This window comes from Melitaea cinxia, chromosome 28 (genome assembly GCF_905220565.1).
Source record: "Melitaea cinxia chromosome 28, ilMelCinx1.1, whole genome shotgun sequence".
Taxonomy (NCBI): domain Eukaryota; kingdom Metazoa; phylum Arthropoda; class Insecta; order Lepidoptera; family Nymphalidae; genus Melitaea; species Melitaea cinxia.
Genome location: NC_059421.1, coordinates 5,566,859 through 5,638,947, shown reverse-complemented (window position 1 = coordinate 5,638,947; position 72,089 = coordinate 5,566,859). Strand labels below are relative to the sequence as shown.

The 72,089-nt window shown below is 32.4% G+C and overlaps 1 protein-coding gene and 1 long non-coding RNA gene across 2 annotated transcripts in view; both read left to right on the top strand.

Annotated features, from left to right (window-relative positions):
• Nucleotides 1-5,588, top strand: part of LOC123667626 — a 19,284-nt gene extending 13,696 nt beyond the window's left edge. The window contains exon 3 of the long non-coding RNA XR_006745466.1: nt 5,511-5,588. This is a non-coding gene — a long non-coding RNA (uncharacterized LOC123667626). The remainder of the gene's footprint in view (nt 1-5,510) is intronic.
• Nucleotides 5,589-21,148: 15,560 nt separating this feature from the next.
• Nucleotides 21,149-60,368, top strand: LOC123667619 (irregular chiasm C-roughest protein-like). The gene is made up of 19 exons (XM_045601485.1): nt 21,149-21,424; nt 28,487-28,637; nt 36,825-36,905; nt 37,080-37,231; nt 39,857-39,948; nt 40,302-40,410; nt 42,260-42,433; nt 45,352-45,454; nt 46,437-46,570; nt 47,408-47,534; nt 47,812-47,957; nt 48,246-48,399; nt 53,645-53,877; nt 56,495-56,653; nt 56,978-57,072; nt 57,451-57,602; nt 57,886-57,993; nt 58,374-58,479; nt 59,821-60,368. The coding sequence occupies exons 1-18, from the start codon at nt 21,230-21,232 to the stop codon at nt 58,463-58,465; spliced, it is 2,457 nt and encodes an 818-aa protein (XP_045457441.1). The 5' UTR covers nt 21,149-21,229; the 3' UTR covers nt 58,466-58,479; nt 59,821-60,368.
• The last annotated feature ends 11,721 nt before the right edge of the window (nt 60,369-72,089 follow it).

Below are 72,089 nucleotides of genomic sequence, written 5' to 3'. Positions count from 1 at the left end.
CCGTTCCCTATATAAAAAGCTAAATATAGATTTCTAAGAACTTGAATAAAATACCTCCATTTTGTATTTGCGCAACAGTTATTTTTAGTCGAAAAAATAAATCTTGAAAGATTATTTATATATAATTTTAAACTGACATCAAAAAAGGTCAAATAGAGGTTAAATGTTTGAAGAATAATGGAATAAAAAACCAAAGATTTAAATTTAGAAAATGAGCTTACAGTTTTAAAGGAATAAATCAAAGGCAGAAATGATGTCGTGTCGATAAGTCCTTTGTTACCCAATAACAATTGACTGTCTAGGTGACTTTCAAGTGATCTTTGTATTTCATCAATTATTAATCTCGAGTGGTCGCTGAAGCTTCCAGTGTGTCTAAGAATTCATTATATTAATTCGATAAAAGTCAGTTGAACATTTTCTTAATCAAATTCGAAAGTGGTCCTTTGATATGAAACCTATTAAATAAATTGGGAAAGTTTGTTCGTTAAAATCTCTTTTCTGTGTGAATTTTGATGCTTCGTGTTGTATTACGGTTTTAATTATTTATAATAAGTGAGAGTTGTATTTAAATATTTACGCTTAATTGAAAAGGTGAGAGGTTACGCATACTAAAAGAAATTATAACAATTGAAAGTTTTGCAATAAGTATGAACATAACTATAAGTATACCTTGTGAACCTAAATATATTTAAATAATAATTGTGTTTGCAGGCAAACGAAGAAAAACTGACTTTTCGAGAGTTTCTCTCGATTGCTCTGGGATCCCATCATCAGATTCTGGTTTCATATGGTTCATCATGGTACCAAACTAGGGATATCTCCTTTCCAACAAAAAAAGAATTATCGAAATCGGTTCATAAACGAAGGAGTTATCCCCGAACATACATTAAAAAAAAGAGATATATATATATATATATACGGTCGAATTGAGTAACCTCATCCTTTTTTTGAAGTCGGTTAAAAATACATATCAAATTGCCAGCCCGCATGGGAGCATCGTGGTGGAGTAAACTCTGATCCTTCTCCCACATGGGGAAGGAGGCCTATGCCCAGCAGTGGGATGTTCAATCTGAATGCGTATGCGTACGCATTACTTAAAACCACCTGTAAGATATTTGTCAATTCATAAACATATTTCTTTAGAACTTTACGGTGTATTGTAAGAAACAACTTTAAAATAAAATAAAACAACACACGTATGAAATAATTAAGTAAAATTACAAGATTATGATCGTAAATACCGTTAATTATGACTAATTTCCTGACATATGACTTACGTTTCCCTTATTGCGTGTTAAAAGTCGACCGACTACTTGTGACCGACTTGAAATATTAATGATTAACTACACGAAATAATAATATTCATATATGAAATGTTTCTGCTACTTCTTATATTTTTGACGAAGTATAATTATGCTTTTCGACGAACTCCTTAAGGTACGGAAGCAAAATGAGGTAATGAGATTCAATTTTGGTGCAGTTATAACTTATTATTAAATATAATATTTATCTTAAGCTCAGTTGTTAAGAAAAAGATCATATATCAGTGAATAAACACAAAATATCCTACGCACGTTCTTAATAGGACAAAATATTCCAGTATTATTGGCCTTAGTCTTTTATCTGTAGATAAATATCGCAAGATGCGGATTAATTCCTTATGTCAAACATGTCATGGTTCAAATTATATATATATTTTATAGGTTTCAAGTATTTATTTAATAAGGAAAATACTAATTTATATGTTGATTGCACTAATTAATATATTCATTTATAATTCGATCGAACGAGTCTCAAAACCTACACCGATTTTTTTTAAATAATTTTATTCTTATTAAGTTTCTTCATAGTTTTGAACTATATAATGCGATAAAGTGTAAAAACTAAACAAGAAGAATATTATTGTCGAATAAAAATATATACATAATATAAAAACAAACTGTTATTCATTTAATTACGAAAGCAAGGGCCTGTTTCCATGGCTGCTAGTATAGTATCTTACATATAAAAGTATCTAATAGATGAAAGTTTGTTCAGATATTTTATTCGCGATCTGTGAATCCGAAAGTTGTAGTTTATTATTTGTGGTTATTATTATCTCTAAATATATATATATATATATTATATTGTCTCTAAGGGTCACTCTTAAATCCAGCTGATAGTCTATCAGTAACTTATACGCCAGATAAACTTTATCATCTATCTGTGAACTAGGCCACAAGAATGAAAGTAAAACCTACCCTCGGATATATTCATATAAAATCCAATCACTGCTTTGTATCATTTGATAAAAATCTATTCAGTTTCCTGTTTATGTTGTAAATTTTGATTGTGTGTGAGAAAGATTTTGTTGATGAATAGATATTTTTTTCTTATTTCTTGTTTGGTACAAGTTTTTTGGTTATCGATAAGTTTTATGGTCGTTTTACCCTGATTTAAGTGTATTTAACAAACTGTGAGGAACGTTGAACAAGCATTTTAATAGATGTAGCTGTTTTAACGGACTTTGTAAGAAAAAAAATATTTTACGATATTTATGTGTTTATATTATAAACAGGCTTAATTTACCTAATCGTTTTTATTTGTATTTTATTTTCAAGTTGATTTTATTTTATTAACTTTCTGCATCATGTATATTAATACGCTAAGGTTAATGTTAGCCTCCCTTTTTTAGAAAAAAAAAACCTCACAATTATTACACATAAATTATATATGATATTATAGATAATTGGTTGCTCTACCGGCATCGACAGCTAAAAAAATATTATTGCAATTGTTTTTGTAAATTAATTATTTATTAAAATTATATATATGGCGGCTTTAGTTTCGAAACAATTTCATCATGGTTGACAATTATTATACTTATTTAGTGCGAATTATCAGCAAGGGTATTGTTAGTATTTTATAATATAACATTGGTATATTTTAAGACCAAAACACTTCTATGCACGAATATTACCATTTTAAAAGTGAAATTTATCATACTTATTTTGTATTTACATTAATCCTTACTTTATTCAAAGATTATTTAATAGCTGTTATTTGGATAAAATAGGAATTGAAGAAATTTTCTATTTACTTTTGAAATTTTTCATTAATTGTTTATGAAAAAAAAAAAAACTTATCAATTCCTGCATCTCGATCATTACCCCGAGTAGAAAAAAGGTCAGGCTCAACCAGATCATGTAGCTGGACCGGATCAGGATAGAATAAGGCATGCCTGATCCGGCAACCTCTATCAGGACCAGGTCCGGTCCAGACAAGGATAGCCTGATATAAAATATAATCAAGTATGGTAAGGCATAGTGGATCAGGACCAGGTCCGGTCCAGACAAGGATAGCCTGATGTAAAATATAATCAAGTATGGTAAGGCATACTGGATCAGGACCAGGTCCGGTCCAGACAAGGCTAGCCTGATGTAAAATCTTACCAAGTATGGTAAGGCATACTGGATCAGGACCTGGTCCGGTCCAGATCAGGATGGCCTGAAAGAAATGACGCGAACTGAGCCTGAATCGCGCTATTAATGTTTTTAAGCGCACTTAGTATATATACAGTTATCAGGACAATCTAGCAGGGAGTCCATTTCTACACAGTGGAGCAGTCGTAAGTAATAGGAAATAGTATTTAGTAGTTAATCATTAGAAGTTGATAAATAAAATTTAATTAGTAATAATAATTAATTAATAACATAAAAATAAATAAAAATAATTAATATTTAAAGTAAAAACATAAATAAATAATACATTGGAAAAAATAAACGGAAATAAATATTATAATAATTATGTTAATACATAAACATTTTTGAATATCATATCAAAAATTATGATGTAATATGAAACTTTGAATAGTTACGGGTCTCTGTAAAGAACTCACTATAGACGGCGCCACGGTTCGCTTTAACCGAAAATAAAAATCATCATATCAAAAATTTCGCTCTAGCGGGTACATCGTTCCATAGCTTAATTGGCTAGAGCGCCGACACGGTCAGTCGGAGACGCGGGTTCGAATCCCGCTGGAGCGGTCAATTTTTGATATGATATTCAAAAATGTTTAGAATTCCTAATGTGTGGGTAACACAAAAATAAAATCGTACATATGTTAATACATATTTATATCAATTCCCTTTTTTTTTTGTTAAATAATTTTTTCAAAAATATACATTCGTGTTTTTTAAAAGGACCGAACCGAACCCGCTGATCAGGATGAGATGAGATTTCCTGATCAGGTCCAGATCAGGAAATCTCATCTCATCCTGATCAGGTCCAGACCAATCATCTGCGTTACATGCCTTATCTAGTCCTGATCAGGCATGCCTGGTCCGGTCCTTCTAAGGAAGACGAAAAAATTTCTACTCGGGACGTTCAACATCTATTTAGGCAAAGCCGTGTTTTGAGTTCGTCATAATTACAAAACGCATTTCCTAACCCAAATCAAGTTAATTCAATTCATAAATATAATACCAAAGCTATAAAACCTCTATCGTAAAATCTATGATAAAATTAAACATTAAAATAATTAATTAATTTTAATGAAAAAACCAAATTTACAACAATGTTCTATAGTAAATTATACAATAATATCATTATAAATCTAAATTAAATTGAGATAACATATACGTATAATATAAATTATACAAAAATGTCATCGAAAATTATTTCGTTAGATTTTTATATTTGATAGTATTCCCTTTCTGTATGATATTAAAAGCTGTATTTGTTTGGATAAGAACGTTTTAGTACGCCAGTGATAAATGTTTTTATAACTGTAATATATTGTCACTGCGTTAGTTACCGGTAATGGATATTTACTTTGATTTAATCATGTTATTTATATTATAGTGAGTGTTCACTTAGTTTGTTTGTGTGGTATTTCTTTTAAGAATCGTTTTTATCGTTACACATTTGTAAAGCGTAAACTATATCTATAAAAATAAATAAAAATCGATTTGGTTTATTTCGGCTAATCTTTGAAACGGCTGTACCGATTTTGACGGAGTTTTCACTGGCAGATAGCTGATGTAACAAGAAGTAACTTAGGCTACTTTTATTTTAAAAATTTATTTATTTTATAACTCTACGAACTGAACAATAACTTTTATGTTAAATTCTACGCGAAGTCACGGGCACATTGAGTTAATTTATAAGATCTATATGAATTACGAAAAGGTCTATCTAACTCGGTTCATTGAAATTATTTTCGAAGTTATTTATTGCGTACTGTAATTGACATTAAAAGCAAAACTTTTTTGTCTCTATCTTAGCCCCACATTAAACTGAAACTTACTGAAGATTAACGTATTTAACTGGATTTAATTCCATATTACTGAATAGAATTGTGGTTACTTACTATTTCCTAATTCATTGCAATTCCCATAGGAGAGGTATGAAAGAATTTGTAATTTTAAATACGCCGTAGGTACCGCTTGTGTGCATTACAGTAGATATGATACTGACTAATTTTTTTATGTTCGTAATTAGTCGTTAGTTTAGTAGTAGTTAGTTCGTAGTTATTGTTGGAGAATGTAATAGTATTTTAACAAAACCAGAATCTATTTCGGCAAAGAAATTGTATAAATTGGTCGATGAAGTTCAATCGATAGTGTCTCATACACAGTCGTAGTACAAGTAATTGCATAAGTGGCAAAGCTCTTCAATAAAGAAAAAAAAAAATAGTCATCGTTACGATTGTCAATCTTAGTACTGTGAGATAGTTGGTATCTATAATATGGCCTAAATTAAATGATAAAACAGAAACGAACAAAAAACGAGTGTGCTTTAGACCACACCAATGAAGTGGAACTTCTTTAGCTTCATCTAACTTATATCTTCCTCTCAACTTCCGTTCGCCTCACCCGATCACATTGTTTGTAACGTTTTCGTCACGCATTCAATTGGGTAAGCTACTCCACAAGTCAAGCGTGCGTAAGGAGGTTTTACTTCAAAAATATTTTTTGTGGCACACTCAAAGAAACATGTTCTCAAATCATTCATTCTTTAAAAGGTCCCCCTTGGTCTATTTCTAAGAAGGGTCAGCCCCGCTTCTTCCTGGCAACACTAATAAATATAACTTTCAGCGTTTCACACTTTAAATGTTTTACTTGTAACAGTAATCCGTCGCGTCTATTTCTGCTCCCCTCGAACGCCAAAGGCAGCTGTTCAAATACATATCTTAGAAATAATTAGTCCTTGTCGTAAATATGTGCAATTGCTCGATGAATTATGTTAAAAGCGCACTAAATGGAATTTGATTATAGAGAAATATATGCATTAATAAAAGATTTTGCAAATACTAACTCAAATCAAGATTTTAGATCCATTTTCTTATATTATCTTACTAACAGTAAATATTAATTAAAATATTGCAACAAAAAATAATAATGAAATAAACATTTCCGTGTTCCCGTGTATCCAACACAAATAGACATCAAACTTAGGACTACCTAACTTGGTACTGAAATGTATAGCAAATATCTGCAAATATAAAAGAGCTTAAGCTTAGTTACTTATTTGCATTTTTTTGCATTTTTGTTTTATTAATTCTTCTAACTGTTATTGTAGGATTTTTTTGTTAAAAAACACATTTTATTAATTAATAATGTTTGTTATCACTTTTGTATCACTGTCATTTAATTATAGTTTATCTTAAAACAGTATTCTTGACACCTGAAAACATCAAAAGTTCAAAAAGCAACTCCTCAGACATCATCATCATCATCATCACATCACATCAGTCTCTCCCAGTCCACTGCTGGACATAGGCCTCGCCAAGTTCTTGCCAGACATCCCGTTTTTCCGCAATCCTTTTTCAACCCCACCGGCAACCTTACTAGCCCTAAAACATATTACCGAAGACAGTATATGAATAAAGTTTACATAATCGTTTGTCGGGTAAAAAGGAAGGATGTTGGCTTCCAAATCTCTGTCTCAACATTCGAGACACAGCTACAATAGCCACTATACCAGTTCCCATATAAATTAATATCACGGTCATTTCTCATAGCATTTTGACTAGCCTGTTGGCGCAGTTTGTACTGATTCTGCTTTCTGCTGGGGTTGTGGTTCGATTTCCACTCCGAGCGGGTGTAATATATATTTATTTACATATTTAGTATTTATATGTATATATATATATAGCGAAAAAAATCTAGCTACACCAGTAGACTGTTACCTATAAGACAAGAATTAAGTTGATTATTTTAGAAACAGACGACCGTGTGTGTATGTTGTAGATATTTATTTATTTAGCAATGACTTTGGTACTAAAACTATTGAGTTAGTTATACTTTAGCTTTGAATCAATTGCATTTAATTACAAGTACACTTGTCTTGCTGTAAAAAATAAGATCAAGAGCCGATAGTATCAAATAGCACAGTGAAATCCCTTCTACAAATAACTCTATATCAAAGTTCTTTTACTATCAATATTAAACAAGCTGTGCCCTCTGGTTTCACACGCATTAGTTTGGTGTAAAAAAGCCTATAGCCTATCTAACAAAAATATTTTGTTTTAGTTCGTACCAGTAGTTCCTGAGATTTAACAAACAAACAAACTTAATAATATTTTATTATTAAGTTTTCTATTTATTTTCTTACTTATAAATCCTATTTAACTAACATAAATCAATGTAACATATTTAGACTCTAAACCAGACGAAGAATTAAACGTATGACCGATTTAAATCTAAAATGGAATAACAAAAAAGTATTTATATATAACTAACATGAACAAAAAGGGAATATGAATCGTATAATAAAGGTTATAGAGTCGATACTCGATTGGATGTATTGTAGGAAATTAATATTGCACCATATTGTCAGTTTATAAAGTCAGCTTTTCCGTAAAACCTCAGCGAGGAAAAAAGCTCTGCAGTGCGAGCAAATTTAGCGACAGACTAAAGCATGCAAAAAGTAAGGGCAGACGAGTTGTTGCTGTTTTACTTTAACCGCACACTGTTGACTCGTGTTTGTGATTACATAATAATATATTATGCCTATGTAACGGAAGAATTTTTTGTTAGAATGTGGACTGCAAATTTAGACTCTTATTAATTTGACATGGAAAAAACAATTGATATATTTTACGTCGTAATAAAACTATAGCACTATATTCCAGTTAGTTCGATTGGTTTTGGATAATTAAGAGAAAATTTGTAGACTTCGAACATCAAAATATTAAGAATTCCAAAGACTTCTGAAATTTTACTAGCTATTATTTAAGGACTTCTACTTGGTTTTTTAAATAATTTAAGTACAAAGTTGTTTAATTTTTATGACATAATTTCCTAGTAAGTAAAAGTGAAAGCTATATAAGATATAAAATATAATTATATATATAATTTATTTTATATATATAATTTATTTTCATGTTCAATACATTATTTATTTTCCCTCATTTGCAACAGATTATTTAAAAGTACACTACTAGGTATTTATCTGCAACTTCCTACACATTTCGACAAACATAATCTCTCCTAAGGGACCCGTATTGTTTATCCAGACAAAAAGCATCCATTATTTTAGCTCTTGTGAGACATACTCGTAAATTGTGCCATTTCATTCAAATCCATTACATACAGTACATTAAGTTTCAGCAGGATACGCGACCTAAGCACATACAGACAGACAGACATAGATAAAAATAAAAAAATACAGGCTTCAATACAGGGTATAGAAAGCTTTCGAAAAAATGTAAAGAATCTTTGATAGCAATTTCGTACCTTGAAGTTACATATTTGGATTTGTTTCTAGTCACAATTTTCTATCCCCGACGCAAAATGAGGAATAACATAAGTGCGACGCCAATCTTTACCTGTATATCTGTGGCGTCGATTTTGATGCAGTTTTGTGACATGAAAGCGAATTTTATAAGATGGTTCTTAGTTCTGTTTTTAAAAAACCAAGACAGCAGTTTGATTAACATCAGCTCTTTTCCAAAATGAAGGCTTTTTCGACATAAAATTAAGGTTGTCTGGAAGAGATTGCTTAAAGCAATAAGACCGCCTTTGCGTGCTGTCATTGTAACTACTTTTTGTTTAATTTTATACCTTTCTGTTGTTTTTTTTTCCCTTTTTTTTACTACGTAAAAGTGTTTGATTATATGTATGCAAGAAGTAGTAAATAAAAAAATAAAAAAAAAAAAAAAATAAAAAAAATGGTAATTTAACGTAGTGGTAGTTTTGTAAATTTTGATTTAATATTAAAAGTAGACAATATCTAGCGAGCGCTTAACATAACAATTTCTTAGTGTATGAGAAATTAAAATAGAACGTATTTAGTTCTATGATAACTATTTCTATAAGACTTTGAAGTCGAAAGAGTAATGCTTTTTACTCTTTACATTTTTCAAAGCTTTAATTTTCCATAATAACATGTTCGTGTATTTGACGTAAAGGAAAAATATTGTTTTGATAAAACATTGCACATAATGTTGCGAGCTTACTTTGCAGTTTATAATTATCTTCAAATAGCAACTGAAATATTTCATATCTCTTCTTTAAATTGTTTTGAATTATTTATTCTTAACAGACTTATTTTACTTCAACTTTCAATGGTATTATTTTTGTGCACAATGATTGTGTTTATTTTTAAACAAAAAAATAATTGTGTTTGCTCACAGATGAAAAAAAAACGACTTCAAGTTACATCTGAAAGTAAACTAGAAACATGAATTATTATATATGATAATTCGTTTAATACGGACTCATCAGATCTCGATTAAATTTAAGTGGGACTACATGACAAGCGCCAGCTTTTCTTATAATCGGTGCACTCAGGAAAAAAATTTTGAGGTAGCAACACAAATAAAAATTACAGCTCTATTGAGAATACCCTCCTTATTTGAAGTCTGTAAAAATTAAAAAAAATATGGATGACTTTTAAAAGAAAAACGTAACCGACTTTTTTAGCTAATTCATATAGACATATGGTTTGAATTTGAATGTGTTTTAAATTCGTGTGCACTAGATGTAGATCATTGCCATTGTAAAAAGATTATTTGCCAATCTGTAGTAAAGTAGTGTGTCGACATAAGCTCGCGAAAAATGGTCTTGTGACTAGTAGTCAGACACTTAGAGACATTTATTATTAATTTTTACGCAATGCGATTGCCTTTTGACTTCCGCTGCCATGCAAGCCGTGGAAACTTTTACACTAAAATAATTTCAAGCATAGATCATTACCATCTTTTTATGATAATTTAAAGACTGCTCTCCAAGTTACGGGGGATTCAAAATCCGATATCTTCACAAAATATAAAACTCGGTTATCTACTCCTTACATGGAGAAAGAGACATATGATTAGCAGTATGATGTTATTGGCTGAATCGTTTCTACTGCTTAATGATAAACTACTAATACTACGACTCCATCTATTTCTACTTTATCTTCTCCTAAATGAAGTCCAATGTATCTTACGGACGTCAGAAGTCTTTGTAGCGACATCTATCTCGCGATATACAAAACTAGAGAAAACTGACGTATCCAACATCGCGCTATCAAAGTTATTAGAGTGATTGAGTATATATACAAGAACCCAACAACAATCATTGGGGCAGTAGCCCGCCAGACACAATAATCGTCTGGTCGGAGTATCCTCCCTTTGCAATGGCGGACGAGGAACTGAACACCTCGTTCCTCGCAACCCCTAAATCTTATTAAGTGCCCTCATATAACAACATTTAACTGAAGAAGAGCACAGCAACAAATTTCCTGCTCAAAATATGGAGCAGTCCGAATGGGGTAGTACATCGACCTTACAGAAGATCACAGCAAAATAATACTGTTTTCAAACAGTATTGTGTTCCTGTTGGCGAGTAAGGTGACCAGAGCTCCTGTGGGGAATTTAGGGTAGGGTCTGCAACGCGCTACAATGCTTCTGAGGCTGGAGACGTCTATAAGCTACGGTCATAACTTACCATCGGGTGAGCCGTGCGCTTGTTTGCCGGCCTAGTTATATATAAAAATACATATATACCTTTCTTATTAATAAAAATTAATTTTATCAATTCCAATATCACCTAATATTCTGTTCATTTCCAAACATGATTCAAATTTATAATTACCGACAAGAATATTTCAAGTGTGACTCACAGTGTATGGGAACGACTATGTAAATTAATGAACATATCCCGTACATGTTTCGTCATGTCGCAATTTTTACGATCATTGAGTAATATCGAGAGTGTATAACAGATATAGAGTCGAGTAAAAATGTTTTTTTAAAGGCTGCAGAAGGGTATTCCTGGAGACGAGAAACCATTTTCTGGAGTATTTCTTGATTATATGCAAATAACAATGCAATGTGTACGTAAATATGATATATATTTTTTTGTTATATTTAAGTATGCCCAGTTGAAACTTTGTTAAAATAGACGTAATCACAAAGTATAAAAGGCATAACTGCACTAAATTGTCATCTATACATACAAATAAATAAAATTGGAGTGTCTATACCAAAATAACATTTTTTATAATTTTTGTCTGTCTGTCTATTTGTTTGTTCCGGCTAATCTCTGAAGCGGCTGTTCCGATTTTAGCGGGACTCTCACTGGCAGATAGCTGATGTAATAAGGAGTAACGTAGGCTACTTTTGTTTTAGCTTTTTTTTAATAACTGCGAACTGAACAATAACTATTTTCTTAAAATCCACGCGGATAAAGTCGCAGGCACAGCTAGTTAAAATATATACTCTGATTTCAGTCCCTTATTTTATTATCAAAAAATCATTAATGCTTTCAATGTAGCTATGTTATGTGGTGTATTGTGGTGGCATTTCACCCTTGATATCAGTATCCACTTTTACTCCAAAGGTCAAAGTAACCTATTTTATTGACAACTTACCTGAGGTTTTCTGTTCTTATATATTTATTATTAATGTTTTAAAAGCCTTTGCTTGTCAAAGGTCGTGGTCTTTTTCATCGTCATTCACATCTGAAATAATATAGACCTCATGCGCCCTACTCATTATTCTAAACTGCTCACCCACATTCATAAGTTCATTATATCATCTACATTCATCATGTTTTAAAAGTATTCAGTTCGATATTCAATCTGTACGCATATGTATGTATATGTATATTTCATATCACTTCACTTCAGCTTATCGCAGTCTACCGTTGGACATAGGCCTCCACAAGTTCGCGCCAAAAAATAGCGTGAACTCATGTGTGTTGCCCATAGTCACCACGCTGGGCAGGTGAGTTTGGTGGCCGCAGGGCTGGCTTTTTCGCACCGAAGACGCTGCTGCCCGTCTTCGGCCTGTGTATTTCAATGCCGTCAGTTGGATGGTTATCCCGCCATCGGTCGGCTTTGTAAGTTCCAAGGCGGTAGTGGAACTGTGTTATCCCTTAGTCGCCTTTTACGACATCCACGGGAAGACAGGGGTTGGCAATATTCTTTATTGCCGTAGCCACACAGTTCATTTAGCTTTCATATGTACAATTTGAAATAGTTGTCATTGAAATTTAAGTAAAATATATTTAGTAGCTACGCAGATGACAACACGAGTATCAATACCAAGCGTATCGTGATTAGATTTGAGGCTTTATAGAAAACGTTTCATCGAATATTTAAGTAAAATCCTTCGGCGCCAATACTATTTATAATTGATAGTTTACCCTTAACGGAAACCACGTGGTTAACCCTCAATTCTTGTGAACTTTACGTGCAGGGGGCGTATTCTAAAAATACATGATACAGAATTCATCCGAATGTGCGTCCAGTCGAGTTAGTTGCGCCGCGACGCCGGCTCGCGCCCGATACCCATTGTTATGATCTAAATACCTAATAACTTTTTCTTCGTGCGATTTCTTTAACGTGTGGTGACAGAATACGGTGAGTCGTAGACGCTAAAATATTTAAATTTGGAACGTATATATTTCTGTTTCAATTTTATTTCTTTATACATATATTTTTTCTCTGAATCATTTCTTGCGCCATAAAAACTTGTGAGGTAGATCTCTCAATCCATAAAGCTCGGAATTTAAAGCATCGCTGACTCAAAAAACTAAAATAACGCCTAACTATATACGTTTTTGTTTGTGTTCCTGTCCCGTTCTTTAAATATTCGAACTGTTTATATATGTAAATTCATAACGAAGAAAATTTTTCAGTCATATCTCGAAAAGCTCTAAATAGAACAGCTTATAAATATATGCAAACTAGATTATAGCAAAGATTTCATCGTGAAAGTTTTTGAGAGCAAATTTTTAAAATGGGCGATGTTGCTAGTTCTATTAAACAATTAAATCTTATCAATATAAAATGCCAATATCTTTTTGAATTATAAAATCACATACATTATCACGTTAAATGAAATCAAAATAAACTTATAAAGGTACTTGACCTTCCGATCATTTGAACCGGAATGACCCGAACTGAATTAAAACACAATATTAACGTCTCTTTGCTGGGCAATGGCTTTTCTTTTCGAGAAAATGGAAGCAAGGATTTCTAGTTCATAAGTAGTAGTAATTTTACCACCATCTAAAGTGGAACCGCTGTTTCATATTACTCTTAATAGATTTCTTTTTTCATTCTAATAAGAGGATGAAATAGAGAAAATACACGAAAGATTAAATATATATATTAAATACTAGCTGACCTGGCAAACTTCGTATTGACATATTTTTTTCTTAAATATAATAATTACATATATCAAAATAAAATATAGCCTATTTTTCAAGTTGGATCAAACTGCACACGGTGTGCAAATTTGATTAAAATCGGTTAAGTAGTTTAAGAGTTCATCGCGGACAAACATTGTGACACGAGATTTATATAGGTATATTAAGATATACGTATGTCAATAAAACTTAGTTCCATACAGGACGATTTATATGTAAATGTCTTCGAGTATAAGAATAAATTTATTGATATTTATTCTGTAATAGGTATTCGTATTAGTTCTTTTTCTCTATATTAATGTTAAAGTCAATAGGCACTTGGATAAAGTGAAATATGTTTAAATCTAGAAAAAATGTCATAATGACAATTTAGTCATTTTTCCGCTGCTAATTAAAAAATATTCAGAATCTAAAAGCAGTTGTGATTAAGCGAAGTACTAAAAGCTAAATTACTTTGCTGTATAAACAACTTAATCTTTAGTATAAGTTAATTTTCCTTCCAAACTAGCTTAGTACTTTAGCAGGAAGGGGGAACTGATTCCATTTCTTCCACCCCAAATTAAATTAAGAACATTAATCATGATTCACCCAAAATATGATAACATTTCTCGTGCTATCTAACACACGGTGCTGTTTAAGGAAATTTAGTCGAACACACAAACATACACTTTCCAAAACAAATAAGCTCGTCCTCAGCTTAGTTTATTTCACTTGGTCTTATGAAAACATCAAGTGTAAATGTTTATGCTTAAGTGAACCTCTAACCAGGATAGATTCGAGAGAGTTATTTGAGAATTACAATTGGACTATTAGTAGCTATACTATTTGGTTCTTAACAATTTTTTCGTTGGTATAATTGTCAAAGGTTGGTAAAATTGTCAAATTTGGTTGGTAAAATTGTACAATTTGGTTGGTGAAATTGCCAAATTTGGTTGGTACTATTGTCAAATTTGGTTGGTACAATTTGTCAAATTTCACGTTTAAGAGTTTTCAGCGTTGTCAAATTTCTCGACTGAGTGATTTTTTGTTTATTTATTCCACAATTCTGCTGGTGGAAGAGAGACGGTTGCTGTGTAGATCTTACAATTGTTTGACAGTTTGGAAGTTTGTCTTTGTGCTGTAGATATTTTCAGATCCCGACACAGGAGAAAATTTTATTAAATTAAGGACCGTTTGACGTGAATTTAAAAAATATGCGAGAGAAATCGCGTTTACCTTGCCAATAATAAGAATCATAAAGGTAATGATAATTATAATAAAAAATAGTAACAGATAGCGCATGTGGTCGATTTCTAATTTGAGATAGCTCTAAGTTCGTTGATCTTACAAATATAGAAGAGAATGGGAAACAAAAGTAAAATGAAACATGAAATGCCGTTCAGTCTCCTAACTCGCACCCTAATATGCTCGAAGTAATTTCAAGACTTTAAAGAGAAGTACACACATATAAATAGACTAATTCCACACTATGACTATCCGAAAATTAAAAATTTTAATAATTTAAAAAAAAAATTATAACAAATTTTTGAAGTAAAATTTTTTTACGCAAGCTTAACTTGAGAAGTAAGTTGGTTAATGAGTGACGAGAGCGTTACGAAAAGTGTGATCGGTGAGGCAAACGGAGCAAAGGGGAGAAGTTCTCTTCCTCTCATCGCCAGTTACGTTTCGTATATCTAAGACACAGTACAGGCCTATTATGCTGAAGTTTTACTTCAGTCGTGTGGTCTAAAGCACACTCGTTTTATAACTATGAAGAAGTCGTTATGTATCCAATATTTAAATCGTTCCATTTCAATAGAATTGTAAATTAGTTTCACAGATAATAAAATCTATATTAAAGATTTTTCTTATTTAAACGTTTTTTGTTTCCTACATTACATTAAAAAAACTGAAATGCGAAGTAATTTAACAAAGTACTTACAATAGGCGGCCTTATCATTTTTTACCGATCTCTTCGAGACGACTATCAGATAGGGTGATTGGATCTTTGCTTTAATTGGGTTGTCTGGAAGAAATGGCTAAATAGCTATAAGTCCGCCCATTGTACTTCACAGTCTGTAAATGTTTTCAAATGTGTTTAATGTTTAAAATGTAGTTGTACAATAACATTAAAACCAATAGAAAACTGTCGACAGAATTTAAATCATACACAACACGTGTACATGAATCCATACTTAGCAATTTATCCATATACATAATTAAATTCTTCTCAAATAAAGACCTATATCTGGTACATAGGATACTGATAGTCTTTATCAGTGGACTGTAAACAGACTTAATGTATCAACTCAACTTAATAACTACACTTTTTTTGCACAGAATGCAAGTATAAATTATTTTATAGATTAAGTGGAGTTTCGTTGTAAAAAACAAAACAGAAAAAATATATCACAAACTTTTATCTATTAGATACCGTTATAGGTCAGATAACTTTATCAGAAATCGAGAAAATAGCCCCTTATCAAACAAATATATTAATCTAAAGTGCAAACACATTTCAAAAAGCTTAACAATTTTTTCTTAAATATTTCACAGAAACCATTTTTTACCCGGTCACATGTTATTAGTTCCACAAATGGGTCGCAACCCGATAGTTTTTGTGATAGGACCACACAAAACAACACAATTTTACACTTTAACTAGTTTGTGGGCGTCAATTCGAAGATAAATTTTTGCGAGTGTTGAAATAATAGCATTTCAACACGATGTTTGTAGATATCGAATCGAAATAGTACGCTAAGAATTTAGCTTTTAATGGACCAAAAAATGTATTTATGTCTAAAAAATATGATATATGTGCCACTTAAAACTAACCAAGACGTGGTGTATTTATATAATATAATAATAATAATAATAATTTATTTCAGACGTAGTCCATATTTTTGTTAGTTACATTTTTTTTTTTTTTTTTTCCTTAACTATGTTAGTTTCAATAATTGTGACAAAACAAATTATACTAAAACAAAAATCCAATTAAACAACACTAAAATTAAAATTAAAATTAATTATAATTATTTATGAGTGGCAGTCGTAAATTAAAATATTTTAGATTCGATTATCTCTTCAAATCTATTGTAAAGGCCATACCTACTTATTGAGGAGATTGTAGACAATTTTTTCTTCACTTTTGCTATAAAAATAATGTATAAATGTACACTTGAAAAAAAAAAAACAGTGACAAACCAGTAAGATTTGTGTCTGAACTTTATATTATTAAAAGTTTTTAAACATTACGATACGATCCAACCTGTAATATCCCACTCCTGGGAATAGGCCTCTATCCCCATGTAGGAGAAGGATCAGAACTTAATCCATTACGCCGTGCTACTGCGGGTTGGCGGATACAACTGCAGACACACTAACTATAAATGTTCTAATAACAGTAATAAAAATATACATAAATAGAGTAGGAATTACTTTAACTGACTCCATTATGATTATTTTTACTTAAGACTTAGCTAAATAACTAATCCTGCTTTCAAGCAGTTTTTCATTCCTGTGGTGATTAAGGTGACCAGAGCAGGGGATTAGGGATAGGGTCTTGGGGGCTTGTGATGCTTCTATGTTGCAGATGTCTATATGCTACGGTAATAGCTTACTATCAGGTGAGTCGTACGCTTGTTTGCCGATCTAACTGTAGAAAAAACTCGGGTTAAAATTAGATGGTCATCTAACTGAATTTAACAAACATTTTAATTAGTATAACATTCAGATATAAGTTTTAAATGAAAATTAGTGACGTCGATTCATACAACACGTTGGCATCTATTAAATGTGTATATCTGGCATTGAAATATGTGCGGAAATTATTAATGTTTACAGACAGACATAGTAGACTGTCATAGTATCAGTAATTTGAAATATGTATTTGTTTACATATTACTTTTAAATAATAAAGTTAAAATTTTCGTTTTCAACGTCACATTGGCTTAGTGGTTACTAAAGTTACTGATACCTTAGCGGTCGTAGGTTTGATTCCGGCACAGTAAAATAATTTATTGGCCATATGAATGTGTATTGTGGTCTGCATGTTTGTGCTTTTGGGTTGGGTTTGTTTCCGAAACCGACGTGAATGTGAGGCTTTTTATTTGTTTTCATTTTCTTATAACCGAGCCCCCGATACAGGAGAAAATCCTACTGGGGCCGTTGAGTATGAAGCGTTTATTTATTTATATGTATTGTACTAAAAAATCATCTTTTCTTTAAAGTATTTGCGTACGGTACGTTATAAGCTCTAAAACGACGCACAGCAAAAATACATTGAACTTGATACTCGCTTAGTATAAGAATTCATTGAAACCAAAATTTCAAGATCAAACTTATTCTATTATGGCATGCAAAAACATCAATAAACATCCCATCCCGGCTTCAAAGAACATAAACCATAAGGTCATGGGAAACAGGCGCCATCTTGAACGCAGACCGCGATAATTAACTAAAGTACACAATTAATAAAAAGTAGGCGTTAAAATAATATTTGTCGTGCTACGGATCTCTAGGATAGACTCTCTAGATGTGGCCTGTGCGTAGTTACTATTACGAGTTATATTATAAGCTAGCTGATAAACTTTTTCCTGTCTTGTCAACTGACAAACATGAAAAGTTTAGACGTTACGTTTTCTGTAATTTACAGTGTCTGCATGTATTTATATTTTTTTATTTTCAGTCCATAAGAACTTTTTACAGAGTATTAAAAAACTTTATAAAAATATACAGATAAAAAAAAACATAGAAATAAATTTGATTATCAGGTAGAAATAAAACAGTCTTTCTTTGTGAGCTTTGTGAAATAATTTAGTTTTGTGTATCGTTTGACAAAACAGATCCATTACTGTACCAAGCCAAGCTCATTAAAGTATTCTTAAAACTCGTATTAACACACAGACAACAATAATTAGGAATAGTTTAGACATAACTATAATATTACCAAAAGATACTTCAAAGGGCTCAATAAAACATTTATAATTTTAACGGAAATGAAAATTTTTAGTGTTATTCTTTTTGTCACGTCTAGTGTCTATATTTCCGGTACATTTCGACCATATGGCCGAGGCATGTGCGCGACACATTACTGTGCTGTGGTGAAATAGTCATAATATACTTCAGATAATCTGAATAAAATTATTAACTAGTAATTACCTCTGACTTCGTTTGTCGTATAACTTCAAGTATATTCGTTTTTTAATGTGTATTTTGTTTCGTTTAATATGTAAACTTTCTATGAAATTTTTTAATAAAATTTTAAAATTTTATCAGAAAAAAAAACTATGGAAAATAGGTTGGTCTAGTCAAATAGTATTATTTATATTCGCACTAACAATATTGTATTAGTGAGGATATTTTAATTTGTTTTACATATCAGATATAACTAGGTATACTTACGTTTATTTCTAATAACACTGTTTTCTTTTGTTCTTGTAAATTAACGCGTTCAGTCATGATCAGTTTAAAGGAATCATTTGGTTGTCATTTATAATCTAGGAACCTACTGTGATATGTAGTCTTTACACATATCTACATTAATGTACTCATTTTAAACATACTAATGCAGTTGTTAGGAATATCAAACTCCATTCAAACGTATAAATAAAGGAACTAAAGTATTTTTATATAACTTATAGAATAGTCCAGAGGTACCTAGCGTTAGTAAGAAAACATTTAAAACATTATTAATAATTTTCAATAAAGAAGCGTGAGAAAATTAATTCGAAGGAATTCGGAATTAGTGACATATTTTAATTACAAACTTTAATGATACTTCGTGATCGATTTTTATGAATAATTATAAATAAAAATTAACATAAATATATCAAAAATTTGTTAAATATAACAAAACTAGTAAACACATTTTGCAATGGCTTCCCACCTGTTGGATACGTTTCGTTTAAAAGCAATTAGTAGCAATTAAAACTTGTAAATTTTTATTAATATTATAATGTGGTATTTTAGTATTATGGTGACACCATATTTACGCTTAATTTCGCACTAAAAACTTGTTTGTTAAACGTGGGAAATATGAAACTATAGGTCACACTTAGCTTGGCTTTTAAGAATTGATTTACAATCTAAATACATTAACATAGTAAAATTATCCTTATTGATTAATTTTCTATTAAACCTAACTGCTTTATAAAGCAGTTATTTCAATGTTCTCTCTCGCTTTCTCTTTCATTCAGTCTCTCGTTTCTGAGTTATTATAAAATCCTCATTATTCAAGTAATTTTAGCACACGTCTATCAAATGTACTGTGAAACAAAAGTAATCATATAAAGCGTAAAATTAATATCTTAACCTCGGTTATAAAACACTCGCAACAATAAAACACAAAATATATAAAATAACAAATGAATGAAACAGATTTTCGTTGAGTACGTACAATCATTAAGTATTAAACTAGTCGTGATGTAAATTCTAGTGTTTACACAGAGTGGACTCGGTAACTCGAGTGCAAACGTTCTTGAGTCAAATTTGTTTTCACTCGACGAATAGTTGTAACTCTCTTGAGACTTTCTAAGACATGGCTTGAGTCACATCAGTAATGTGTGTAGTGGAAACATGCTTCTGTATTTTTTGTAAAGGTTTTTGATTTTGAGCTTATTAAAAGTAGTTGATTTAGCGAACTTCAAGCCGTCGCGAGCAGTATTTTTTGTGTAAAGATTTTTTAAGACTTCCAAAAAGGAGGAGGTTCTCAATTTGATTGTTTTTTTTTTTATGTATGTTACTTCAGAACTTTTGACTGGGTGGGCCGATTTCGATTTAAAAAAAATTTAATCGAAAGGTGGTGCGTGTTATTTGGTCCCATTTAAATTTATTTGAGATCTAACAACTACTTTTTGAGTTATATCTAATAATGCGTTTTTACTTGACTATTTTTTTGTTGACCTACGTTGTATACCACCGCATAAATTTTACTAGGTGTACTGATTTTGATGATTTTTAATTTAATCGAAAGCTGATATTTATCACGTGGTCATATTTAAATTTCATTGCGATCTGATTACAACTTTTTGAGTAATCTTTGATAACACGTATTAAAAGTAAAAAGAAAAAAATAGTCAAGTAAATACTTGACTATTTTTTCTCCTACCTACGTTGTATTATTTGTCGATGTAATTGAAATCGGTTTTTTTTCATTTTCCAGTAAACACAGTTATTTAAATTTTAATTTTAAACCAACCTTTTCATGACAATTAAATAGCAGACAAATAATTAATAATAAAAAAAATGATTTTAATTTGAATGGACACGTATAGTATAAATACTCATTATTAAAGATAACTCAATATCTACTCGCCAGACATCGCTCAAATTTAAAAGGTACCAAACACAACAATATCTTCAAAATCGAAACACCCAGTAAAAAGTTAGGAGGACACTTAAAAATATAGTAGAACCTCCTACTTTTTTTTTAATGAAGTAGATTTAAAAAGGAATAAGCTTTTGAAGGCCTAAAAATAACATTTTACGCTTTTAAGGTTATTTTATCAAGAATTATATTTTAAAATGTTTTTTTTTTCTTTGTTTACAGATATTATACACAACTAGATGATAAATCGAGGCAAATGTATAAAGCTGTTGACCATGCAACGAACATATGAGCCGAAATGGCGGCCACATTTAAACGAACGGTAAACTTGCGCGCGCGCAGGGATGATTCGGAATTCGAAAATAGAATAACGCGCAGGAAGTCAGGATGGGCCGGGCCGGATGTGTGCGTTTGGATCCTGTTGTCTGCGACATTTTTTGTCGGTTGTCATGGTTACAAGGAGCAAAGATTTGCAATGGAGCCACAGGATCAGGTTAGTTTTTTATGATTATTTTTTATTTTATTTTACTTAATTATTTTTATTATATCAGTGTGAAATACGGCAACATACATTCACAAATATCCACATTTAAAATATAAAGGATATCAGTTAATTTATTTATTTAATATCCAATCATAATCATCAATAATAAATAGCAGTGAATAATTTATTTAAAGATACGAAAGCACTCAGTAAATACAGGTTAAATTTTAAGAATTAATTTTGTCGCTGTGATATCTTAAAAAAATGTCAACTAATCATAATAAATGTTATTGAGAATAATTTTAACGACTACAAGAATTCGCATACTATGGATATGAATTTACCGATACTGGTTTATTTATTGGTATTAAAACACGGAGAGAAAAAAAATATAAATAACTTTCTGAGAACACATTTCCTTACCGTTGAGGACGTAATTATCTTAATGGAGATAATTTTTCGTGTTGATTATTACTTAGTAACTATTGTTATTAACTTATTATATTTAAAAAAAGAGTTGACGAAAATATTATATAATTATTTTACTGTCAAGCTAGTTGTTTTAATTTTTTTATTCCGTTTTTTTCCTTTCTAACTTATTTAACTTATTGAAACTGGTGGTATGAAGCATTTAGTTTTATGCTTCATAAATTAATAGCAATAACTGTATTTTGTAAACATTTCTTAGTAAACCTGTTTCTTTTTTCAGTTTTTTTTACGTTTATATTTTTGCATATTTTAATTCGTAATTTGATATGACACATGTATAGCTAACATGTCTAATATGCTCGATTACAATATTAAGCCTAAGCTTAATACTGATTATTTTTAGCTGAATCTACATTTAGAATCTGTAGTAGCCTTATTATTACTATAATTAAGAAATATCGCATGATTTGTTAAATGACTATAAAAAAACTCACTAAAAAAGATTTTTTTCATTTCGATTTTTTTAATGTTCTTAATTTTTATTAGTAATACTCGGAAGAGAAAAAAATATTGAAATTCTATATAAAAGAGTGTTGAACTCATTTTTAATTTATTTGTCTTATTATGTATTATATAGCATTTAAATAATTTGATCGTTGGTCAACACGTTAAACAAGTATATGAAATTTAATACAATACATTTTAATGCCTTATCCGTTAATTTCGATTATAAATACTTTTAATTATAACAGTAAATTAGATTCATCGTTTTAATGTTAAGTTTTACGATATTTTAACGATCTTTATCAATATCGGTATATATTCGGTCGTTAACCTTTTTTTAGTATTTTTGTTTCCCTTTACGAGGGCGATGTGCAAAGGAAAAGCTGTATAATAGTTACGAATTGTTTCTTCCTGTTACTATTTTGGGTATTATAAAAAATGTGTTCTAGTTTAAAATACCTCTATCTATCTATCTCTTTAAATATCTGGCGCGAACTTGGGGAGGCCTATGTCCAGCAGTGGACTGCCATAGGCTGAAGTGAGTGAGTGAGTGAGTTTAAAATATCGCGGTAGTGTAACAATAGTTACCATATACAAAAATTATAAAACACAATATTAGTATCCGTTTCCTTATTTGTATAGATCTAACTTTTTTTGAGTTTAGAAAACTTATAAGTAGTAAAGTATAAAGTGTTACTCACTTAAACAGTTACATTTGAGACTTTATTCATTTATTTGTCTTTATGGCTTTTGACTGATAAAAAAAGGAAAAAAAATCTTGATATTTACATCCTAATCATTTATCAGTATGAAATAACTTAGATAGGGCTAAGCAGGACACCTTTCCAAAATATGTTGAAGCCCGACTGGGGAAGTACCTCGACCGTAAAGAAGATCATAAGAGGTAAATAATCTTGTTTTCAAGCAGTGTTGTGTTCCTGTTGGTTAGTAAGGTGACCAGACCTCCTGAGGGGAATCAGGGTAGGGTCGGCAACGCGCTTGCGTTGCTTCTGGTGTTGAGGCGTACGCTTGTTTGCCAACCTAGTTACATAAAAAAAAAAAATACAATACAATATATATTTATATACTTTATGATCTAATCTAATACCTATACCAACCAAATATACATAAAAACTTCTTAAAAATTATTAGAACTATTTCGAAGGATTGCGACTACAAATAGCGTGACACGACATGTATTAGATAAATTGCACAGAGCTTAATTAGCACCTCAGGCGACACCCAAGGGTACCGGGTTTGTGTCCTGCTGAGATACATTTATTTATTTTTAATTTTCATATTAATACATATTTTAGCTAAGGTCAATAATGTCAATAATATCATAAATATATTACCTGGTTTTATAAATCTTATAATTTTACCACAAATAAGTTCATTCAACATCTTTTATGCTTTAAGTTTGATGTTAATTTTCTATTTTGTTGAATGAACGGATTGACCACTTTATTATTATAGTTGAAATAACTGAAAACATGTAATAAATATGCGTGTTGTATGAATTAATAATACATTAAAATATCTAATGCTTTTTTTTGTTGTTCGATAAATTCATACAAACGAAAAGTCTTATCATAAATTATCATACATAATATTGTTATGTATGAATATGTATGTATTAGTTGGATCTAGATAGAATATTTTAAGAGGTACTTTCAAATTGTTAATAATACGTCCCCGTGTTTTACTTTGTAAATACAGGAATTTATGTCGTGGTCTAAGTCATGAGAATTTTTGACCTTTGACGTTTTTAAGCATTTTTTTTATCATTTTGGTTTTATTGATAAACAACGAACTTTTACCCGCGGCTTCGCTCACATTGAAGTTATTAAATAATTAAAGAAAGATTTTATCTTTCGTGAAAAAAATTAAATTAAATTTTAATAATTAAGTAACAAAGGAAAGTAAAACTTGCTATCTTTCCTTACTTATATCTCCCTCTCAACTTCCATTCGCCTCGCCCGATCACACTTTTCGTAAAGCTCTTGTCACGCATTCATCAGCTTACTTCCCAACTTAAGCGTGCATGAAGAAATTTTACTTCAAAAATCATTTGCACTATTTTGATTGTACTAACTCAGTCTAAAAGCGTTTAAATTACCACCGAATACGTCACAGCAGAAACTCAAATCGTTGTTTGCATTGAATGGTCACATTGTTGTGTAATAAATAAAATTAAGTGATTCAGTCATTGGATGATTTATTATTATTTATATTAGAAAACTTATTAAGATATGGTGATATATGTATGTAAATTATAACATTAATCTTGAATTGTGATCGAGATTTCACTTTTAAAATGTATTCACAAGGATTTTCTATTATTAATAATATAATGACTTAATTGGGTTTAAACATTCAATAATAAATAATTCATTAATTTATAATGAGAACTTTCAGTGTATATTAAACGTGAATTGGCACAAGATTGTATTGGATACAAATTCAGCATCTGAAAATGAAAAATGAAAATGAAAAAAATATTTATTTCAGTACCATCGAGTTATTTTACACATTGTGATTGACTCCCTCAATTAGGCGCAGAAAGCACCTGAGCCAGATGGAGTCGCTCTTCCATTATAAACTAAATACAAGGAAAAACAGTACTTAGCGCTAATTCATACAATACATATATATACAATAAAGAAATAAAGAAGTAGTTAAATATTCATACATAAATATACATGTGTGTGTGTGTACGCGTGTGTGTGCGTGTGTGTGTTTGTGTATGGGTGTTTGTGTGCGTGTGCGCGTGCGTGCGCGCTTGTATGTGCGTGTGTGTATGTGCGTAATTGAACGTATGCGTGTGCGTGTACATGGTTCAGCTTGATTTTATTTTATTCAGAAGATTAGCATCTTTAGAATATCTCCAAAAACATTTAATTTGTCTGCTCCGCTTTCTGTTTTTCGCTCCAGGTTAAAAAAAACTTTACTTAAAAAAGTTTTAAAACGTACGTTTTACAATCTTTTTAGCTTTCTCACTCATTCACTTCAGCCTATCACAGTCCACTACTGGACATAGGCTACTACAAGTTCGCGCCAAAAATGGCGTGAGCTCATGTGTTTTGCCCATAGTCACCACGCTGGGCAAGGAGGTTTGGTGACCGCAAGGCTGGTTTTCTCGCACCGAAGACGCCGCTGCCCGTCTTCGGCCTGTGTATTTCAAAGCCAGCAGTTGGATAGCTATCCCGCCATCGGTCGGCTTTATAAGTTCCAAGGTGGTAGTGGAACTGTGTTATCCCTTAGTTGCCTCATACGACACCCATGTGAAGACAGGAGCCGGAGTTCTTAATGCCGTAACTACACAGTAGCCTTTTTAGTTACATAATGTTAACATAGAAGTACTATATATCTAAAGAAATGAAATAAAATTAAGTTTTTTTATTTATTTCTATAAAGCCAATGATAATATTACTAGCGAAACTTATTCAAGTTTACTTTTTTTACTTTTTTTTTTTCTTTTTATAAATCGCTTAAAGTCTATGAATTACGTAAATTGTTGGAAAGGTTCTAATTTGAATTGATAATTATTTTGATTAACATAGGCATTTGTTCAAAAGTAATTTTTATTATATCATCTTTGTATTTATAATGCTGCCATTTTTGGCGTGAACTTATGGAGGCCTATATCCAGTAGTGGACTGCGAAAGGCTGCTGTGTGTGTGTGTGTGTGTGTGCGTGCAGGTGTGTGTGTGTGTGTGTGTGTGTGTGTGTGTGTGTGTGTGTGTGTGTGTGTGTATTTATAATAAATTATAATCAAACGACAAAGACTTTTGTTGTGTACTATCGTGTTAAATCATATCAATGTGTCAAAAAACATTAGTTTGAAAAACACATAACTTTTGCCTAAGGTAGAGTCTATATTAAAAATGAATAACCATAGTTATATTTGTTAGCAAACGAAAAAAAAAAGACAAGTTTTACATCGACCAGTAATACAACGTAGACGACAAAATAGTGAATTAAATACGCCTTATTAGAGATTATTCAACAATTACTAGTCAGGTCTCCAACGAATTTAAATGGGATCATGCGACAAGTACCAGGTTTTGATTTAAAAAAATCATCGATATCGGTCCAACTAGTACATATTTCTGAGGTAACTTACATAAAAAATACGATCGAATCGAGATGCTGATCCTTTTTTTGAAATCTGTTAAAAAGAAGTTTATAATCAAATCCGAGGTAAGCATATTATAAAATTTGTCATAAATTAGTGATTTGAAAAATATTAAATTATTGTGTACAAAATTAACCAAATTTAAGATTCGATAAGTACATTTTGAACTTTACATTTTCTCACTCGTTGAATATTTTTGACCAAACTTTACCTACTGTAAAGAACTTTGGTATTCTTTAAAACTGGTCGATATTATATTATTATAACTAAATTTAACATTTATATAACGTAGAACCTTCTTTGATTGTTAAACTTATATTAAAATAAATTAAAACTTATTTTACAGACTTCAAATTTAATTTGCTGAAGTTGCCTTTTCTCTGCGTATGTTTTTGTAACAACCGTAGCGAGTTTTACTTACTTATATTCTTTTGACTTCTTAAGCGGAAAACTCACTTACAGATATATTTTATATACATAGGTATATTAAATATTATAGTACAATTATATAAAACACTAGCTGTTTGTCGCGACAAAGCCCGCGTCGACTACACTATTTTGACTATTGCGTTAGTGATACCGTCACATTCTACTGTTAAAAGAATCTTTAAAATCGATTGATTAGTATTTATGCTTGTCATTGCAGACAAACGAATCATCAAAACTTTGCTCTTTATTTAATAATAATACTAACGATATGTTTATGACTAGATCACAGCTAAATAATACTGTTTTCCAGTAATGTTAGCCTGTGGTAAGTAAGGGGACAGGAGCTCCTGGGGGATTGGGGGTAGTCGGTAATACGCTTGCGGTGCTTCTAGTGTTGTAGGCGTCTATAAGCTACGGTAATCGCTTACCAGGTAAGCCGTACGCTTTTGTGCCAACCTAGTTGTATAAAAATGCTGTTATATGATCTATTAAAATATTAGTAATAGAAGTAGATAAATAATAAATGTGTTTGTCCTTACATTAATCGCTCACGAACTTAATAATTTATTTTATGATATTTTTGTGTTGTTCTAGGTTAAATCATAACGAAGAAATCGCTACTTTCCTTATTTATCTTCGCTGTATCCACGCCGAGAATCTTTTACGTCTTCTTAAACCTGCTCTTAAACTAATTGAACACAATTTTTTACATTAACTGTAATTACTTAGTCAAAGCGTTAGAACTCCAAAAGACAATTCAAAAGTGTTTTTGTAGCCTACTTACATACAGATTTTTTTTTATTTTATACAATAATGCAGTTTAGGTTCACTGGTATTAATTTGTTAATTTTACTAAGAAAATTATCACTCTCCCAGTTCCGTTCCGTCCCGTTCAGTCCCAAGTTTAACGTGTTCTGGTATATGTGGTTTTGTTAGTAAATATATGATTATGTTTCTAAATTAATATTTACTCTGTACACTACTGCGAGTTAAAATTTAAACAAGCCACGACTACATGGGAAATGAATGAAATACATACATTTATACTAGCTTTTGGTCCACGTTGGTAACACGATTTAATTGTTCCATTTTTTTTTATAATATAGCTTGTGTCACCAAGTGATAATGTGGTTCGACTAGTAGATTTTTAAAGTGACACTTTTATTCATACGCCTCAAAAATTTTCGTTCATCTATCGCATGTCGCATTACAGCTGGCCGTGGAGTAGGGATAAAGTAAAAGGTGTATGGCAGAGCCGCCAAGGTCAATGTGGTGGCGCCCACAGCTAGGCTACATCTAATGTAGGTAGCAGAAAGCTTGTGAGAATAGATAGATCTTCGTTACTCTTTCATCAAAATCGTTCCACCCAGTCAAAAGTTCTGGGCAAAATACAAAAAAAAAAAAAAAAATACAAAACTTGGAACGTAGATAGCTTTGAGTCTTTTAGACTCGATCGGAATTAAATCTGGTAAGACTGCGAAGAAATAATCGTATTAAACCCATTATAGTTGTACAAAGATGACGCGTAAAATAATAAACATATAACATTAAACTTACTTGTCTATCCACAGAGTGCTGTCGTGGGCTCCCGTGTAACGCTACCGTGTCGCGTGGAGAACAAAGTGGGAAGCCTCCAGTGGACCAAAGATGACTTCGGACTGGGGACGCACCGTAACCTCAGTGGTTACGAGCGGTACTCCATGATCGGAAGCGATGAGGAAGGTAGGTTATTAGTGACTTATTGTTGAAATTATGTTATTTTAAATTCTGAAAGCTTATTCATTATTGTGCTTGTATTCAGACAAAAAACACTTGTTTACCACACTAGTCGTATAAAAGAGTCAAATTAAGAACATCCTCACTTTTTGATGTCAGTTAAAATTAACATGTTTTTGGAATTAACTCCTAAGAATCGATTTTAATATAACTCCTCCCCCCCCGTATAATAAAATATGAAATATGAAGAGTAAAATCTACTGAATGAATGACCTCGTTACGTTATTTGATTCGTTTATTTACCATTTGATATGGTATTAATCTTTTTCTTAGTCTAGTAAGCCTTTTTGTGCCTATTTAGACAGTCCACTAGTCCACCTTAAGGAGTAAGCTTCAGTCGTGCGTCGGAGCTGGTACACAGACTTTTTTTCTCATACTATATTGTACTATGAGAACATGTGATTGTTCCCATAAAAATGTTTCACGGAGGATTTTTTTAACCTATGTTCCGTAGCAATTTACTCCGTTCTTACCACCGTAATTACATACTGTACCAATTAGATAATTTGATATCGACCAGCAAAATCCTACAAAATTTTACATACTATATTATGAGATTAGATATAGTATGTTACGAGCTTGAATTCTAATTATAAAACGTATAACGCATATATGTTTATAGAAAGAGTTTTCTGAGGTAGGGTAAAACAGGAAATACCTTGCTCAAAATCTGGAGCTGTCTGACTCTGGAAGTACTTCGACCTTCCAGAAGATCACAGCTAAATAATACTGCTCGCGAGCAGTTTTGTGTGTACCAGTGCACCTGGGAGGGATTGGGGGTAGGTTTGACAACGCGCTTGCCATGCTTCTGTTGTTGTAAGCGTCTTCAAGATACGGTAATCGCTTACCATCAGGCGAGGTAGTTATACATGAAATTATATGTAAATATCGTTACCTAACTTATGCATTAGCGAACCACACTTTTGAAATAACTTTTTATAGTTGTGTGTACAATAACGTTTCAACACTCGCAATATTTTCTATCGAATGCTGTAGATTTTTTATAATACAGTAAAAAGCGTTTGTAAAAATTCTAACGAAATAATTACGTGATAAAGTGCTTACAGAGTTTTTCTCGAAGAAAAAAAATCACCACTATTGTAATGGAGTTTTTAGTTTGATGTCTATAGTTTTTAGGTCATAGACGTGTCTAAATTTATATTGACAGTGCTCTTATTTAGGCTGAATCTAGGTTGTTTTGTGGCCATGAAATATAAACATAAAACAGAATTAATTTAAAACGAAGTATTTTTTAAATCTTTGTGAACGCAATAATAAATAGACAAATGTCTTAAACTCAAAAATTTTAGTAGTAAAAAATCCAGTGTGGTGAGTACAAAAAAAATTGTTGTGTTGTGTTTCTAGAAACAATCGCAACAAACACACATTCAGATCCCACCAAACACATCTATGGTCTAGAAACGCATTTTTTATGAACCATTTATACAAAAATTTGCGAACAAAATTCACAGAATATAGAAAATATAAATAACAAACGATAATCTCTTTCAAACATAAATAATCGAAATTAAATTTGCAATATCATATAAAAAAACAAATAAACATCTACATTTATGCCTAAATACGTTATATAAAACTTATATGTAATATTACGTAGCACCTGCAAGCAGTTTTTACCACAGCCATCATTACCCGTTCATCAAGCCGCTGAGAGATATAAGCGGAGCGTAACCCTGATACACAGTGAAAATAAAACACATTACCCGAACGATATTTACCTAAATGTATCTATACTGTACGTGGGAAGCACCAGCGTGGTTTTATCGCGTATTATTTAACGTATTTCCACGTGAAATTACCTTATTTCGAATTGAATAGGAACATTTTGATAACATATTGTTCTTTTCATACTAATTTTTTAGATTTTGAAACATGGTGGTTACTTTCAACCTATCGCCCAAGAAATAAGATAATAGTTTTTCTTGAATGTGTATAAGTATACCACGATTCAGCCTGTAGCATCTCACAGCTGGGCATGGGCCTCTTTCTCCATGTAGGAGAAGGATTGCAGTTATTTTATATACCACGCTGCTATACTACGAATTGGCGGATATTTAGTACTAGTAGAAACTAGGTCGTATATGTATGTTTTTGTACTCGTATGTATATGTAGTTTCATGCCTGCGAGTATGTCTATTGTAGAGTTATGTATATTTATATATATATATTATTTTATGTACACCTCTATGCCGCTTTATTCTTTGTCATGTCATTTTTCTAAAGGTTGTCTGGAGGGGATCGCTCTTTAGCGATAAGACCTCCTTTTGTACACATTTCTTTTTTTGTTTTTACTTGCATATTTTATGTTACATGTATTGTCTCTGGTTGTACAATAAAGTATATTTGTATTGTATCATATTGTACGTAGGAAGTACAATATGATACAATACAAAAATAGGACGTTTTAAATTCAAACGACGCGCGTTCGAATTCTAGAAAATATTAACAACTTTTATACATCATGTGATCAACAGTAGAAAAACTCTATTTCAAAGGTTGTCTGGAAGAGATCATTCTTTCAGCGATATGACCGCCTTTGTACATCTTTAATTTTTTGTTAATACTAGCTGTACCCAGCGCGCGTTGCTACACTTTTTTTGGTCACCTCAGAAAACAGTCAACTCGAAACCATTATGTGCTCATGCACAACACTTTGCTGAAGACCATGACATGATGAAATGCATAGGTTACGATTCTATAAAGGACATACAGACAAACATTCTTCATATATATATACATATATGGATTTGGTTGTTTCAAGAATATTATTAATATTATTATGTCATCGTAATTCCCGAGTCACAAAAAAGTTAAGTAAAGTGTCCCATTTTTGAAGTACTAGTTATAAAAGCAAAAGGTGATCTAACGCGCCCTTTGTTATCTGAGTTCTTAGTTCTTTCGAGAACTTTCTCCCCTCTATTTGTCTAGACGACCTTTAGAGATGGCAGGATCTCTATTAGCTATATCATCCTATGTTATCTGTGCAGTCAGGGCTCCCTTTTACGTTTTTTACTCCACTAGCTAAGGCTCGCGGTTCTACTTGCAATTTATGATCCTCAGATATCAGGATAAAATATATAATAACGGGATAGAGTATAAGATAGGTTATTTATTTTTCTTAGTCTTCTCCTTTATAAGTAAATAAACCTTTGATTAGTTGGATGGTAGATGTTGGTTCAGTTTAGTTTATGACGAGATTTACCTAGTTTTATTGAAATTTATATTTTTATTATTAGTCTATATATGACAGATTCTAGAGTCTGCCCTTGTTGAGAAAATAGTGACTCATCGCTGCAACTTAACTTAGCCAAGCCTGTCTGAATGACTCACTTCAACTGGTCAATTATGACGTGGCGCTCTACTACGATTTTCAATAATCTGCCTATCTCTCGTTTTATTACGAGCGTTAGGGTTTTAACATAATTTGTACATATAATAGCTTATGTCAAAATTCTATGTCTAGTAAAAAATTAAGAGATAGAATATTGAAACTGGCCATAAATTGGTCAAGCAGCGTGGGGCTAACCTAAGCGAAAAACTTACTATTTTCTTAATTAAAATACTATAATCTAAGTTGGCATCTTAATACAATATCAATCATACTTTTTGCTCATCATAAAGCCTAAATGCGACCGGTTAAACATTCCCAAATATATCGAAGTTTAAATAAAAAACAGGTCACAAAATTACTCCCTTATCACCATCGTAATAAGGTCTATAACACTGTAATACATTGTAATTACATTATATATACTCTCATTACGAATATATATTATTAGAATACGCGCAAGAGTTCATTGATCCTAAATTTTTGGCTTCGGAATCTGTGATTGTTTGACGCATACACTATTTCAAATATTCAAGGTCAGATATTTATTGGCAGATGTGCAGGGCTTTGGGAAATCAAATTTATCACTGTTTATGTATCACGTTTTTATGATTCCTTTTAATATTGTTAGTGTTGGATGAGTGGTTTGTATAGCATGATGTTTGGAATTTCGAAACGAAATTCTGTATTTTTAGAATATACCTAAACATATTATAAATAATTATTGCAGAATTTTTCTATTATTGCAACTCTTAAATCTCTAAATCTCACTAACAATGCAAAGGTTTGGAAGTTGGTATTTTATTATATTTAAATTTAAATATTGTAATGATTTCATTTAAAATAAAATTTTATTTTTCCCATAATATTATTGAAAGCTTAAAATGTTAGTAAGCTTAAATTTCGCTTACATTTCATGATTCATTACCAATATATTTGGAAGTTACGTAATTTTTATTGTGATAACAGGTATATTGTGAAAAGTTTGCATTAGAGAACCGATGGCAGACAGCATTTATGGCTTAGCCTCTAATAATAATAAAATAAGTGTTGAATGTTATAATATAAACATCAATACGTAGTGTACTGAAATTAATTTGTATGATTCGACATTTAAAAGGATTTCTATTATATTTCTTTCATAATAGCCTACATCTACTAGTACTACTTACTAAGTCTACTTTAAAATTTTTAGTTTGTTTAGTCGGAAACATATAGAATTACTTTTTTTATACTATTAATAATAGTTGGTAAACAAGCTTACGGTTCACCCGATGATAAGCGATTACGCTTATTGCTCACCACAGGAACGCAACACTGCTTAAAAGCAGTATTATTTAGCTGCGATTTTCTGTAAGTTCGAGGTACTTCCCCAGTCGGGCTGCTCCAGATTTTGAGCAGGATACTCCCTGACATACATCACTTAATTTTTTTACTCTTTTACATTAACTTACATATTTAGGTAGTAGAAGTAACATCGAGTGCGGTCGTAGAGTATGAGATGATTTTTATTATGAATATTTTATTTTTAATAAACGTTTCACACTCAACGGATTCCCCAGTAGGATTTTCTCCTTTGTTGGGGGTCCGGAAAGACATACAATACATAAACACAACGCCCAGATCACGCCTAACATCTATATAGTCGATACATATGTCTGTCGTGAGCGGGAATCGAACCCGCGACCGCCAGCACAACAGCCAGTGCTATTACCGCTGCGCTAACGCGTCGTCAACTTTACATATTTTAATAGCTTAAACGAAAAACTCTTTGTCTTGCGAGCAGCCAAACACGTTTTAACAATTTTAAAAATAAAAGAAAATAATTTGGATAGAGACACCTTAATTATTTAGCTGTGTGTAACATAATTTATGACCTAAAATATCCTAATAATCAGTAGAGCTCTTAGGGTGCAGGACGACCACAAACACCGTGATACGAGATTTTTATATATATGTTATTTAGACGTTATATCTGCCATTTATGTATATATAAAAAAGAAGTTTTTCGTGTTATTTAATATAATATTAATGTAAATTTTTTCTTGTTTGTCATTTAAGTGATTTTGACTCGTTTACTCTGACACCTTATAAATATTAATTTTTTATACTTATTTTGTTCTTTTAAATTTATTATATGTCTTTGGATCATCGATTCGATTATCTGAACGCGTTATGTAAATCCGTGACACTGTTTCTTTGACCCTGGTTTTACACTAATTTGATTTGATAGCGGAACTAAATATCATATCACGATGTCAGTATGATAGTGTCAAGTAATATATCTTACAATTTAACCCATGATTTATGGTTTTTGCGTACAGTTAAATTAATTTATGGTGGTCTACTTGATTAACATGTTTGCATGATAATGCCCTGTTATTTAATGTTTGAGTTTTTTTTTGTTGTTCTTCTTTAGTTACTTTTGTGTACATTTTAGATATAATTAGACAAAGTAGATTTTGTCACTAACTACAAATGAGTTTAAACATAATCTTGATGATTAAGAAACTGGTGATGATAACTATCAAATTTGGGTGATTGTATTTTTACACATTCCTTATTGCTTAAGTATACGATTGTAACATTTATTCTTAATAGAAATATTATACGCTATTCCCTATTTCAGAAAAATCTAAAACGTCACTGGGTCCATCTAAAAACGTGTCAAAGGAACTAGCAAATCCTTTTCTTAGAAATGCTTTTAAAATATAAAAAAAAATCACACAATACAATTTATAAGTGAAAATAATATTCTTAAAACTTTGTACCAAATATCTTGAAATATGTAATTACAAGAACCAACTTTCGACCTAAATGGAGCAACGCAACCATACTCTAACAACCATTTTCTAGACATAATAATATTCTTAGAAGTAATTATTATACAAAAACCAAAAGATAGTCTCTAAAAGAAAACGCTTACTCCACACAACTATACCTTCCTATCTTTTACATATAATAAAAAGAAAAAAAAAGATAGAAATATATTCTATCAACGAAACCTCCTTATATAAAAAGGTGTACCTTATTAAGTAATTGCTTTCTTTTCTATATAAGAAAAGTAAAGAAAGATTCGCTCAAAGGGATCATGTCTTCAATGAAGTAATTATCTAAGTTACTGAATTTGTTTTGCTTCAGATGATTAAATGTTTTATTTTTATATATTGAACTTTTTGATAAAATTGTTTTAGATTTAATCTTCTATATAAATAAAAATAAATGTTGCTAAGCGCATAACTCGTGAATGGCTCGACCAATTCAGCTAATTTATTTTTTGCATGTTCCTTAAGGCATACGGCTGGTTTAGTACTAATAAAAATTAACTTTTACTATTAACTTTTGACAGAAAGAAGTCTGTCCGGGCAGCTAGTTTGTAATAAATATCTGATATAACAATTAATATTGACATTAAAATTATCAAGCGATCATGATATAGCTTTAAGCCAGAATCAGATGACCAAAAATAAACATCGATCATAAAAAAATATTTACAATATCTGAAGGAAAACAATTACAAAAATAAAATATATAATGATCCATAAACCCTAATTAACCAATTCCTACCAGAATTACTAAACGCAAAAATCTGTTTGCTCAAAACGAAAAAAAAACCGACTTCGATTACATCGACAAGTCATAAGACGTAAGTAGACGAAAAAATAGTCAAGTAAATACGCATTATCAAGGATTACTCAAAAATTAGTCATTACATCTCGATCGACACAACACTCCCGAGTGTGATCACAAGATAAGCATCAGGTTTCGATCAAAATAAGAATTATCAAAATCGGTAAGCCACGTGAAAAGTTAAGCGGTATAATATAAAGTAGGTCTATGAGATACAACAACATAGGTGTTCGAAAAGTACTAAAGTAAACATTATCAGGTATAACCCGAAAAGTGCTTGTTAGATCTCAATTAATTTAAGTGGGACCGCATGAAGGTGTTGCGTACCTTTCGATTAAAAAAAAGTCATCGAAATCTGTCCAGTCAAAAGATCTGAGGTAACATACGTACATAAAAAAATACAATCGAATTGAGAGCCTCCTCCTTTTTTGGAAGTCGGTTAATAAGAGCAATGATGCCACAGAACAAGTTTTTTTTTATTGACAAATTCTGCCAATAGCTCTCGATCGGCAGTGAAATCAACATCGTAAAGAAACCTGTTGACATAGAAAAACATTGAAAGCCTTTTGTATACAACTACAGTGAAAAACAAGTGTACGGTCAGCATGGTAAGCGGTTACCTGCCTGTGGACTCCTACGACACTAGAAGCGTGTTGCCGACCCTTCTCCTAATTTCAATATATTGCTGTAGCGCATCTGCAGGAGTTCTGCACAATTATCAAATTACAATATAGCTTTAGCATAGCAATCATTATGGATAAAAAATCAACAATCACTTTGGAGCAACTTGGTAGATTTAAATCAAATCTTTCTGTTTGAAATATGAGTACAATTAGGAATATCTCTCTTGGGCAAAGGTAAAGCAATGGTTCGTTTACATTATACTGAATAAGCTCTTCAGACTCATTGGTCCCTAGTAGTTGAGTCTCGGGTACCTGAAGACACGTTACAAACGCCCTATCTGTTTGGCCTGATGGAACTCGTGTAAGTTCATCAGTCAGTAACTGTGACTATTAGGAATTTAAAGAAAGTAAATATTCTGTCCTCGAACCAATGGAAATTTTCAGATCTTTTTTTATTATAGTTAAATAATTATGTGTATTTGTATGTGTATATTATGAGAATCAATTTTTAAAATATTTTATTTGTTGCAGGCGATTACTCACTAGATATAAGAGACGTAGCTTTAGAAGATGACGGCAAATACCAATGTCAAGTTAGTTCCGGTCTCAACGGTGAGTTATGTACAGAATCATCATTAATAAACATTTCAATCATTGATGTCAATGAAAATATTAATTAGTCAACATTTTTTAATAAAATCGAATGATCGATATTTCAAATGAGTTTTATTAAATGTGTTTCATATTTTATTATAGTCTTGATTAAATTTTGATATTTTTAATTAGGTGAACCGGCTATAAGATCGAGGTACGCTCAGCTGACAGTATTGGTTGCGCCGGACCCGCCTCGGATAATACAGGGAGCTTTTATTGACGCTATTGAAGATCAATCAATTGATATCGAATGCGTATCTGAAGGAGGCAAACCAGCGGCCGAAGTAAGTTAATGTGATTAATATAATAATCTAATCAATTTGTTAAGTTTGATGAGGTTTTGAAATTCAGTGGTTTTTTAAGATTTTATATTTATTTTTTTTGTGTTTTATTGGTTCTGTATATTATCATGATATGTAATTACATATCATGACAATATACATAACATAATAAGTAACATTATTTTAAAGGAAAAACATTAGTTTAGTAATTATAAATGTGAAAGTACCTTTGTCTATCTCCCTGTGTGTTATGCTTTTACGACTAAACCACATAACTGATTTCGATCTAATTTCGTACAAAGATATCTTTTTTTTTATACCACTAGGTCAACAAACATGCGTACGGCTCACCTGGTGGTAAGAGATTACCGTAGTTTGTAGACGCCTGCAACACCAGAAGCATCGCAAGCGCGTTGCCGACCCAATCCCCAATCCCCCCAGGAGCTCTTTAATCTTTCGTACAGATAAATATTGAGATAGACAAAAAGATTGAAGAGAGTCGAAATTGTCATTGTTGAAAATAAAATCTTGTATTTTGGTATTTAACAAGAAGTAAGTAGATATCTGTAAAATTGGTGTCCTAAGAAATTAAAAATATTGCCATAAGTAAACTATTTCACGCAAAAGAAATCGCGGGGAAAAAAGATTAGATACTTATTTTATTAATCATTGTACACTTATTGAAAGATAAAAATAATGATCCAATTTTGAGAAAGTATGCAAATCGAAACTAGTTACTCAGAAATATGCATAATTTTGGTATTAATGACAGACATAGAAATTAATAATTTAATGATAAGTTAGAATTTCTGAATATTTATTTAAACGTGTTCGTTTTTTGTTTCTTCTCAATATTATAAATTAAATAAAAACACATATTAAATATATTAAGCGTATAAAAAGTGATTTAAAATAGATTTGTGTGGCGCCGAGCGTCTTTTAAAATGCTAAAATAGTGTGTCTGAAGATTTTAATAGATAACACAATAAAATAGGCTGATATAGTGGACAGTTTATCACGTCTAGATTTTGTAGGATTTAAAATTAAAAGTTATTGCCTTGATTGATATTTTAAGTGGCCCGTATTATACATACGAAATTATATGAAGAATGTGTTATTATGTATAAATTGTTTATGCATTTTTTCTGATGATTTATCAAATGATCTTTCTTAATATAAAACATTGAACCTCTTCTTTTTTAATAGGATGGATTTCGATTAACCGGTTTGTTTTTTTTTAACTAATAATATATATTTAATATGTAATTATTCAAAAGACAGTTTAAAATAAACCTATTCAATATCTACTAGCAGAATCATAAAGCGAAAAAATATTAGCTGTGTGTAATTGTTAACTTTGAAATGACTTTAATGACAAAATTGTAAAAAGCACGAAAATGAAAAACAGTTGAAAATGCGTACAACGTATAGTGAATTATATCGTACATTTTTTTTTCTAATCTTAGACATTAATGGAAATAATCAATGAAACAATCTCAATCGTTATATTGACGATCTTAAAAAAAATGCAAGCCCCTTTGATGTTCTGTCGTATTCATTTATAGCTATATTAAGTTCCTTGAAGCTTTGGTATTTTGAAGTGTATTAAATTCAGAATCAACTTAATTTTATTAGTGGTAATGAACTTAATTTCAAATGTTATTGCCGCTGTCCTTGATATATTTCTAATCAAAATAAACTACCATCTTAATAGTTTCCACGTAGTACTTATAAATATTCTCAATATAAATGAATAATTTTTTGCAGAACAGTATTCAGGTTTTAAATTAATGATACTAGTTTTGTCTGACTAAATTGATCTTTATGTGTACATACATAGTTTTATATTTGTACATCTATGAGAGAGTTCCTTCTAACTATCCCACGTGATACGCAATTCTAATTAAGCAAAATTTCAATTTAAATTAGGCTAAATTCAAAAAAGCCTATCGAATATTTACTGTACATTTATTGGTTTATCTAAAATGTTCCTTGGTGTAAAGTCGATCTTTTTAAATACATAGGCTATATAATATAATGCTGTGTGGTTACGGCAGTAAGAATATAGCCATTCCCTCTCTTCTCGTGGGTGTCGTAAGAGGCAACTAAGGGATAATACAGTTCCACTATCACCTTGGAACTTAAAAAGCCGACCGATGGTGGGATAACCATCCAACTTCTGGCTTTGAAATACACAGGCCGAGGACGGGGAACAGCATCTTCGGTGCGACAAAATCAGCCAGCCCTGCGGTCACCAACCCGCCTGCCCAGCGTGGTGACTATGGGCAAAACATATGAGTTCACGCCATTTTTGGCGCGAACTTTTGTAGGCCTGTGTCCAGCAGCGGGCTGTATTAGGCTGAAGTGATGTGGCTATATAAACACTCATTTTCAAATAGAATAGTTAATATAGCGATGTTTCAAATCAAAATTTGAACATAAAAATATAATTAATATAAGAACTATACCTTCTTATTTTTTTTTTAAATTATTAATCTTAAGGAATACAATGCTAAAGATGTTATTATACATGTGTTATGTATGTATTACAGACCATAATTTACACACAAGCATTTTGAAAGTAATGTTTCCCATGTTCCCTTTTTTAATTATGTTCCTTGTTCGCAGATAACGTGGGTTGATGGCAATCAAGTTGTAATAAAAAACAACGTTGATAGCATAGTCGAATTGTTACCAGACGAACAAAGATATAGGACTAGGTATGTATCGTTATCTACGTGAGTAACAAAGTTACATTTGATTTTATGTAATCTTGAGAGAAGTCTTGTTTTGACAGTAATATAGGTATAACTCCAACTTTGTCACGTAAATTAGAACTTTTTTAATTTATTACGTAAAAATACTTTTTAGATTTGTGTATGCGTTCGCGAGGATGCTTTTGTATGCATGCGTGTGTGTGTGTGTGTGTGTGTGTCTGTGCGACAGTTTTTTACTCATTGTGTAATGTTAAAAATTACTTCGGAATATATATTTACTTATCTAGCTAGACATATACATATAAATATATTATCTATGTGTTAATACAATAGATAACCTAATGACGTCATTACAGATCTGTGTTGCGGTTGATACCTAGCAAGAGTCACCACAATCAGACAATCACCTGTCAAGCACAGAACACCGCTGACAGGGCGTATAGGATGGCTACAGTACATCTTGAGGTATGTCAATAAAATTAGAATACAGAATCATACATAATTATCAATTGATCATCTCAAACTCATTTGAACTAGGAACTTCTTACAATAAAATCAATAACTTTCTTTTTGTCTATACTTGCCATGGATATTATTAAAAAAAAAAACAATACTAATATTATAAAGGTGGTGAGCTTGTTTGTTTGTTTGCTTGAACGCGCTAATCTTAATAATGGTCCGATTTTAAAAATTCTCAGTGTTAGATAACCCAAATATTGAGGAAGGCTATAAACCATCACGCTAATATTAATAAAAGCAGAGCAACAATGAAGAATGTTTCAAAATCGGGGTTTTTTTTAAGTAACTATACTACGCGTACGAAGCCGCGTGTAGAAGCTAGTAAAGAATGTAATTTAATTTAATAATTACAACTAAAAATATTTGAAAATGAGTATCTAAACTTTGATGCAGAATAGTGTGACATAAAGACTTTTTGTACGACAATCGTGCAGAAAAACGATTTCAACAAACTCTGTCTAAATTTTATATAGTAAAAAAGAGAGACGAGAATTTTCTTCCCTCTCTTACTCATTCTCTACTATCTCTTACTCTCCTCATCCTTTTCAGCACTATAACATTTTTCTTTCAATATCAGGGCAAGTGCTTACTCGTTTGCTAGTTAACGGTACGTTTTCAGCCTCATTCACTGTACGAAACTTACTTTTAGTACCTCATTCAAAACTTCAATTACTTTTATCTTACCTGTTGATACAAAATTTTGTAGTAGAGTAACGTGGTGGATTATATTCCGATCTCTCTCCTACATGGAAAAAGAGGCCTATGCCCAGCAGAGGGATGGTAAGCTGAATCCTGAAATTTATTTGTCCTATTTATACAATCAGTTTAATTTAGTATTTGTTAACAGCAGTGTAATATCAGACTTTTAAAATTGTTTAGTATGTCTAACTAATTAAAGTAAAAAATTACTATACAACAAGTGTAATATGTAAACAAATTTACCTTTTATGCGATTAATATTATTCCATACTAAAATTAACTAAATTACATTTACCTAATTACGCGAGGTACGCGCTAATTAGCTTTTACCTTTTAAAATCATTACCTCCTGTTTGTAAAATATAATACATCTAAAGCTTTACACAATAATTAGCGTTAAATATTTTCTCAGTCAAAATGGCTTGTTAAATCTGCAAACAGTTCTATAAGGACGGTGTTAATCTGATTACATCCTGTGTAATGCGCTATCGTTAGCTTGATTTTTATTTCTTTTACTTTTAGACTTTTATTATCATCATTATCAATCATAATTTTATAATTACAATACTTACTGGCTTTATTATTACTGGCTGGCTTAAAATATCACTGGCTTTTTTATGACTTAAAATTTTAATAAAGATTTTGCAATGTTATTTCTTTTTACGGATTGTTTTGGATTTAATTGAAATTTTTCTTTACAACGCCGCGTTGGCGCAACGGTTCCAGCCATGGATTGTACCTGTTGCGTTGGCGGTTGCGGGTTCGATCCCCGCACATAACAAACATTTGTATTGGCTATACAGGTATTTGCTGTGGTCTGGTTGTACAGTCCTTGTAGGTCTCCCCACCGTGCCTCGGAGAGCACGTTAAGCCGTCGGTTCCGGTTGTTATCATGTACACCTGATAGCGATCGTTACTCGTAATAGGGAATATATCCGCCAACCCGCATTGGAGTAGCGTGGTGGATTAAGCTCTGATCCTTCTTCTACTTGGTGAAAGAGGCTTATGCCAGCAGTGGGATATTACAGGCTGAAGCGTATATATAATATATAGTGTGTAGTTAATGTGTGCTTATCCAATGTTTCCTTTATATCAGGTAAAATACGCTCCAAAAATCAACATGTCAGTGACATCAGGATTAGTCAATAATAGGATACCAGAAGGTACAGAGGCGCGGATTCTATGCGCGGCTGATGCAAACCCTCCCCCACAAGTGTATCGATGGTACTTGAACAATAATCCCGTTGTTGGAGATTATTTGGAAGAACTGGTGAGTTTATCTTTTAGTTTTAATTTATGAATTAGCTTTTTGCGCATAAAGAAGACTAAGACTAAAAGACTACAGACTAAAATAACTACAATTCGTGCCTTTTTAATTTTCATATAGTAGGCAAAGAAAATAAAATACATTACAATTCGTAAAAAATAATAAATTTAAAATTAGCACAAGTTGTTAACAAAAACTCTAAATATTAACTAACAAGTTGCGAATTTAAAAAAAATGTAATTTTGAATTTAGAACTCGCTTTATAATGCACAAATATAATATAATAATTATGTTATCTAGTTGTAATAAAATTAACATTAGAACATAAGAAACAATAATGATTTAAATTAAGAACGCATTTTTGAATTGTTTAATTGCTATAGAGAAATAAAATGCACTTGCTATTGAAATTAAGGAAATGTTCTTTTTTTTTTAATATCGCATATTTTGTTAACTATTTATATATTTAAAAATTACAAATTTTTATTGTAAATGAAAACGCAAAATTAAACTCATAATAATTATAACTAACGTTTATTACTACACCTCGAGTGCAAATTAACACAGTTATTAAATATTTTGTGTGAATTCTGCGCACGTATTAAATAATTCGGTGTTGAAAGCTTCAGAATAGTCATAAAATTTTAAACTGGCTACATTTGTATTGTACTATGTTAGGTTAGGTTAGTTTTTATATTATCGACTTCTTATGCTGTTCACGTGTATTTATATTTTTTCTTATTAAAAAAAGTATTCGCTACTTGTAATTATGACGGAATATATTATCTAAGTATATTAAAAGAAATAAATCGCTGAAATGTATGTACGCGCATAATTTCCGAAGAACTGCTCCAAATTAGATATTTTTTTGTTTGTTATTGTCATACAAAAGTTTATAGTTTATATCGGAACGAAACATACAAATTCAAACTAGGCTGTACGGACTATAATCCTTTGCCTTTCCCTATTGGGGATAAATTTTAAAACAACAACAACAAAAGTTTATACACAAAAAAATAAAATAAAAGTATGTGTAAACAATTTACATACGGCAGAAGTGAAACTTCTGAAAAGGCGTTTCACGGCCTCGGGAAAAACAAGGTCGTAAGGGCCGCACAAAACGCGTCACTTATGCATTTTGAGCATGAGTGTAATGAGATATAATTATCTCATTCTCTCCTGTCCATTTATATGTTTATTGCTTTATGGTCACGCATTTTCATTTCGTCGAGTTTCAAATCACAACTATTCCAAAAAAGTTCCACATAAAAAATATGATATATCCACGAAAAGAAAATATAATGAAGTTTGTTGTTCGAAAATAATACGCGTATACATTACATGTCTGTCATACATTTTTATTTACATAATAGATAAGCAAAGATTATGAATAATAAGTAATATTATAAGTATATATAAAGAACTATGCTACTATTTATGCTATTTCATTTCTCACATATGTAGGCTAACAATACAGAGACAATAGTGGTAATAGGCTGGGGAATTTCTAAGATACGCGTCATCGTCTCAGCGTTTCATATTTAACGGGGTAGCTTAGCGTGTGATGTAAGGCCTTTCAACCACTACTGCTAACGGAAATTGGCTATATCGCACAAAAAAAATACAAAATGTATAATTATTTTCATCTAAGTCCACTTTACAAGTAAAACTGATGTATTTAATTACTTTTATATATAGTTATATATTAAGCATCTGCCAATCCGCAGTGGAGAGGCGTGGTGGATTAGGATCCTTCTCCTAGGTGGAGAGAAAGCCCAGAGCTATCCCCAGCTGTGGGATGTCACAGGCTTACGCTTAATCGCCCACAAAAAGCGCAATTTATTAGACATTTATAACATATAAATCTTAATATAGCTGACTATTATCCGCATATATTTTTCTTGAGATTTGAACATTTTGCATATCGATTTTTTTTTCATGGGTCATGAAATGATTTCTTAGCAGAATATTAAAAAGTACAAAACAAAAAAACATAAAGGCACATAATATAAATGATTAAATACATATGTGATGTCTGTAAGATCATCAAGATGTAGATATCTTTGAGATAAATTCATTCGTATCAATTTTTATTAATATTAACAGAATAATTTAAGTGTAATAAAGAATTATATATTATTATTAAATATCTCTACACAATACACACACGGTCGTCTGTTTCTAAAGTAAGCAACTTAATGGTGGTAACAGCCGACTGGTATATAGCTACATTTTTTTTCGATAAACATAAAATAAATATATAAATAAATATTTATATTACACTCAAACTCGGGGTGGAAATCGAACCCACAACCCTAGGAGCAGAAAGTAGGGTCACTACAAACTGCACCAACGGGCTAGTCATATGAGAGATAATTCTTAATAATAATTATAATAGGAACAAAAAAAAAACGTCACTGGTCAAAATTAAATAAAAATTAATAAATATTGTTACAAGTGACTGTGCAACAATCATTAAAGAAATAGCAAAGCTGTGTAGGAATGCGTCAACATTAATACGGAATCAAGGCGGGGATGTCTGAATGAAGCACACGATGCAAGCGCGTTTGTACAAATACCGTTTGTTTGTTTACTCTGTTTTATAAAAAAAAAAAAAAAAACTGTTGAGAAAAATGTGAGAAATATTCATGTTTTAAAAATAAAGAATTAGGAATTTCGAGTATAGAATACACTAATTTTAATACATGCAAAGTTTTAAAATATTTTAAGGGGTTTTATAACAGACCATAGAATATACACCGTGAGTTTTATTAATAATGTTACGTTATTACTGAATAACGAAGGCTATATTTTAAAAGGAGAAAACGGAAAAGCTAATATAGTGTAATCGCGAGTGAAGCCGTTGCCGAAAGCTTGTGTAGTTTATTTCCAACTTGTATTATATGTTGTTTTTGTTTCAGATTATATTTAATGTATCCCGAAAACACAATAAGGCGATAGTGAAGTGTGAAGTCAGCAACGCCGCGGGAAAGAGCGAGTCTACCCTCACACTGAATGTTACTTGTAAGTTTTAGTGCCTAGCAAATTAACAAAGTTTTCATAAGACTAAATGTATTGAATCGAAAGAACTAAGGAATTCGTGTTTCACAAATTAACCAAAAAAAAAAAAAATACATGTTGTTTCTTTGTATTGTTACTGTTTTGTATAAACATTTTCTTTGAAATTTGAGTGTAGCGTTTTTTGAAAATATGTTGTTCTTTTTTACTAAGTCTTATGGTTCTAATATATATTTTATTAACAGACAACTGAAATATTTCTAATTACAAAAATAACTGAGGTTATTATTTATTTTTCAAACGACCGGTTGCACTTAACCTTGTTTTATTGAAAGTTTATTAACTAATATTTAACCATCGTTTTGTTCTCTTTGATTCCGAGAAGCGTTCCTTTGGTTCGTTTGAGGGGTTCTGTAGGTGTAATAGATTACGTTCCGATTAAAAAAAAAACCTTGCCCATTTTTAAATTTGACTTTGTTTAAATAGACGAGCTGCTTTGATAAACTCGTTCTGCATGATACCTTTCGTGAGCGCGTAACCATGACTATAATTTACAATAATAAACATTATACGAGAAGAAGAACTCTTTTTTTATATGGGGTTCTTTAGTTGTATGCGGCAGTTAGTATTAATATTTCACTTTATCGACCTTCATTAGGACTGAGAAAAATAGTATCCGACGTTTATGCAGTAATACGTTGCCAGAGTAGCGCGTATATTAAGACAAAGTCAAATTTAATAAAGGCGTAGATTTTTTTTATTATAACACTTACAGAACGCCCTATTTGAAGAAACGCATTAGAAGGCGAACACTATACCAAAAAAATAAATACAATAATTAAAATAATTATATTTAGAGATCGCTTTTTAGCGATAAGGCCCTTTGTACCTAATGAATATATTGTTAATATTTTTCTTTCTTTGCTATGTATTATTTCTGTTTTTGGTGTACAATAAAGTGCATTATTATTATTATTTTCTTAAATAGATCCGCCATCATTTCGAACTTATCCGCAAAACGTTGAAGCAGCAGTCGGTGCTAGCGTCACACTGAGTTGCGATGTAGATGGCCAGCCTCCACCAGAGATACGCTGGTTATTCCACGAGCCGGGGAGAATAGGGGTAAGTGACTACCATGCTAGTTGTTTACATAGTTATATAAGTAATTTTTATGACGGTACGAGCCGTTGTCGAGGGTTCTGGTCGAATGTAATAGTTTTAATAGCAAATATGTTAATAGTAAACATGAATGGTGGTCTCATTTACAGAATGTGGAGATAATTGGTATTCCTGAAAGTCAAAACGAAGTTGTTTTCTGAGATTGATCCGTTTTCAATATCTAGATGTTCCTTTAAAATGCTGAAATAGAACAACTTTCCAATCGTATGAATAATCTAAACAATAGCTTATCCATACACACATCCACTTACACAGATGTACGCACACAATTATACATAAACATCTACATTATTGACCTTAGTTTTTACCTACTAAACTTAACTTCTTCTCCTTTTTTACATCAACAGTGTTATTCAAACAACGTAAAATTCGAATATTTCTATTGCGTGATTGTTTTGTATTAATTAACAATTTTAAAATGATGCTGTGAAATTTAATAATTATTGCATTTTAATAATTATTGTGGATTTTAATAATCATAAATTTAAATAAATCATTGTTTCGCTTCTGGGTTTGTATAGATGTATATGTTTTTCCGCGTCTCGGAGATCACGTGAAGCTGTCAGTTTCAGAGTAAAAGCTTTTGCCCAGCAGTGAGATGGTTCCTGACAGGTTCGGTTCAGTTCAGTTCAATTTTCTAAAATCGAATATACCTTGGATTAATTTATATAAAACATCTAAATAATGATTGGATGTCTCTTAACTAACTCAATCAAGCCCTGAGTAATTATTAAAAAACAGCATTTATGACACTTTTACGTGAACGTTCAATACTTCCAGCAGGTCAAAGGAAAAGCACCGAACCTTAAGGTGTACGTGGACGAGCGTACAGCTGGCAGATATATTTGTAAAGCCACAGTCAGTGGGTACCCTGAGATTGAAAGTGAAGCTACGATATTTATAAAAGGTAATATTATAATTAAAATTTACCTCACTTTTCCAAATAGGTTTTACCTTTTGTCTAACGTAAGCCATAGAATCATAACGGCAAAATGACACTACTGGAAGTAAAATTATCAAGTTACCTCTTGTGTAATTTAGCACATTCAATTTTATCTTATTAATTCATGTACAGTAACATCATAAACAAAACGCGATTTCAGAACTTATATTTTTATTCTTATTTTTATTTATAAAAGAATATTTTTAGTTTTTAAATAATCCCAAGTTTTCTTTCTATTTAGGTTTGCCCAAGATCATTTCAAATAGAACCCAGTTAGGTTCTGAAGGTGAAAAAGCGACAGTCGAATGTGAAGCTCTCTCAGTACCAAAGCCTGATGATATCAGGTGGTACTTTGAAGGGAAAGAAATCAGCATTATACAGGATCCAGTAGGTTTCATTTTATAAATTTATATTTTATTAACTTTGAGAATAAATTATTTAAATATTATGAGAACAAAGAATTTTATAATTGTTAAGTTAAAAGATTTATAACTAAAGTATTAACAGTTTTGATTTTTGAAATAGTAAGACAAATAATATATCAGTTTTTAAGATAATCGAATTAAACCAATTCTTACAATACCAAAAAAAGTAAAACCTTCAATTTTTTTTTTTCGTAATATAATCCAATATTGTATCAGAATTCCAGGAGCTTTAACATTTAATTTATTTCAGGATTACGCAACCTTAGAGGAAACATTACCAAATGGTATTGTTAAGTCGAGTCTTGTTATCCGCGCTAGTCAATCTAAGCACTACGGTGTTTATAACTGCAGTGTTACGAACGAATATGGGAACGCAAATGCTGCTATAACTTTGAAACCAATGAGTAAGTTTCTTTATATACATAGTTACTCAATATTTACTATAATTAATAATCGCCTCTTTAATAATTTTAACATAATTTTATATTTGAAAAATAAAGGAAACTTACTTTATAACTTTAAATTAAATCAAAACAAATCAAAATTAATTTATTCTAATAGGCTTCAAAAGCACTTTCGAATCGTCAATTTACAAATTAACATTTTAAAAGTGATTATTATTTTTAAAATTAAAGCTACCAACGATTCGAAATATAAATTCTGCAGAGAAAAATCATCAAGAAACTCCGCAGTAACTCGTTTAAAAATAATAGTACCCGGTTGACCGAGCTAAGCTCGGTATTTTTAGTAAATCGTGTTTTTTGGAAATCATAAAGTATAAATACGAATTACATATTGATAAAATATGAATAATATTTTTCGATTTTACCGACATAATAATAAAAAATAAGAACAGTCTATTTAAATAAAAAATAGCGAGTGCAATTAGAAAAAGAAAAGGAAAAAATAATTGATCAGGGACATGTGGATTTGAACCATGATCTTCTCGGTTGATCCCGAGCGGCCGATTTCCCACCGAGCTATTTCAACTACATTGACTTATGCGAAATTTACCTTCGTATTCTAACGATATTTTTTTCAATTCCTAAAAACAGGGATAAAACGACATTTCCTGAAAATGAATCCTAGCTAGATAGATTTATCTCCCCCGAAGCCCCCTAAATACTAAATTTTATGAAAATCGTTGGAGCCGTTTCCGAGATTCAGATTCTATATATATATATATACAAGAATTGCTCGTTTATTTAAAAATAATATATAAAGTGTGTTTTATTACAAAATCAGTAATTAGTATGAAATACAGCGTAACTAAGTCTACACATCTTTATTATCTACTTAATCCTGCACAAAATAATAATCTTAATTAATTTATTTCGTTTAATAAACACTTTAAATTTATGTTGAGACAATTCCAAAATTTTTTGTGGGATTTTATTATACACGCGAATACCATTACCCAGAATGGAAACGTATACTTTGCCAGTCGAAAACTTGGAGTTGCAATTTTGGTATTTCTTCTCGTGTTTACACTGCGATAAATATCAAGATATTTAAGCGTTTTGGGCAAAAAAATTGTTTTTATTACTAATGGCCTGTTTTACTGGTTGCCATTAACGCTAATAGACGACAGTATTCAACGAATAAAAGTTTATGATGAATTTAACTTTCCCACCACCGAATTCCAGTTTATTTATGGGATATTTCTATTAGCAATATTGAGCCTCATAGTTGTAGTTTATTAATTGAAGTGAATCAGATCCAAATGGCTTATTTTACATCACGCGGTTTTTTTTTTTTTTTTTTTTTTTTTTTTTATACAATGATAGGCTTGCGTTTGACCACTATTTCACCTGATGATAAGTGAAAATGCGGTCTAAGATGGAGCACGCTTACCTAGAAGTAACCTATTCACTCGCGACTTAAAGATCCCCAGGTTATAATTTTCCGGAAACACAGACGCTGGTAGAGAGTTCCATTCTTTGGCTGTACGGATCAAGAATGTATTAGCGAATCGCTTAGTGCGTGTAAGGGGAATGTCAACCATGTAAGGGTGGCGTAACGCAGAGCGTCTGGTTGTACGATGATGGAAGGGGGTAGGGGGAATCAGGTTATGGAGTTCCTGCGCACACTCTCCGAAGTGTATCCGATAAAATACCGACAGGCCGGCCACCCTCCGTCGATGATGCAAGCTTTGCAGCTTTGCAGCGACCAGTGCATCATCACCGAAGAGCCTCCTGGCTCGTCTCTCAATCGACTCGAGAAGCTCCAGCTGGTACTTGGCTGAGCCATCCCAAAGATGAGAGCAGTACTCCATGCATGATCGAACTTGCGCTTGATATAAATTTAGAAGCTGTTCCGGAGTGAAGTACTGTCTCACCTTCGAGAGGACGCCCAGTTTTCTGGCAGCTGTTTGAGCCTTTGTCTCTATGTATGAGCCGAAATTGAGGGTGGATGACAAAGTAACACCAAGAAGCTCCAGGCGGCCGGTTATGGGCACGGGTACACCTCGGAAAGAGGGAGTCAGATGGAAAGGACTCCGCTTTGCCGAAAAAAGACACGCCTGGGTCTTAGAGGCGTTGAACTTGACCAGGTTTGCGTCACCCCAATCGGAGATAGCTTTAAGGGACAAGTTCAGACGCTGAATCATAGCTTCCCTCAGCGATTGGATCTCAGACCCACTCGCTCGTGCGTTGGACACGTAACGCTCAACAACGGTGCTGTCATCTGCATACCCAAAGGTTCCGGGTTTGAGCAGGTCGTTGATGTGCAGCAAGAATAGCGTTGCCGAGAGTACAGACCCCTGAGGAACCCCGGCATTGATGGCCAAACGATCGGAATCGCAACCGTCTATGACTACGCGGATCGATCGATCCCTCAGGAAGTCAGATATCCAAACACAGAGAGAAGCGGGTAGGCCGTATGAAGGAAGTTTGCTAATAAGGCCGTCATGCCAGACCCTGTCAAATGCCTTCGAAATATCGAGCGAGACCGCAATGGCTTCCCCGTGTTTCTCGATAGCCTCACTCCAAATGTGAGTGGCATACGCCAGAAGATCACCCGTGGACCGACTACGGCGAAAACCAAACTGTCGGTCGCTAAGGAGATCGTTCTTCTCAAGGTGTGCCAGGAGCCGGTTATTCAGTATACGCTCCATACTCTTACAGAGTATGGACGTTATGGAAATAGGTCTGTAATTGACAGGGTCAGCTCGACTGCCCTTTTTGGGCACAGGCTGCACGTTAGCTTGCTTCCAGGCTTTCGGCACTTGTCCTGTCGCTAGAGAGAGACGAAACAGACGTGTCAGGATTGGAGACAACTCAGGCGCACAAGTTTTAAGTACTATGGCAGGTATTCCGTCAGGACCACTAGCTTTATTTACGTCCAGATTGCGCAAGGTTTTAAGGACCTCTTTTTGACGGATTCGGACTTCAGACATAGACGTCTCGCATCGAATCGAAGAGGTTGGAGGTGTGGCGCTTCCTAAGTCAAGACGCGAGGATTCCGCAAAGAGATTTGCAAACAAGTTTGCCTTCTCCTCAGCGGTGTGGGCTAGTGATCCATCGGGTTTTATCAGTGGAGGTAGTGAGGGGCGACAGAAGTTCGATTCGACCGATTTAGCCAGGGACCAAAAGGCTTTACTACCAGGTGGGTATGACGCAAGTCTAGTCCCAATTCTGCCAATGTGGTCAAATCGACCCTTCCGCAAAGCCTTCTTGCAGGACTTAGCGGCTCTGTTATAGGCTTTCTTCCTCTGACCCACGTCTGTTGTCTTGCGGTTACGAGCGTCGACCCAGGCCAAGTAAGCAGTGTTCTTTTCTGCTTCAGCACGAGAACAGTCAGAATTAAACCAGGGTCGAGCTGCCACGGATGCTGATGCGTCAGTGAATGGTATGTAATACTCCATTCCCTGACGCAGAACATCAGCCACAGCATTCGCACAAGATGAGGGATCATCGGAGGAAAAGCAAATCTGTCGCCATGGGTACGATGCAAAGAAAGAACGCATCTCATCCCAGTTTGCTGACTTGTATCGCCATATTCTACGGGTGCCTTTGGAGCAGGGTAAGGGCGGTGAATGGACGGATATGGACTTCACCAGACAGTGGTCGGAGCTGCCTAAAGGCGATGAGACCGAAACCGAATAGCGGTCAGGATCTGTTGTCAGGAAAAGGTCCAAACAGTTGGCAGTATGCGAGTAAACATCGGGTACCCTGGTTGCTTCCCGGACCAGCTGGGTGAGATTGAGCGCTAAAGCGAGATTGCGAATCTCTCTACCAGCGTGGTCAGTGTGCTGGTATGGGAATAGCCACTCTTGGTGGTGGGCGTTAAAGTCCCCCAGCATTACCAATTGAGCAGTAGGATACCGGTGCTGAGCCGCATCAGCCGCCTCACTAAGGTGTTGAATAAGCCTGGTTGTCTCCAGATCTCCGCTGTGCGAACGGTAAACACAGACATAAAGAATTTTCTCCACTCCTGTGTCCACTAAAACCCATAAGTTAGAGAAGCTGGGATCTTCAAGGTTACGAAGACGCCGGCAGCATATGTCGTCGCGGGCATATAAGCAAACACCCGCGTGTGGTTTAAAACTATGCTCCAAGGTATAACCCGGGTAACACAAGTATGCTGTGTCAGACGGGCTGCCGATCTGCGTCTCCGAGAGGAACAGTAGGGCCGGTTTCTCAGTCTCAAGATGGTGGTGGACTGCAACGAGATTGGAGTGCAAACCTCGAATGTTAGAGAGGTGCACTGAGAGTGAGAGGGAGTGCAACCGCTGTGCTGTCTTGTTTTTACTGTTACTCCTATTCATAATGGCGAGTGAAGGAAGGTGAGAAGAAGGCAGTGAAACGAGGCTCCACACTACTAGCCCTCAGACTTTCACCGAATCACTGCGATGGAAAAGGCGATTGGACTGGAGACTGCGGGGACGCCCGAGCCCCCCCGGAGATGTCCACCGGGCCCTCTCATCCGGTCGCCAACCGGCACGATGGCGCATCCCGGGATTTTTCGACAGTTGGCGGGACAGCCTTTCGTGTGTGGCTGGCACATTAATTGGGCCCCCAACTACCTGCGGTCGGCCAGCGGTGCACCGTGCCTCGGATCCCGCTACCCTCCAGAACCAATCACCACAACGCAGCGGCACCAGTGCTAGTCAGACTGGCCAATTCGCGCGGAGCAACTTTTTCGACCCAAATTCTCAGTCGGCTACACCGATCAACGTACCGAAACACGAAACCGCTTGACGGTACGACTTTGTTCAGTGGGTGGTCGCGAGCCGTCGGCCAGAGCCTACCACCAGTATGTCACCTGATTAGCACCACCCAGGGACCACGTGTAGGGTTTCACAACGGGGTATACACCTACGGACGAGGGCGACTCAGTCCCCAAAAAACGCGGTTAACCACTGTTTGTAACTTATGTCCAGGAAATACTTTATTTAGAACTAATGGAACAGGAATTAAAAGTACTAGACTAAAAGCAATAGAAAAAAGTTAAGTTACCGACGAATGACTAAATTTAAAGTGTTATATCGCTATGCATTTATTAAGTTCTAAGTAAAGTTCAATTGAATGCTAACAAAAATAAAATAAATTTTAGTATTAATTTCTTGTAAGCACCAATTACTAACTACTATTACTAGGAATTAATCTCTTTTCAATATTAAAATACTAAAAGCACTATTCATTTCAGAAACATTACCGCTCTTCATAATCCTAATCGGCGCGACATCCGGTATCATACTCTTCTCATCGTTCGTGATCCTCGTAGTAATCTGTCATAGAAGAAGGAGAAAGAAGCAGAAGATAAACGAGAAACCGGATGTTACTGTAACTTCTAGTGACATGTATAAGGAAAGTGACAGAAGTTCGAATATTAGTGACCTGAAATTACAGTTACCTCAGAGCGACGGGAGTTATGATTTGGTAAGTTATTTTGTTAATTGACTTTTAAATTTTGCAGACATAAATAGGAAATTATATTTTCAAAAGAAAAAATCTGCCACGCGATTAAATAAACTAAAATATGTTGAACATCAAATATATGACTATTGAAAAATGTGTAATTGAATATTATATTTTGTTGATTTATAGAAAAATAAAAATAGGTAAAAAAACTTTTTAAGTTAAACGGTTTTATGTTAAACATACATTGCAATGTTTAAGATAAATGTACTAAAAATCAAAAAATAATAAAATAGATACAGTCGTGGGAATTATAAACATATGCATAGACTAGACTAAAATAAAACCGTGGGGCACGTCAATTGTCTACAATCGTTGATTAAAATGTTTGTTTTGTAATGTTACACTATAATTAGGCAGTTGTTCAACCGACAACGATGGACGTGTGATAAGTAGGGCTAGAATGTGGAAACAAGCTAGCAAGCTCGATTATAAGCGAGTTTTAGGGTTTCATAGTGGTGAGCGAGTAGTACTTTTATCATATGTTTTGTCGATTAAAGACAAACTACGAGCAGTGAAACGATTCCTCGCCAGCCAGCAGTGTGAATGTCCAACGATAAACTAGTTGAAACATCTCTTTTATTTACATGTAGTGTATAACTATTGGAATTTCCACGAGCAAGAAAATAGTAAGTAATTTCCTCACCGTCTGCGGGCCAACTGCCTATTTTAACGACGAATTAAACGATTCTTCTATCGCACATTAAGTCGATAATTTGTAGACAATTGACGTGCCCCACGGTTTTATTTTAGTCTAGTCTATGCATATGTTTATAATTCCCACGACTGTATCTATTTTATTATTTTTTGATTTTTAGTACATTTATCTTAAACATTGCAATGTATGTTTAACATAAAACCGTTTAACTTAAAAAGTTTTTTTACCTATTTTTATTTTCTAGTTTTTAGTTTTTATTTCGCATTCTGTTTAATTCATTTAGTGCTTCATTATTGCAAGGCCCATCTTAAATATTGAGGTTGTATAGTGCACTATATTCTTCTTGTCAAGCCCTTTTATTTGATACCCATATTGGTGGGATTGATAAAAAATTGTTATCAGACATTTGGTAGCGGCGGCCAGCTTAGATTTCAATTTTGCATAGTAAATTGTATTCTACTTGTTGAGACCTTTCATTTGATACCCATGTTGATGGGATTGATAAAACCTAAGTTATCCGCCATTTTGCAGAGGCCGCCATCTTGGATTTTAATTTTATATAGTACATTGATTATACTGGTTGAGCACTTTCATTTGATACCCATATTGATGGGATCGATAAAACCTACGTTATCCGCCATTTTGTAGCGGCCGCCATCTTGTATTTCAATTTTTTATAGTATATTGTATTCTGCTTGTTAAGCTCTTTCATTTGATACCCATATTGATGGGATTGATAAAACCTACGTTATCCGCCATTTTGTAGCGGCCGCCATCTTGGATTTCAATTTTTTATAGTATATTGTATTCTGCTTGTTGAGCCCTTTCATTTGATACCCATATTGATGGGATTAATAAAACATAAATTATCCGCCATTTTGTAGCGGCGGCCATCTTGAATTTATAATGATAATGAATAAACATAATTGTATTGTCACCAAAATCCAAAGTGTATACAAAATTTCAGATTAATCGGTTGACAGGAAGAGGGTGTAATTTGAATTACTAAATTTGACCCAAGAATAAATAATAAATAAAAAATAAAACAAACGGGGTGAGCTAAATAAAACCGTTTAAAAATGATACTTTGTATATGTAATATAGCCAGTGAGAGGTACACAATAGAATATAATATTATTTAATTGGAATAAAAATTCAGAACTGTATTACTAATTTTCATATAAAATAATTACTAATTATAATACTGTAATGTCTTATCATCAATATGGATACGTGATTACGTTCGTTTTGTGATGTTGTCCATTAATTGTGTCCTGTTTAATTAAGATTAACAAAGGGTACATGATGAATTACATCTGAAACTAATTGTAGATGATAAACGTTTCGTGTTTTCCTAATAGTATTTAAAAGGTGTATTTATGACTGAATATATTTTGTAATATATAGAAATAGATTAAATAACATAATTATAAAATACTGCCAATAATCAGGTGTCCGTTTTATAACCCCTTCTCAGATAAAGAGTTATACTCGTAATACTATTTCATATATTTTGTTCATTTTATTGTATTGGTACCTGACTGCCGGGATAAATAACATATTTTAAGTATAGCCAAGTCGAACTACCGTAAAATTTACGGGTAGCAAGATGCCCCGCTGTTACATACCACGGCTTATGTTGCCCACTCAAACAAACAAGTTGAATTATGGTTAAAAATGTATTACTGAATTAATTTGTAAATGTCCCACTATTGAGTAAAGACTTTGTTCACAAAGGGGATACCTTGAAGCTTAATTCACCACACTGTTCACGTCAGCGTATCGCAGTCCTTAGCTGGACATTCAGACGAGTTGTAGGCAATACTACATAGAAGTACAAAAATATTTGCCTTAACTAAATTATTTAATAGAATACTTTGATCGAAGTACGAGTCTTATTCATATGATCACTTTTAACAGGAGTACACGAGCTCAGATCGGTCTGACTCCAAGAACCCATCTGGTCTCCCACTCGCCGGACCCGTGCCTCTTCCCAATATACGACATGACGATCCAATGTTGCAATTTAGATATAGCAACGATTATTCCGATCCGTCATATGCGGATACTTATTTTAAGGTAAGTTTATTTAGATTTACTCCTCATTCGTTGTAATGAGAAATAATTAAAATAAAGACATGCGTAAATATTCATAGAATAACTAGAAGTCAGTTTCATTTAATGATACATTCTAATTCAAGTTTTAATTTTATGTTTAAACTTTTGAATATAATTAGAATTTACTTTTATAATTGAAATAAAGTAATTAATTCAATTAAGTTCCGCTTTGAGTAATTAACATCAAAAATTTGGTATTAAAATTTCAATAATCTTTTCCTTCACACACAGAGCGTATATGTAACATGATTGCTCTTGTTAATATATTTTCCCGTATTAATCTAGAATCCCGCGGCGTACGTGTACGACTACCCGCAGGGGTATGTCCCACCCCCTCACTTGAGGGTTCAATCTCCTACGCTCGAAGTACCGACTAGCAGGTAAAGATAATATGTTAATTAAATGTTCAACGAGCTAATTTATAATAAATATGATTGATTACATGGTATAAATAAAATTAACAATAGCAAATTACTTTTTTTGTTGTATTAAAATTTTATTAAAAAAGTTAATTAAATTTTTAAAGATATATAGCTTATGAGAGATGTGCTTGATAATATTATAGCAAAGAAAGTTGTATTTTAAATTAATTTTTTACTATATTTTAGCGTTCAATAAACTGCTATATTTAGTCCCAAATTAATAAATTAAAATTAGATTTTAAGCAGTACAGAGTTTTACCCTGAAATTATTTTTTTTTTTTTTTTGTATAAAGTCTGCTGAATGTAATAACCTGAATATCTTGTTTTACTAATCAGGTCACTTCAAGGTTCATTGACGCGTAGTATTGACACGTCGTCAACTCTCCCGTTGTCAGCTGGCAACGGATCACAAAATAATTCGTTACAACGAACGAAACAGGACGAGACTGATGCTATTAATAATTTAGGCTTACCTGTCGGAGGTGAAGGTAAATTGCAATTAGGAACTTTCAATTATATAATTTATGGAGTATTTTTTTACACTGTATATTTTAGTTATCGTTCTTAATTTTAATTAATCAGATGAAATTAAAGAAAGTATTTTAAGTCATAGGTGAAAAAGTTTCTTGACATTGATTTTATAAATAGTAGTACGCAGGTTAAACTTTGCAATAAGCAAATTAGTCATTTACATACACATTTTAACACCAATAGGCCTGGCCTAAATGTAAATTTTATATGTATAATTTATATATATTTTTCTCTAACCAGCCCCGCAGGTACCTGTATACACGCAAACTGGTGGTAAAAACCACAGCGGCGTCGATTTAAGATATGCCGCTACATACGGGAACCCGTATCTCAAAAACAGTTCAGTTGGTGAGTTACGTTAGTTTTAATGTTTAGTTTTTAATAAATAATTAATTATGAATCTCACTTTTGAAACATTAGCTTAAGAATAAATATATATATATTACTGAAATAATAAATTGTCAATATAGTATATTCAGTAATTTTGTTTTGTAAAGATATAACAATAACAAAAAAAAGTAAATTATATGTAATTTTTTTTTTAAATATGTTTATTAATTAGTATAAATGTTATCTGTATTTTAAATCATTATACATAAATTTTTCCATAAATAATTAAGCTACACATTGTATATAACATAAATAGTTTTAAAAATACAGACACGGATACGACACTTTAAAGCATACTTCAGGTAAGCTATAATTATTTTTAACAAAATTTACCTCAGGTTACAACCAAGTGCATACGGCAAAGCCGGCGTCAACGCCCGCACCGCCGCCGTACTCCGCAGTACGGAGTTCAGTACTACTCCCAGGTTAGCTTCGACCGTTTAGGTAAAAATCATTTATAGATAGCTTGCGGTTGTGGTTGTACGTGGTTCTTTGCATGTGTTCGTTCGTAGGTAAGTTGTGTTTGTACCTCGCATGATATTTGTTATGAGAATATTTACTTTACTAACCATATTTACAAGACTAAATTATTTTTACTGGTGTGGTTTATTATTTGTCTGTAAATAATATATGTAATTATTTCAAAACGTAAATATTATAGAGTATTAACATTAAACTTATCCTTATTGAATGTTCTATATTACTCTGTTTTCCATTTTTAATGTCTACTTCTTTTATTTTATATTCTGTCTTTTACTTAACTCTGTTTACTATTTTACCATTCGCAGCTGCACACTCACCTTATAGGATATCTGCATTAGTAATACTTACAAATAATTGTAAGTTCTTATCACGCACTTTTTCCAACTTTAACTTTTTTAGTTACTAGCTTATAGTCAATTTTAGTTCTACTAATATTTTTTTTTGTTTTGTAATGTTTTTTTGTATGTGTGCTTCCTTAATACTCCTTTATAAATTATGTAAAATACAGCCATATAATTTAATATTCTAAGCCTGGTTATTATTTGTGCTTAGATTAGTTATTTTATTAAAAACAGAGATGGTGCTACTATATTAGTAGGTTCATTATAATAACAACTATGTCATTACATAGTATAAGACAAAGTCACTTCCCGCTGTCTGTATGTTTAGATTTTTAAAACTACGCAACGGTTTCTGATGCGGTTTTTTTCAGTAAACAGAGTGATTCCAGAGGAAGATTTATATGTATAATACATGCATAATAAGTAGAGTAACACTGATAGTTTTAGAAGTTTCTATTGTGATTTCGTAAATAAACACATTTTTGCGCTTATATTGAAAATAATTATTTATTTTATATTTAAAGGTGCAAAGCCTGGGTGGGTCGCTACTAATGTATAATCCAATTTTTTTATGTCAACATAGTTAACGTATGTAGTAAGTTACATAAAGTCAGTATGTTTAGTTATTAAGGATAAATTATTATTTTAAGGAAATTCCCATAGTACTTATGTGTAACGAATAAATTATGTGTTTGATTTAAAATGTAGAATACATTCATAAACGACCTGATCAAAAAATGTTTCCTTTGAAGTAATAAAAGAAAATATCCGATTTTTCATCGTTAAGCTTTTCGTCACAATTATTTCAAAAACATTCGTCATAATGTCGCAAAAAAGTAATATATTTATTCTGTCTCTAATTTTCAAACGAATTTAAAAAAGGAGTTCTCATAATTCTCTGTATTTATATATATTATATTAAATGATTTGATGGCGTATTAACCTTTTTCTGTTCTTTCAGGTAACACACCAAGAACACAAGCAACGCACGTGTAACGAAAGTGTATAAATAACATAAGATTTGTATAAAATGACTTCTTTCTAAAACTGTATGCTACAGTTACTGTAATATAATGTTCCTAAATAAATATTACGACTGAGATGTAAATAAAATTACTAGGTTAGGTGTAAAAAGTGAAATAAGGGCTGTTACGTACGATTTTTTATGCAAAAAAATTCCAAAAAATTTTTTTTTTTCGTAATAGCTTTTGTTGGTTAATTGTATTAATATGTTATGCTTATGCATGGATTTACCACCGTTTTTTTTTCTGATAACGAACAGCATTTTATGTAATAAATGGAATATAGTTTAGAAATAAATATTATTGCTCAAAATGTTGCAATAGGTAAATAATACACAAGATGTGTTTACAGTATCGAAACAAAATGTTTCTTTTTACTTAATAGATATGCGAAGAGATTGCTTTAAAAATTGTTCTTCCATTGCTTAAAAAATATAGCTATATGAATTTTTATTTAATAAATTCAATTATATTTCATAGTTTAAAATTACTATATTATTTTAAAAAAATGTAGAAAAAGGATTCTTATATTTACAAAAATATTGACTGAAAATAATTCAATTTAAGAAACAATGACCTTTCAAAAAAGTATAACAAAAAAAATATAATTACCTAGTTAGCCGTCATTTTATAGAGAAAAAAAAACCTGTGATAATTTTAATAGTAAACAATTAAAATATCCCTTTACGTTATTTGCGTCTCTTGATTATTATTATTTTTTTAATCATTGCGAGTGTTTTTTATATGTAATCTGTAAAAGCAGCCATTTTGTATTAAAATAGAAAAATGTATAGAAATATTTGCATGATAGTGTTTTCGTTTGCATGCGAATATTATTTGCCATTTTTTTTTATTGTTCTCAAATAAACATGTAACGAGATACGTTTTGTTTTATTGAAAACTCCTATTATTTGAAGAGAACTGTTGATTTGAAACCACTGTTTTCAGGCACGTAAACATCAACATAAATTATTAAATAATATATAACAGGTTAGTGAACTGATTGTGTTAGTACTAATTGAAATTTAATGCAAAATATTTCTACTTAAATATATTTAAAAAAAAAACATTTACTATGAATATGAAATAACTACAATTCAACTACTATATAATTATCTACGTGCTTTCTGCAGTATCGTGAAAAAGCCCACTCACACATACATCCGGGCCTGAAAGAAATATTTCTTACACACACCGCGAGATGGAACGAAATTCGCTACCGACAGCTTAAGCCTGAAGCTGTCGTTTCTCTAACGAAAATAAAACTATGACTATCTCTCGGTCGTGATTTGTTATGTCTGGAATAGATTAATTGTGTGATTTAGAATAATATTATAAAAAATAAAATCTTTAGAAAACTTTCAGATTAAAGTAATCTATACAAATAATTCGGTCATCAACCCGCCTGCCCACCGTGGTGACTATGGGCAACACACATGAGCACACGCCGTTTTTGGCACGAACTTGTGACCTATGTCCAGTAGTGGACTGTGATAGGCTGAAGTGATGATACAAATAAATAAAATTGGAGTGTCTATTTCTAATATAAAAACAACCACTTTTTACTAAATGCATATGAATGTATGCACGGTACATATACCAAAATAACATTTTTTTACAATTTTTGTCTGTCTCTCTGTCTTTTTGTTCCGGGTAATTTCTGAAACTGCTGGACCGATTTTGACAGAACATTCACTGGCAGATAGCGGATGTAATAAGAAGTAACTCAGGCTACTTCTATTTTAGAAATTTGTTTATTTTGTAACTCTGCGAACTGAACAATATTTTTTTTTAATTCCAAGCGGACGAAGTCGTGGGCACAGCTAGTTTTAAAATATAGCTAAAGACTATGTATTCAATTATTTTACCGTAACATATTCTCATTAAAAAAAAAGATTTAGTATAAGATCAGTCACATACTTACGTGTTGGTATGTTGGTTACTGATCATAAATGTTCCAAAATTTCTTCCTAAAAGAGCAGGGTCATCACACAATTTTAATCATTCAAAAATTTAAATTCACACGTTACAGCTGCAGCAAAAGCGGCTTAGTCTAGTAGTCTTCAAGGAATTTAAATATTTTAAGTAGAGAAAACATTATTTAATCTTCTAATATATAAAATTCTCGTGTCGCGGTGTTTGTAGTTAAACTCCTCCGAAACGGCTTGACCGATTCTCGTGAAATTTTGTGTGCATATTGGTAAGTATGAGAATCGAACAACATCTATTTTTCATCCCTCTAAATGTTAAGGGCAGACCTCTAATTTTTTTTCAATTTTTAGATAAATTATTTATTTTTTATTTTATTATGATTTGGCGTTGAAATGTACATACAACCCTAAATTTTCACCCTTCTACCACCAACCCCTATTTTTAAATAGCGTTTAGCGGCAATACAAAGTTTGCCGAGTCAGCTAGTCTACATATAAAAATAAAAAGTGTCTCTCTGTGATTTCAAAGTAACTGTGTTATTTCAAGTGCATATAGTTATTATTTACACTATACCAAAACACAATCAAACAATTTTTGTCGGTCTGTCTTTCTGTTTGTCCGGGTTAATCTTTGGAACGCCTGAACCAATTTTTATAGAACTTTTGCCACTAGATAGAGAAATTTGTGGAGCAACATTTAAGCTTTGTATCCCTAAATTCCCGCAAAAACGGGATTAACGCGATAACCCGTTTTACCACGTTCCAGTAGTTACTTACCAGATAGGTATGAAATAACCAGACTTCCTCTATTATAGGATTAGTGTTTTTTTTAGTATTATAGAATTACAGAATTACATTTATACAAAATACTAGCTGTGCCCGCGGCTTCGCCCGCATTGAAATCAGTTTGTCACAAAGTTTTCCCAGCAAACTTCTAGTGAAACTCTCATCAAAATCGGCTTAGCCGTTCCGTAAACCTTCCTCTTGAAGCCCTCTCTCTATTGGTGAAACCGCATGAAAATCCGTTCAGTATATTTTGAGGGAATCCCGAATGCCCGCGACTACGTTCGCGTGGTTATGAAGATATGCATTACTATTAAGATGCTTAACGCAAATTATTTTTTAATTTCAGTCACTTAAAATGCTTATCAAACCGAGTAGCTTTTTAAAAGGCACAATGTAGTATAATTTAATAGTTATTTTTATAAAACCTCTCTATACACTACATTTTTAGTTTTATTTTCAGGCTGCAGTATAAATAACCTATCGACGAACTTATAGCTGCTGTGTATGTTTCATACAAACAATCAACCCTAATTAAACCCCCTTAGCGGTGGAATATCGCGAAATTCGTTCTTAGCGGACGTCTACTAACTATAATCTACCTCCCTGCCGAATTTCATCTTTGTCCATCTTGGATGGATGGGCCCATCCAGCGGTTTTCGAGTTCTTGTGATGAGTGAGTCAGTGACCTTTCTCTTTTATATATATAAATTACGATGTATTATTTGGACACTTCCTCACCATCTATAGAGCATACATTTTAAATTTCAAGTCTCTTACCTTGATAACATAGGAATTTCATACAAACTTCCAACCCCCGTTTTATCCCCTTAAGGGTCGAGTTTCGTAAAATCCGTTCTCAGCGGATGTTTACGCCCTATAAGGAACCTACTTGCCAAATTTCAAGTTTGTAGCTGTTATAGTTTCGGATATTTCGTGATGAGTGAGTCAACCTACCATCCCCCGTTTTAACCCCAAAAGGGAGTTGATTTCTAAAGATACATTATTTGGACACGTTCTCATCAACTATAGAGCATACGTTTTAAATTTCAAGTCTCATACTTCTAAAACATAGGACATTCATACAACCTTCCAACCCCCGTTTTACCCCCTTAGGGGTCGAATTTCGTAAAATCCGTTCTTAGCGGATGTTTACGTCCTATAAGGAGCCTTCCTGTCAAATTTCAAGTTTGTAGGTATTATAGTTTCAGAGATTTCGTGATGAGTGAGTCAACCTACCATCCCCCGTTTTAACCCCAAAAGGGAATTGATTTCTAAAGATGCATTATTTGAACACCTTCTCACTATATATATCGATGGTGGAAAGGCATATTGTATTAACCGCCATTTTTGGCGATATCGAGTTATATATACCGTTGGAATCGGGAGAATGAACTCTTTCGAATGGTCCTGGTTTCAGCTCGATCTGACGACTTTTATGGTCGTTAATACACCAGTGATTTTGAAGTTTTTCATATTTTCTTGTGTTTTAACTCTATAGTAAACAGTGGATTTTGTTATTAAAACATCTCATAACTAAAAATTTTATCTTATGCTACTTTGCCTTGCTTGACTTTAACCAAATTTAAATGTTAAAACAATTTACCAAATTATAATATTATCATTTTTGTAATTGATACATTATACCCAACTTGACTTTTCTTGATCAGTAGAATTAAAACATTTTACTCCGATTTTAAATGTTAGTCATTATAAGTTAATACATTTTACTCTACTCTAAAATGCCATTGTTTCCAAGATAACATTTTACCTATCCAAAATAAGGTAACATTATGCGTTGAGTCGTTTTTCTGTTCTTTCTAGAATCTATTTTAATACAATAAAACAAAATTTACTTGTTTTTTTTTTACAAATAAAATCTGCATTTAAACTGACCATTTGTCATTGCTCAAAGATATCATAGTGAGTATTTGAATCTTCGTACCTCCGCCAATAAGGCAGACATTCTACCAGACTCAGATTTTGAAGACATTTCTAATATTGATATAGATGATAACTGAGTATTAATTACCTAAGAAGTTTCATTAAACCACTTGTTATGGTGGACTGAAAAGTTTTTTAATAGTTAGGTGTTAAGATTTTGAGTTATTTTTTGTAAATCTTTTAAAAATACTAAAAATCGTTAAGTACAAATTAAAACTGTCCAAAGAACATTTTGTAGCATGTGTGTATAATTTTTTTTATCAAGTATTAATTTAAGTTTAATAATATAATTATATGTTATATACTATGTCTGTAAACGTCAGTATGAAAGTTTAATTCAGTTTTTTAATTGTAACTTTATGATAAATATAATTTCAGTTAAACATTTATTTTTCATTTTTTTTTTGTTTTGTTTTAAAGTTTAGTTTGTGGCTTAAATGGTAGTTAAGTGTATGGTTAAGCTACTTGACCCTCTTTGTTCGAATACACTGATGTCTGTACAACTGTTTTACCAGGTTCGCATAGATATGAAAAGGTTACATAAAAGTGTTTACCTCTCTCTGGTCATGATTGGATTTGTTTTTAAGTCATTTTACGCGATAGCAATATCACATTTATTTGAATATAAAACAATTTACTTGAAAATATTAAATTATATTCTGGATATAAAACACTTTGCTTGACATTTTTTGGATGTAATATTTGGATATAGACTAATTTTACCTATCTGAGATTTTATGGTATTTTGTATTAACTCCATAAAATAATACAAATATTAGACATACGTTATTTTTTATTAAATGTATACATTTGTAATAAATTTTATTACTATTTCACAAAATTTCATAGAGATACCTCCAATACTTTAAAAGTAATAAAGTTTTTAAAACTTTAATCGTCTCTCCTGATCATTTTACTAAATGGCGGATAATACATTATGCCTTTCCATCGTCGATATATAGAGCATACATTTTAAATTTCAAGTCTCTTACTTCAAAAACATAGGACTTTCATACAAACTTGCAAGCCCCGTTTCACCCCCTTAGGGGTCAAGTTTGGTAATATCCTTTCTTAGCGGATGTCTACATCCTGTAAGGAGCCTACCTGCCAAATTTTAAGTTTGTAAGTGTTATAGTTTCGGAGATTTCGTGTGAGTGAGTGACCTTTCGCTTTTATATATATTATAGATTATAGATAAGGCTGGATAGTATGTTTGTTGAAATATTTGTTCGAATTGAAAAATTCTTTCTGTGTTGGATAGCCCTGTGCTATCTCAGCTACTGTGGAAGGCGATGTTCTATTTTTTCCCTCAAATTAACACGTTTGAAACCGTGGAGAACAGTTATTTTGTAACAAATTGAACTAACAGTACTAAAATTAATTAGTACTCTATCTATACACATTGTTTCTAAATAAACTTATATTAAACATTAAATTATTTTTAACTGAGGTAGGGCACAACAGAAATTTCCTGCTCAAAATATGGAGCAGCCCGACTGGGGTAGTACCCCGACCTTACAGAAGACCACAGCAAAATAATACTGTTTTCAAGCAGTATTGTGTTCCTGTTGGTGAGTAAGGTGACCAGAGCTCCTGGGGGGATTGGGGATTGGGTCAGCAACGCGCTTGCGATGCTTCTGGTGTTGCAGGCGTGTATAAGCTACGGTAATCGCTTGCCATCAGGTGAGCCGTACGCTTGTTTGCCGACCTAGTGACAAAAAAAAACAAACATATTCGTCTTATAAATTTACGCTCTCAAACATTCTTAGTACAACTTTTGTATTTTAATTAAACGGTTTACCGTGGTTAAATTAAGCCTGTAACATTCCACTGCTGGTCATAGGCCACTTTCTCCATGTACGATGATATTACTGTTACGTTACTGTGTTTGTCACTTCGAAACTCCCGCTATTTCGGTGACTTTCAAAATTTCAATCGCTGTAAGCTCCGCATGGATAAAAGCGTTGACCGTGATCGTAAAAGCTTACAAACTTAAAAAATTATTTTCATATTTATTTGGCAAATTTTAGTCACTTTTTAAACGGTTTTATTTAGCTCACCCCGTTTGTTTTATTTTTAAACGGTTTTATTTAGCTCACCCCGTTTGTTTTATTTATTTTTTATTGTTTATTCTTGGGTCAAATTTAGTAACTCAAATTTCACCCTCTTCCTGTCAACCGATTAATCTGAAATTTTGTATACACTTTGGATTTTGGTGACAATACAATCATGTTTATTCATTATCATTATAAATTCAAGATGGCCGCCGCTACAAAATGGCGGATAATTTATGTTTTATTAATCCCATCAATATGGGTATCAAATGAAAGGGCTCAACAAGCAGAATACAATATACTATAAAAAATTGAAATACAAGATGGCGGCCGCTTCAAAATGGCGGATAACGTAGGTTTTATCAATCCCATCAATATGGGTATCAAATGAAAGGGCTCAACAAGCAGAATACAATATACTATAAAAAATTGAAATACAAGATGGCGGCCGCTACAAAATGGCGGATAACGTAGGTTTTATCGATCCCATCAATATGGGTATCAAATGAAAGGTCTCAACAAGTAGAATACAATTTACTATGCAAAATTGAAATCTAAGCTGGCCGCCGCTACCAAATGTCTGACAACAATTTTTTATCAATCCCACCAATATGGGTATCAAATAAAAGGGCTTGACAAGAAGAATACAGTGCACTATACAACCTCAATATTTAAGATGGGCCTTGCAATAATGAAGCACTAAATGAATTAAACAGAATGCGAAATAAAAACTAAAAACTAGAAAATAAAAATAGGTAAAAAAACTTTTTAAGTTAAACGGTTTTATGTTAAACATACATTGCAATGTTTAAGATAAATGTACTAAAAACCAAAAAATAATAAAATAGATACAGTCGTGGGAATTATAAACATATGCATAGACTAGACTAAAATAAAACCGTGGGGCACGTCAATTGTCTACAAATTATCGACTTAATGTGCGATAGAAGAATCGTTTAATTCGTCGTTAAAATAGGCAGCTGGCCCGCAGACGGTGAGGAAATTACTTACTATTTTCTTGCTCATGGAAATTCCAATAGTTATACACTCCATGTAAATAAAAGAGATGTTTAAACTAGTTTATCGTTGGACATTCACACTGCTGGCTGGCAAGGAATCGTTTCACTGCTCGTAGTTTGTCTTTAATCGACAAAACATATGATAAAAGTACTACTCGCTCACCACTATGAAACCCTAAAACTCGCTTATAATCGAGCTTGCTAGCTTGTTTCCACATTCTAGCCCTACTTATCACACGTCCATCGTTGTCGGTTGAACAACTGCCTAATTATAGTGTAACATTACAAAACAAACATTTTAATCAACGATTGTAGACAATTGACGTGCCCCACGGTTTTATTTTAGTCTAGTCTATGCATATGTTTATAATTCCCACGACTGTATCTATTTTATTATTTTTTGGTTTTTAGTACATTTATCTTAAACATTGCAATGTATGTTTAACATAAAACCGTTTAACTTAAAAAGTTTTTTTACCTATTTTTATTTTCTAGTTTTTAGTTTTTATTTCGCATTCTGTTTAATTCATTTAGTGCTTCATTATTGCAAGGCCCATCTTAAATATTGAGGTTGTATAGTGCACTGTATTCTTCTTGTCAAGCCCTTTTATTTGATACCCATATTGGTGGGATTGATAAAAAATTGTTATCAGACATTTGGTAGCGGCGGCCAGCTTAGATTTCAATTTTATTTATTTATTTATTTATTTATTTATACTTTATTACACAACTCCAAAAAAAAAAAAAAACAACAAAACAACACATCAAGATAACACGTTGCGCAAAAGGCGGACTTAAGGCCGTACAGCCTTATCTACCAGTCAACCTTAAGGCGTAAAAAAAATAGTAAAAGTAAGTGTTGAGGTAGGACTATAAAACAATACAAGCAAAATAAACATACGCATATAAATACATAAATATACTTATATATATACATATATACATATTACAAACAAAATATATAAAAAAAAGAGAAAAAGAAAAAAATATGTTCAAACAAAAGTAAACACACGAAGAAATGTCATGACATGAAGTTATATTAATGTAAGCCTAAGATGAGGAGAGTAAAAAGATAAATAAGGAGGGGCTATTGACAGAGTTTTTTTAGGTACCACTTTTTAACCTGGGTTTTAAAAGAAAGTTGAGAAGGAGAGTTCCTGATGTTGACCGGTAACTCATTCCACAGTCTGATGGCATTAACTGTAAAAGAATTAGACACAAAACCAGATTTATGAGAAGGTATGCATAGAGTAAGGTTAAGAGAAGAACGAAGATCCCTAGAATGAGTGTTAGAGAGAAAATTAAATTTAGATTTTAAATAAGAAGGAGCAAAAGGGTTGGAAATTACAGAATAGAGGGTACAGAGAATTCTCAATTTTCGCCTTTCTTTAATCGGCAGCCATTGCAGTTGAGACCGGTAGGACGAAATATGGTCGTATTTGCGCAGCCCATAAATGAAGCGAATGCAAGTATTTTGCAGTCTTTGCAGCTTGATCAGGAGCTCCTCGCTTAAGTCAGGGTAGCAAGCATCGCCGTAATCAATAATAGGTAAAAGAAAACAATTTACTAAATCAATCTTGGCCTTCACGGGAAGAAAATTTTTAAAGCGCAAGATAGAATGAAAGAATGCATAAAACCTGCGAGATATCTCACGAACCTGATCCGCCCAACTGAGAGAGCAATCCAAAGTCACACCCAAATCCTTAACCTTACAGGAAAACGGGATAACCACGTTATTGAAAAAGAGAGGTGATGTAGGTTGTTGAATTTTTGATAGTTGACGAGAACTCCCAACAATCATAGCCTGACACTTAGAGGGATTGACATTAATTCCAAAATTTTTGGTCCAGACCGAGATACGCGAAAGATCATCATTAAGCTTAGCAATGGTATCATCAAGACGGTCGATGCTAGTTTGTGCATAAAGCTGCAAGTCATCAGCGTAAAGGTGGTACTGACAGGAAAGTATAGAAGTAATAGAATTAATGAATAGTGAGAATAGTAGTGGGGAGAGAATTCCACCCTGAGGAACGCCCGCAGCAACGTCGCACCAATCAGAACGCTTAGAGCCAATGCATATCGCTTGCTTGCGTCCCCAAAGATATGAAGAAAACCACTGAAGAGCAACGTCAGAGATGTTAATTCGAGATATTAGAGCGAGTAACAAATCGTGATCCACCGCGTTAAAAGCGTTACTAAAATCTATAAGTGTTAGAATTGTCACGTATTTGTTCTCCATCCCCTCTCTTATATCCTCGGTCACTTTAATCAGAGCAGTAGTAGTGCTGTGGCCTACACGAAATCCGGATTGAAAATGATCCAATAAGTTGCAAGATAAAAGATATTCAGACAGCTGGCTGTGGACGATAGATTCGAGAATTTTGGAGAGAAACGGGAGAACAGAAATAGGACGGTAATGATTCGGAAGGGATGCGTTAGAAATTTTTGGTAATGGGAGAACCAGAGCCCGCCGCCACAAATCCGGAAAGGTAGCTGAAGTTAGAGAAAAGTTGACAATGTGAGTAACAGCAGGTAGTATAGATTCCAAAATATGAATAATCATTGTGCGACCAATTTCATCACAACCTAGAGCCTTGGATTTAAGTGACAACACACGTTTGCGTACATCGGCATCACTTACTTGTGAGAAACTAAATGTGGACTTTTTATATTTCGGCAGACTTAGGATCGTAGATAAAGTGTCATGTTTGGTGTTATCATCAAAAACATGAGAAGTATTAAAGTGGCGGCTTAGGTCATCAATATCTACGGAAATGTTGTTATTAGAGTTAGTGTCTTTGCCTATACCTAAAGATTTAAGAAATTTTAAAGTGTCTGTAGTTGAGGAGTTACATATTTTATCCGAAATAAATCGGCGCTTGTGATTCCTGCACATTTGGTTACACCTATTCCTAGCAGCTTTGTAGATTGACCAATTGATTTCCGATCGATACAGCTTAAATTTTCGAAATGCACTGTCCCTCTTGGCCATGGCTTTTCGTATATCCAAATTAATCCAGGGGGCTGTCCCGTTCCTCCTTATTTTTACTTTACGTAAAGGTGCGTGCTTGTTATAAAGGTAAGTGATATTGGAACAAAGAAAATTGACCTTAGCATCAATAGTCTGCATCTCGTAAACACAAGCCCAGGGAATGGAAGACGCATCAGTAGATAATTTTTCAATATCAAGGATGCCAAAATTCCTTAGAAATAAAGTAGGAGGCTTAGGCTTTGGGGTTTTAAGATTATAAGAGACGTAAATTAAATCGTGATGAGAGAAAGCGGGGGCTGGGTATTGGCCAAATCTGGAAACACGTTTAATATCTGAACAAATGACAAGGTCTAAAAGAGAATCAGAAGTTTTTGTAAAGTGTGTAGGTAAAAGTGGCAGAAATTCCAAGTTAACTGAATCAACAATTGCACGAAGTTTGGATGATCTATGATCATTTCTGAGTAAGCAGGTATTAAAGTCTCCCATTATCACAAGTTCTTTGTAATCAGACAAAACACGCTCGAAAACGTCCTCCAAAGGCGAAAAGTAATCAATCGTTGGAGGACAATAGATCACTCCAAGAGCTATTTTACGCCCTAAATTTATCTCCAAAAAAATATATTCTATAGAAGCGTTATGAGTTGGAGAAGATTGGCATATAAGTTTAAAGGATAGATGACTTTTAATATATATAGCTACACCACCACCTCTTCTGCCAATACGATCGTTTCTTACTAATATGAAGCCAGGAATAGGAAAATAAGAAGAAGAAAGTGAAGGTTTTAACCAAGACTCAGAGATAAGAATAGCGTGCAAAGTATCAAGAGAGAACTCAGTAAGCAGGTCTTTGTAGTGACTAGGTATGCTTTGAGCATTTATATGACATATATTAAAATTTTTTGCAAAACCCTCGAACGCATTGCTTAAAACATCGCCAAGCGAAAAACAATTGTTGCTTAAATTTAAACACAACGAAGGCTCATTGAGAGAATCGGCGGAGTAAAAAGAATCATCGCTGGATGTCATGTGTGTGTTTGCAAGTTACTAAATAGTTCAAAAGACAAATTAAATTTAGAAAGATACAAAAAAATAAATAAATAATGGGAGTATATGTATCTATAAATATAATAAAATAATAGTAAAATATAATAATAACTAACAGTAATAATTATGAAGTTAAAAGAAAAATGATAATAGCATATGATAAAAAAATATATATGTAAATAATGAAGCATTATTTTACTGCACAAACTGCCGGCACTGATAGAAAAAAAAAAAAAAAAATGTGAGAAGAGAGTACACTACACACAATAAAAAGTGAAAATAGTAAATAATGAATCCATTCAGTGCATAATTAATATTTATGCAAGGTATGTTAAGATCAAAAAAAAAAAAAAAATAAACTAAAAAACAATAAGATTAAAAAAAAAAAAAACCAAGAAACAATAAGCTAAATTAATCAAATGACTCAAAATAAAAGAGTCC

Coding starts and splice junctions, on each gene's coding strand:
- LOC123667619 (XM_045601485.1), top strand. CDS start 21,230: ATGGCGGCCACATTTAAACGAACGGTAAACTTGCGCGCGCGCAGGGAT. Junction 37,232..39,856: donor GAGGCAAACCAGCGGCCGAA/GTAAGTTAATGT, acceptor CCTTGTTCGCAG/ATAACGTGGGTTGATGGCAA. Junction 57,994..58,373: donor TCTCAAAAACAGTTCAGTTG/GTGAGTTACGTT, acceptor AATTTACCTCAG/GTTACAACCAAGTGCATACG.